Source organism: Cervus canadensis, chromosome 9 (assembly GCF_019320065.1).
Source record: "Cervus canadensis isolate Bull #8, Minnesota chromosome 9, ASM1932006v1, whole genome shotgun sequence".
In the NCBI taxonomy this organism is placed as follows: domain Eukaryota; kingdom Metazoa; phylum Chordata; class Mammalia; order Artiodactyla; family Cervidae; genus Cervus; species Cervus canadensis.
The window spans coordinates 55,020,093-55,092,181 of record NC_057394.1 but is presented as its reverse complement, the minus strand read 5'-3'; the positions used below and the strand labels follow the sequence as shown (position 1 = coordinate 55,092,181).

The following is a 72,089-nucleotide window of genomic DNA, read 5'->3' as shown; positions in this document are numbered from 1 at the left end:
GCTTTGAATAATGAAATTTAAAATATATATATATTAGAATTATTAGTCACTGCAACCAGAATATGGAGTTGTTTCCTCTGTACTAAATCTTCAGAAGTAGTTTGTTCATCATCCACACTCATGTTAACAAGGACTATTAATTTTCTTTAACTTTCATGAAATTTTGAAAGATGAATTTTCATTTAAAATTATTACAAAATACTAGCTATATTCCCTTTGATGTATAAAATGTCCTTGAATCTATCTTTAACTCAATACTTTGACCCCTGGCTCCCTCATTCCTATGGTGCCATCCCCAAGCCACCTGCAATTGCTAAATTGTTCTCTATATGTGTGCCTGCTTTTAAAAAAAAAAAAAAAAAGTTAGTTTGTTCTTTTTTATATTCTTCATATAAATGACATCATACAGTACTTGTTTTTCTCTGCTTGACTTATTTCACTTAACATAATTCCATTCAAGTTCATCCCAGTATCTGGAAATGGTAAAATTTCATTCTTTTTTTATAGCTGAGTAGAATTCCACTGTGTATGTGTATACATATATGTGTGGGTGTGTGGGTGTTCTCAGTTGTGTCCAACTCTTTGCGACCCCATGGACTGTAACCTGCCATGCCCCTCTGTCTGTGAAATTTTCCAGGCAAAAGCATTGGAGTAGGTTACCACTTCCTACTCCAGGAAATCTTCCTGACACAGGGATCAAACTCACATCTCTTTCATCTCCTACATTTCCAGGTGGGTTCTTTACTGCTAGTGCCATTTGGGTACAACTCCAAAAACCACAAAATGATCTTGATTCATTTCCAAGGCATAACATTTAACATCACAGTAATCTAATTCTATGTCTCAATCACTTACACCAAAGAAGCTGAAGCTGATAGGAACTAACACACCCCTCTCCCCCCAAAAAATGACCTTTTCATCATAGAGAATTGGAATGAAAAGAGTAGGAAGTTAAGAGATACCTAGAACGACAGGAAAGTTTGGTCTCAGAGTACAAAATGAACAAGGGAAAAGGCCAACAAAATTTTGTCAAGAGAAAATGTGGTCATAGCAAACACATTTCAAGCAACTCAAGAGACGACTCTACACATGGACATCACCAAATGGTCAACACTGAAACCGGATTGATTATATTCTTTGCAGTGAAAGATGGAAAAGTTCTATACAGTCAGCACAAACAAGATTTGGAGCTGACTGTGGCTCAGAACACTGCCTTATTGGCAATTTCAGGATTAAATTGATGAAAGTAGGGTAAACCACTAGGCCATTCATGTATGACTAAATCTAATACCTTATGATTATACAGCGGAGGTAACAGATTCAAGGGATTGGATCTTGTAGACAGACTCTATGAAGAACTATGGATGTAAGCTCTTAACATTGAACAGGAGGCAGTAAACAAAATAATCTGAAAAACAAAAAAAGAAATGCAAGAATGTAAGGTAGTTGTCTGAGAAAGCTCTACAAATAGCTGAGGAAAGAAGAGAAATGAAAGGCAAGGGAGAAAAAGAAATGTACATTCAACTGAATGCAGAGTTCCAGAGAAGAGCAATAAGAAAAAGAAAGCCTTATTAACTGAACAATGTAAAGAAATAAAGGAAAACAATGGAATGGGAAAGACTAGAGATATCTTCAAGAAAACTGGAGATACCAAGAGAACATTTCATGGAAAGATGGACACAATAAAGTGCAGAAATTGCAAGAACCTAACCAAAAGACATTACTTTACCAACAAAGGTCCATCTAGTCAAGGCTATGGTTTTTCCAGTGGTCATATATGGATGTGAGAGTTGGACTGTGAAGAAAGCTGAGCACCGAAAAATTGATGCTTTTGAACTGTGGTGTTTCAGAAGACTCTTGAGAGTCCCTTGGACTGCAAGGAGATCCAATTGGCCCATCCTAGAGGAGATCAGTCTTGGGTGTTCATTGGAAGGACTGATGCTGAAGCTGAAACTCCAGTACTTTGGCCACCTCATGCGAAGAGTTGATTCATTGGAAAAGACCCTGATGCTGGGAGGGATTGGGGGCAGGAGGAGAAGGGGACAACAGAGGATGAGATGGCTGGATGACATCAGCTGGATGGACATGAGTTTGAGTGGATTCTGGGTGTTGGTGATGGACAGGGAGGCCTGGCATGCTGTGATTCTTGGGGTCACAAAAAGTTAGACATGACTGAGCGACTGAACTGAACTGAACTGAAGCAGAAGACATTTGGCAAGAAAACACAGAAAACTATACATAAAATGTCTTACTGACCTGGTTAGCCACAATGGTATGGTCATTTACCTAGAGCAGGACATCCTATATTGTGATGTCAAGTGGGCCTTAGGAAACATTACATGAAGAAAGCTAGTGGAGGTGATGGAATCCCAGCTGAGCTATTTCAAATCCTAAAAGACAATGTTGTTAAAGTGCTGCACACAATATGCCAGCAAATTTGAAAAATTTAGCAGTTGTCCCAAGGCTGCAAAAACTCAGTTTTCATTTAAATCTCAAATAAGAGCAATACCAAAGAATGTTCAAACTACCATACAATTGCACATATAGCACATGTTAGCAAGGTTACACTCAAAATCCTTCAAGCTAGGCTTCATCAGTACATGAACTGAGAAATTCCATATGTACAAGCTGGGTTTAGAAAAGGCAGAGGGACCAGAAACCAAATAGCCAACATTTGTTGGATCATGGGAAAAGAAAGAGAGTTCCAGGAAAAACATCTACTTCTTCTTCATTGATTAAGTTAAAGCTTTTGACTGTGTGGATCACAACAAAATGTGGAAAACTCTAAAAGAGATGGGAATACCATACTACCTTACCTACCTCCCCAGAAAACTGTTTATATGTCAAGAAGCAACAGTTAGAACTAGATATGTTTCAAACTTGGGAAAGGAGCATGACAAAGTTGTATATTGTCACCTTGGTTCTATAACCTCTATGCAGAGTACTTCATGAGAAAAGCTGGGCTGGATGAATCACAAGCTGGAATCAAGATTGCTGGGAGAAATATCAACAGTCTCAGATATGCAGATGATATCACTCTAACAGCAGAAATTGAAGAGGAACTAAAGAGTCTCTTGATGTGGTGGAAAAGCTGGCTTAAAATTCAACATTCAAAAAACTAAGATCATGGCATCTGGTCCCATCACTTCATGGCAAATAGAAATGAAAGCAGTGAAAGATTTTCTTTTCTTGGACTCCAAAATCACTTCAGATGGTGACTGCAGCCATGAAATTAAAAGATGCTTGCTCCTTGGAAATAAAGTTATGAAAAAACTAGGCAGTGTATTTAAAAGCAAAGAAATCACTTTCCCAACAAAAGTCCATATAGTCAAAGCTATGGTTTTTCCAATAGTCCTGTACAGGTGTGAGAGTTCCACCATAAAGAAGGCTGAGTGCCAAAGGAATGATTTTTTTGAATTGTGATGTTGGAGAAGACTCTTGAGAGTCCCTTAGACTGCAAGGAGATCAAACCAGTCAATCTTAAAGGAAATAAATCCTGATTATTCATTAGAAGGACTGATGCTGAATCTCCAATACTTTGGCCACCTGATGTGAAGTGTTGACTCATTGGAAAAGATCCTGATGCTGGAAAGATTGAAGGTGGGAGGAGAAGGGGATGACAGAGGATGAGATGGCTGGACGGCATCACTGACTCAATGCACATGAGTTTGAGTAAACTCTGGGGGGTTGGTGATGGTTAGGGAGGCCTGGTGTGCTGCAATCCATGGGGTCTCAAAGAGTCGGACATGACTGAGTGAATGAACTGAAATGAACTGAACACTCTCTAATACCACACACAAAAATAAACTCAAGATGAACTAAAGATCCAAATGTATGGCCAGATCCTATAAAACTCTTAGAGAAAAGCATAGGCAGAACACTTTGACATAAATCACAGCAATATTTTTGTTTCTTGATTTGCCTCCTAGACTAATGGATATAAAGTCACAAATAAATATATAGGGCCAAATTAAGCTTAAAAACGTTTGCACAGCAAAGGAACCAACAAAACCAAAAGACAACCCACAGACTGGGAAAAATAACTTTGAAAAAGAAGTAATATTATAAGGGATTAATTCCCAAAATATACAAACAGCTCCTATAGCTCTATGTCAAAAAATGAATAATCGAAAAATGAGCAGACGTCTAAACAAAGAATTCTCCAAAAAATATATTGTTACTAGAGTTCAGTCACTAAGTTGTGTGTAACTCATTTATGACTCCAGGTTCCTCTGTCCATGGGATTTCCCAGGCAAGAATACTATAGCGTGTTGTCATTTCCTTCTTCAGGAGATCTTTCCAACTCAGAGATTCTGCATTGCAGGTGGATTCATCATCACTGAGCCACCATGGAATCCCAAAGACATACAAATGGCCAAAAAACAAATCAAAATATGCTCAACATAACTAATTATCAAGGAAACACAAATCAATTACAATGAGATATCAGCTCAGACATTTCAGAATGGTCATCACAGAAAGTCTGCAAGCAATAAATGCTGATTAGAGTTTGGAGAAAAAGGATCTCTCTTACACTCTGCATGGAAATGTAAATTGAAACTATCATTATGGAGAAGAATATGGAGGTTCCTTAAAAAAAAAAAAAAAAACTAAAAATAGAAGTACCATATGATCCTGCAGTCCCACTCCTGGGCATATATATGGAGGAAAACATGTTTCAAAAATATACAAGCACCCTCAATGTTCACAGTAACACTATTTACAATTGCCAAGATATGGAAGCAACCTAAATGTCCATGAATAGATGAATGAATAAAGATGTGGTACTTATAGACAAAAGAATATTACTTAGGCATAAAAAAGAATGAAATTATGCCATCTGCAGCAAAATGGATGGACCTTGAGATTGTCATACTGGGTAAAGTGTGTCAAAGATAAATATCATATGATATTGCTTAAGTGTAAAATCCTAAATAAGTACTACAAATGAACTTATTTACAAAACAGAGTCACAGAAGTAAAAAACAATATCATGGCTACCAAAGGAGAAATGATGGGGGAGAGGATAAATTGGGAGACTGGGATTGACATATATATACTTTTATATGTAAACTTGATAATTACTAAGGACTTATAGTATAAAGCTTCCTAGGTGATGCTTGTGGTAAAGAGCCTGCCTGCCAGTGTAGAAGACCAGATGTAAGAGATGCAGATTCAATAACTGGGTCAAGAAGATCCCCTGGAGGAGGGCATGGTAACCCAGTCCATTACTTTTGCCTGGAGAATCCCATGGGCAGAGGAGCCTGCAGGCTACAGCCCATAGGGTCACAGAGTAGGACACAACTGAAGTGCTTTAGCATGCCCACATGCACAGGGTAGCACAGACAACGCAACTCAATTCTCCATAGTGACCTATATGGGAAAAGAATCCAAAAAAATAATGGGTATATGTATACATGTAACTGATTTACTTTGTTGTACAGAATAAGCTAGCATTTAAAATAAACTATACTCTAATAAATTAAAAAAAAAAAAAAGACTATATTCTCATGCCCTTAATTCTCCTGTTTTCTGGTTATTTAGTCTGAATAGAATCACACAACTTAAAATGTTGTAAAAGTCCACTACAGAACAAACTCTATTTAATGCACTATTATATTCTTTAGGCTAACACATAATATGTACTTGGTCATTACATGTGATTCTTAGTTCCTTATAAATGGTGTATCAAAGCTCTCTTCAGGCTGGTTGTCTCTTATCAGCAATCTTCTGTCAATATATAGTATAGTTCACTTAATGAGAAACTGTTTGTTGGAGTCACACTAAGGATGTACAGTCTAGTATGTACTCTCAGAGATGCAGCAAATTTAGTTCATAAGTCTAACACAGAGACAACAATAGTCAATATGAGATGTAAATGATGTACAAATTATGTCAAAGTACTGAGAAGTAATTGATTTCTGCATATGAGGTTAGGGAAATGCTTACAGTTGGCTTGAATACTGAGGAATGAAGCCTATAAATGTTAGTTAATTAGTTTAATTTTAGTAACTGGTTTGCCAGAAAAAAACAATGTAATTGTTTCCTAAAATATAAATCTAATTTCCATATAAACATGTTTGGTTTGTTATTTTAACAAATAACTACATGTTATTAGTAGCATAGTTGCCATTCAAAAAAGCTAACATTTTGTCAAATATATAAACTATTCTAACATTAAAAAGAAAAAAGCAAACACTACATCAAGAATGTGTGGGTGTGCATGCTAAGTCACTTCAGTTGTGTCCAACTCTTGGCAACCTTAGGGACTGTAGATCAGCTGGCTTTCCTTCCATGGGATTCTCCAGGCAAGAATACTGGAGTGGGTTGCCAAGCTCTGCTCCAGGGGATCTTCTGTACCAGGGATTGACAGAACCTGTATCTCTTAGGTAACATGCATTGGCAGGCGGGTTCTTTACCATTGATGCCACCTGGAAATCCCAGATCAAAAATCCAAGACAACAAAAGTTAACTCATTTCTGCTTATGATTTTCGTTGAAATAATTAAAACTGGTGGGGGCAAAAAAGAAAATGTTTAACAAATGCATATACAGACAGAAAAGAATGCAGTCAGAAGGAAGTAAAATCTCATTTTATAGCATGGCCTACTGTCAGAAATTCAATAGAGATGAGTGCCTTCAGGTCATTACCGGGTTTGCTCCTAAGTCATATCTGAGCTAGTTCACTAGACTCATATATATTGTTACATGGAAAAGAAACTACAAGGGAAAAAAAAAAAAAAAAAGGCAGGAAACCCTCTTCTGTTGAAGCATTCTTTTTTTCTGTAACTACATTTTTTTTTTTTTTTCCAGTTTGTAGTAGGTCCTGGCTCTTAAAGGCTCTAAACTATGCTTTTCTGCCTCTGCTTCAGTTTCCAATGAAGTCATCTAATTTAATTTCCTCTCAGGGTATTCTGACAAGGCTTGGGTCTATTATGAAAGACATAAAGTAGAGATATTTGTTATGTGACTTGCTCTCTTTTCCTGTTAAACCTGCTCTAATGGGCTAACTGAAACTAATGCCTGAATAAGCATCCCCTGGGCATGATTGCACCTTCTCTTTCTTCAAGCTGCCTAGTCTCTTGTTAGCTTCATGCATTTCTTTGTCCAGTTTCTCTTTTCATTTTATTGTAACACTCACTTTATTGTACATTTTTTGTCTCCTCTCTATTTTTTTATACATTCATCTTGGTTTGCCCTTCATGTCTATTGTTTCCTCCATATATTTAAAAATATAATACCCTATTACAATTTATCTTTAACTCATGTCTTTATTCATTTTTGCTTCTCTTTTTTTCCCCTTCTAATCTATCTTTGCTTCTTTTTCTTCTACAACTTCCCTTCTATTCTGCTGCTTCCTTGTCATCATTCTTGATTCTGCAATTTATTATTTTTTATCTTCCCTAATTTCCTTTTTAAAAGTAACTTCTAGTGTTCATTATCTTTAATATTGTCATTTTTGTCTTATCTTTATTCTTACATAGTTTTAATGACACTGTTCTCTTATCTTCTTGCTGGTTAGTCTTGTCCATTGCTTAATGCTATCAACAAAGAAGAAGATAAAATGAACTATAAGAATTTGATTGCCTCATATTTATTCATTTATGTCATCCTATCAGCCTGACCACTATTGTTCACTATTTTGAACAAAAGGGACATGAATTGGTAAGATTTCTTGGACTCAGATAAAGTAAATAATATTTTAACTTAGCAATCATAAATGAAAAATACAGTAGATTGCTTTTGTTACTAAAAATAATATCATTCCATAAGAATAATAATAGATACAATTATCCATGTTAACACTATTACTGCAAAACATGCTATATACTGTATAGAAACAAAATAAATTTAGATTGAGATTATGTAAATCTATGTCATTGTCTATTATAATTAGGAATGTCTATGGATATCTAGAATTATGATTCTTCTTATTATTTTAATTAATTGCTTGAACATGTTAAAATATCATTGCCCCATGCCACTGTGATGGAAAAAATAAAAGAAGTATATAAGAATAAATAAGAGAACACCAAACAGCTTTATGTAGGTTTTTGGTTGCAGATTTTAGCAGTGGAAGTGTATAAATAATAATATGTGGGAAAATACAAGGACATAGAAAGCTAAAGTGAGTTTGAGAGATAGAAACAAGCTATTCATTAATTATTCAGTTATATATTCAAAAAAGATATTTAAAAAAATTGCCTGATATTTGGAATGTTAAATTAAAGCATATAATGTAAACCATCATACCTTGTGAAATAAAATCATGAACTAAATGTTTATTACTAATATGAGAAGGAAAAAACATTGCAAATATTTACTTAAGATCCATATTGCTGTTTTTGTTGTTCAGTTACTCAGTCATGTCTGACTCTTTGCTGCCCCATGGACTGCAGCACGCCAGGCTTCTCTGTCCTTCACCATCTCCCAGAGATTGCTCAAACTCATGTTCATTCCGTTGGTGACACCATCCAACCATCTCATGCTCTGTCGTCCCCTTCTCCTCCCATCTTCAGTCTTTCCCAGCATCAGGCTCTTTTCCAAGGAGTCAGCTCTTCGGTTCAGGTGGTCAAAGTATTGGAGCTTCAGCTTCAGCATCAGTCCTTCCAATGAATATTCAGGGTTGATTTCCTTTAGGATTGACTGGTTGGATCTCCTTGCAGTCCAAGGGACTCCCGATTTTTCTCCACCACCACAGTTCCAAAGAACCAGTTCTTCAGTGCTCAGCCTTCTCTATGGTCCAACTCTCACATCTGTACATGACTACTGGAAAAAAAAACACAGCTTTGACTATATGGACCTTTGATGACAAAATAATGTATCTGCTTTTAAATATGCTGTCTAGGTTTCTCATAACTTTTCTTCCAAAGAGCAAGTGTCTTTTAATCTCATGGCTGTGTCAGTCTGCAGTGATTTTGGAGCCCATGAAAATGAACTCTGTTACTGTTTCCATTGGTTTCCCATGTATATGCCATGAAGTGATGGGACTGGAGGCCAAGATCTTCATTTTTTGAATGTTGAGTTTTAAGCCAACTTTTTCACTCTCCTCTTTCACTTTCATCAAGATGCTCTTTAGTTCCTCTTAGCTTTCTGCCATAAGGGTGGTGTCATCTGCGTATCTGAGGTTATTGATATTTCTCCTGGCAATCTTGATTCCAGCTTGTGCTTTGTCCAGCCCAGCATTTTACATGATGTACCCTGCTGTGAAGTTAAATAAACAGAGTGACAATGTACAGCCTTGACATACTACTTTCCCCATTTGGAACCAGTCTGTTGTTCCATGTCCAGTTCTAACTGTTGCTTCTTCACCTGCATACAGGTTTCTCAGAAGGCAGGTAAGGTGGTCTGCTATTCCCATCTCTTTAAAAAATTTTATTTGTTGTGATGCACCTGGTTAAATAATTTACTATAGCCAATGAAGCAGAAATAGATGTTTTTCTGGAACTGCCTTGCCTTTTCTATTATCCAGTGGATGTTGGCAATTTGATCTCCAATTCCTCTGCCTTTTCTAAATCCAGCTTGTACATCTGGAAGTTCTCAGTTCATGTACTGTTAGCTTAGCTTGGAGGATTTTGAGCATTACTTTGCTAGTATGTGAAATGAGTCCAATTGTACAGTAGTTTGAATATTCTTTGGCATTGCCCTTCTTTGTGATTAGAATGAAAACTGACCTTTTCCAGTCCCATGGCACTGCTGAGTTTTCCAAATTTGTTGGAATATTGAGTGCAGCACGTTCATGGCATCATCTTTTAGGATTTGAAATAATTCAGCTAGAATTCCATCTCCTCCACTAGCTTTGTTCATAGTGATGTTTCCTAAGGCCCTCTTGACTTCACACTCTAGAATATCTGCCTCTAGGAGAGTGATCACACCATCGTGGCTATCTAGGTCATTAAGATCTTTGTATAGTTCTTGTGTGTATTCTTGCCACCTCTTCTTAATATTTCTTGCTTCTTTTAGGTCAATACCATTTCTGTACTTTATTGTGCCCATATTTGCACAAATATCTCAATACCTTGATATCTCTAATTTTCCTGAAGAGTTCTCCAGTCTTTCCTAGCCTATTGTTTTCCTGTATTTCTTTGCATTGTTCACTTAGGAAGGCTTTCTTATCTCTCCTTGCTATTCTTCAGAATTCTGCATTCAAATGGGTGTATCTTTCCTTTTCTCCTAGCCTTTAACTTCTCTTCTTTTCTCAGATATTTGTAAGGCTTCCTCAGACAATGATTTTGCCTTTTTGCAATTCTTTTTCTTGGGAATGGTCTTGATCACTGCCTCCTGTACAACATCATGAACCTCCATCCATAGTTCTTCAGGCACTCTGTCTATCAGATCTAATCACTTGAATCTACTTGTCACTTTGACTGTATAACCGTAAGGGATTTGATTTCAGTCATACCTGAATGATCTAATGGTTTTCCCTACTTTCTTCAATTTAAGTCTAATTTGGCAATAAGGAGTGTATGATCTTAGCAACAGTCAGCTCCTGGTCTTGTTTTTGCTGACTGTATAGAACTTCTCATCTTTGGCTGCAAACAATGTAATCAATCTGTTTTCGGTATTGGCCATCTGGTGATGTCTATGTGTAGAGTCTTCTCTAGTGTTGTTGGAAGAGGGCATTTGCTATGACGAGTGTGTTCTCTTGGTAAAACTCTTTTAGCCTTTGCTCTGCTTCATTTTGTACACCAAAGCCAAACTTGGAGTACAAAAATCCGTATAGTAAAGGCTATGGTTTTCCCAATGATCCTGTATGGTTGTGACAGCTGGACCATAAAGAAGGCAGAGCTGCCAAAAATTGACACCTTTGTGCTATGGTGCTAGAGAAATCTCCTGAGAGTGCCTTGAACAGCAAGGAGATAAAAACAGTCAAAGGAAGTCAACCCTGAATACTCATTGGAAGAACTGATACTAAAACTGAAGCCCCAGTATTTTGGTCACCTGATGAGAACAGCCAACTCATTGGAAAAGTCCCTGATGCTGGGAAAGATTGGCAGAAGGAGAAGAGGGAATCAGAGGATGAGATGGCTGGATGGAATCACTGATGCAATGGACGTGAATTTGGAAAAACTCTGGGAGATGGTGAGGTACAGAGAGCCTTGGACGTTGCATCCAGCCACACCCCTGGTGTGTTGCAGTTCATGGGGTCAGAAAGAGTTGGACATGACTGAGTAACTAAACAATAGTAACAAAACTTAAGATCCAATTAGACATTATAACCTCCAGAATTAAAGCCCTGTCATTCTCTGTGCATTTATAATAGGCTTATTAATGAGATCATTATAAAGTTGTATATGTTTTAGAAATGTATGTATTTGCTTTGCTTGTATTATATAAATAATATCCACTGGGAAACAGTTTCTTAGGAATCAAACATCTTAAAGAAATTTAGCTAGGCTGGTGAAAAATTCCAGATCATTATTTCTCATGAGTATTAGAAAACATTATGCAAACAAGACACAAATTATAAAAGCAAATATTTTTTAAAATATCAAAGTTAGTTTTCATATTTTTAGTAGGAGTCAAACTCTTGTATCAAGCTGACAAACAGTTTCTGGTAATATGATTGTTTTGAAATTCAGTCCTCAAACTATGATCACATTTTGACAGCTTTTAAACAGTACATGACCTGCTCAAAATAATGCACAGTTTTTACTCAATTTCATACTTTTATTGGATATAATTTAAATAATTTTCAAGATAATAGAACTCATTATCACTTATCCATAGGGAAAATATTCATTAGGCCCTAAATATTGCTTTGAATGCCACAAAGGAAACAAAAACTAGACTAATATTCACATAGTCATTGAATCTTGTGATCTTTTCCTTAGGTGTATAGAAAATATCAACTCTCCCTATTTTTCACACATTTAAGTGTAGTTTTTATGCTGAAATTTTATCTGTTTAGTTTAGAGAGAAATTTTGAGTCATTCCTCACCCAAAAGCCTGAAATCTACATTTAACCAAGACCCTAGGTATGGTATTTACATTTTTGTATGTCTACACTGGCTTATTGCAAAAATAACTATTATTCTAGTCTATAGAGTGACTTCAGTTCTCTCATGATATTTCTTTCATGTTTTCTCTGGGGCACATGAGTCTTTTGTGAGGATTGGAATCCCACTTAATGGGATAGGTTCCTTACTCATACACCAGATAGCGAAGGGCAAGGAAGCTTGGTGTGCTGCCGTCCATGGAGTTACAAAGAGGCAGACACAACTTAGCGACAGAACAACATCAACAACATACATGCTTTCATTTTTAAAACAGAAAGCTGGACACGTTGCACTAGGTACTAACATGAGTATGGCACAGACACCAGTACCTCCACGATATTTGCTCCTTTTAAACATTTTTGCAAGTTAGAACTTCTAATGGAATATTTCTAAGAGCATCTGAGAGCAGAAAGACGATGAAGCAGGGTATGCTAGGCCTTGATTTATTCATATTTTCCATAATTTTATGAAGTAAATTATTTTTAGGTCATCTTGGGCCTATCTAGAGAAAGTTAAAATTTTAATCAGTCTTTTCACCCATTCTTATGATAGTAGCATAAATATTATCATGGAAACATGATGCCTTATTTAGATAGAATTTTTCAGTTTGAAGCTCTAGGAGATTTGTAAGCCTTGCTGTCTGCATACTAAGTGACTGTGTTTAAGCTGAACATGAATACATTATTTCCACAAAACATGTGCTCTTACATTAGACATTTTCAATCATTAGTCAGTCAGTTGGATCAAAAAACAATAACCTGAAAATTCAAAGAAGAGTCTATGTTTCTCTATCTAATCTTATATAATAACCCTTTTCTTTCTAGGGGGACTTCATAGTATCAGTGGAAGGGAAGGTTGGGAATATAACAGGAACAATATTATGATAACTTCTCAAATAATGAATAAATGTTTCCCTTTGAAGCATTAAATATGTGCTGTTGTTCTATCATGCTTTGTTTTGATGAATGTGTAGGTGTATGTGGGGTCTGTGTTTGGGGGAGAGAGAAATGGCATGAAGACAGCATCAAGTTATCTAGCTCCCAAGCTCCCCAAATAACTCTGTTTAGGTGGGTGCTAATGGTACAAACAAGGAAAAGATGCTCAATCATCACCCAAAGATATCTACCATTGTCTATTTTTAAATCCATGACAAATCCAAAAATCCAAATAAGTTAAGGCTTTTTTGAAGTTAAGACTTGATTTGAAGTAGGTATTTAAGAAATAAAACTGTTATCTAGATACAGGAAGTAAATTAGGAGGCACCCACAGTAGTCCAAACAAAATTATATATATATATATATATATATATGTATATGTATATCAGACAACATGGAAAAATAAAAGAACAAGCAGATATTATAATCAGTAGGTTCTGTTGGCTAATTTATTATAGGAATAAGAAAGAAGGGAGAATGACTGTTGACTTTGAATTTAGGAATTATTGGTACATTAATGGTAATGTAAGTAATGACTTATAATCACAAATGTTACCATACGTGAAATACTCGTAATGTTTTGGTTTATCATGTAAATATGAGCTAATTTTAATTTTAGGCACACAAAAAATAAATATCATAAAATATCCCCCAGTTTCTCTCTTAAAACTGCTTTGGGCTGCTGTCTTAGTCCATGAAACTTGTAAACCAACTTCTCTGTGTTTCTTCTTGAGTCCCTGTGCTGAATTAGATTTTGGTTACTCTGACCTTACTTAATGGACTGTGAAGGCAGCTATCCTACAAGGATGGTGTTGAACAAGTTGCAAACTCTCCACTTTAAAGAGACTCATCTTTGCAAAACAGTTCAAATTCCCCTAGAAACCACCATATTTAGGAGCAGAACATGATGATGCACCCTAAAAAATTGTTTTTTTATCATTGTCTTAAGATAGCTTTTTCCTCATGGTTTCAGAATCTACTATATTTCTAAGCATTTAAGACATGCAGGCATAAAGACTTGCAAAATATATATAGTAAAAATTCTGATGAAAAATAAAATATCAGCACTTTTAAACAGGTTTTGAAAGAAATTTTAAAATTATTTGATTGAAAAAAACTTATTTTATGCATGTAAATATAATACAATATGAAACATAATTCTATAGTAATGCATAAGTTTTATATAAGCATTAATATTATACTAGCACTGAAAAATAATTTGAGGTTATGTAGTTAGAAATAATCATGTATTTGTATACTAGTAAATACTAGGCTACAAAACCCTGTATAAGCTAATATAATAATATATTTGACTAATGGTGGTAACTAGAAAGCAAGGCATAATATGCAATAAATTTGAATGAATTTCTACCTAGCACAAGCAGACAGGTTAAATATGAATCAACATTCATGTAACACAAGCAGCAAAATATAATAAATTCTAATAAATTCCTATATGGTTAGCCTCAGTACAAGCAGACTAGCAAATATTTCAGTAAAAATAGCTTCCAGTGTATGAAAAATTATGTATTTGAGGGAATTTTAATGGCATGCCTGAGCCTTTAGTAGTATAATTAAAGTATGTATGTATAGTTAAATATTAGTTGGACTATAAGCAATAATAAGTATTTAAATTAATATTTACCAGCAACAGATATTAAGGAGCATCATAGATTTATGACACTCTAACAACAAGATCGATCTCAAAGATTCCAATGTTTATTTTTAAATCTAAGTAATCAGATCAGCAAAGCCAAGTCACCATAATATTAAGGCCTGAAACTACAGTTATACATTAGCCATTTTTGTCAAATAATTTTATAACCGGATGAGACCTGATCCACCTTTGGAAAGGTCTTATAGAATATCTCAAATCTTCTCTGAAACAACTCCTCTCTCTCAAAAACATTCATTCAGAATCTAGAACGGGGGACTGGGGGTGTGGGATGTATGCACAATTAATCAAACTCTGCATAGCAATTTGTATCTATAATAAATCACCATTTGTTGTAACATACTTTTCATCTCTTTTCTCCTGGGTGGGAGAGGATTCTATTTTTCATGATTGCAAATTAAATACTTAACACTGACAGAATTTCTCTTGTTGATACAGATCTTGGAACCCTTCAAATGTCTAGATTAAAGATATAACTGATCCAGTGCAAGCAGTGGGAATTATACCTGCTTGTTCTCTTCCTGTGTAGCAGCAAACTCTATGTATCTTTAACCTTAAAACTCTGTTGCTTATGTGATAATGGAATCAAGCATTTAGACGTGTATGTAGGACTGTCACTCCTGTGTTCTATTGCTGGAGAGACAGAGAATGGTGGCTAAGGAGCAACTAAGCCAGAAAAGCTAAAAGAGATTGGAAGGATATTCATTCTACCAATTAACGAGTTCATTCCAACCATTTAGAAAAGCTCTTTGTTCCATTCTGCTTTATTTTTGTATGATACTTGCCTAAGATATTACTTTACTAGCATGTGAGATGAGTGCAATCGTATGGTAGTTTGAGCATTCTTTGGCATTCCCTTTCCTAGGGATTGGAATGAAAACGGACCTTTTCCAGTCCTGTGGCCACTGCTGAGTTTTCCAAATTTGCTGGCATATTGAGTGCAGCACTTTCACAGCATCATCTTTCAGGATTTGAAATAGCTCAACTGGAATTCCATCACCTCCACTAGCTTTGTTCGAAGTGATACTTCCTAAGGCCCACTTGACTTCACATTCCAGGATGTCTGGCTCTAGGTGAGTGATCACACCATCGTGATTATCTGGGTCGTGAAGATCTTTTTTGCACAGTTCTTCTGTGTATTCTTGTCACCGCTTCTTAATATTTTCTGCTTCTGTTAGGTCCATACCATTTCTGTCCTTTATTTAGCCCATCTTTGCATGAAATGTTCTCTTGGTATCTCTAATTTTCTTGAAGAGATCTCTAGTCTTTCCCATTCTGCTGTTTTCCTCTATTTCTTTGCATTGATCACTGAGGAAGGCGTTCTTATCTCTCTGGCTATTCTTTGGAACTCTGCATTCACATGGGAATATCTTTCCTTTTCTCCTTTGCTCTTCGCTTCTCTTGTTTCCACAGCTATTTGTAAGACCTCCTCAAACAACCATTTTGCCTTTTTGCATTTCTTTTCCATGGGGATGGTCTTGATCCCTGTCTCCTGTACTTCCAGATGTTCAAGCTGGTTTTAGAAAAGGCAGAGGAGCCGAAGATCAAATTGCCAATATCCGCTGGATCATCAAAAAAGCAAGAGAATTCCAGAAAAACATCTATTTCTGCTTTATTGACTATGCCAAAGCCTTTGACTGTGTGGATCACCACAAACTGTGGAAAATTCTGAAAGAGATGGGACTACCAGACCACCTGACCTGCCTCTTGAGAAACCTGTATGCGGGTCAGGAAGCAACAGTTAGAACTGGACATGGAACAACAGACTGGTTCCAAATGGGGAAAGTAGTATGTCAAGGCTGTATGTTGTCACCCTGCTTATTTAACTTATATGCAGAGTACATCATGAGAAACGCTTTGCTGGGAGAAGCACAAGTTGGAATCAAGATTTCTGGGAGAAATATCAATAACCTCAGATATGCAGATGACACCACCCTTATGGCAGAAAGTGAAGAGGAACTAAAGAACCTCTTGATGAAAGTGAAAGAGGAGAGTGAAAAAGTTAGCTTAAAGCTTAACATTCAGAAAGCTAAGATCATAGCACCTGGTCCCATCACTTCAAGGGAAATAGATGGGGAGACAGTAGAAACAGTGTCAGACTTTATTTTTCTGGGCTCCAAAATCACTGCAGATGGTGACTGCAGCCATGAAATTAAAAGACGCTTGATCCTTGGAAGGAAAGTTATGACCAACCTAGATAGTATATTAAAAAGCAGAGACATTACTTTGCCAACAAAGGTCCACCTGGTCAAGGCTATGGTTTTTCCAGTGATCATGTATGGATGTGAGTGTTGGACTGTGAAGAAAGTTGAGCACTGCAAAATTGATGCTTTTGAATTGTGGTGTTGGAGAAGACTCTTGAGAGTCCCTTGGACTGCAAGGAAATCCAACCAGTCCATCCTGAAGGAGATAAGTCCTGGGTGTTCATTGGAAGGACTGATGTTGAAGCTGAAACCCCAATACTTTGGCTTAAGAGTTGACTCATTGGAAAAGACCCTGATCCTGGGAGGCTGGGGGCAGGAGGAGAAAGGGACGACAGAGGATGAGATGGATGGATTGCATCACCGACTCGATGGATATGAGTTTGAGTAAACTCCGGGAGTTGGTGATGGACAGGTAGGCCTGGCATGCTGCGATTCATGGGGTTGCAAAGAGTCGGACATGACTGAGTGACTGAAATGAATTTAACTGCCTAAAATATTAGATCCTTGAGCAGCAGTCGCTTCATCACTAACACTGTCTTTCACTTTACTGAAGTATTTATTCATTTCTTTCCCTTTTCATAGTTTCTGTCTGTTGAACAATAAACATCTCTTATTGGGCTTCTCTGGTAGCTCAGAAATATAGAACCCACCTGCAATGCTAGGGATGGGTTGAATCCCTGGACTGGGAAGATCGCTTGGAAGAGCAAATGGCAACCCACTCCAGTATTCTTGCTGGGAAAATCCCATGGACAGAGAAGCCCAGAGGACTACAGTCCATAAAGTCTCAAAAAGCCGGATGCGAGTGATCACATGTACAAACATCTCTTATTGGTTTCTGCATCTTCATTGCTCAGATTATCATAACTAGGAGAGATTCTAAAACTGCTGTTTATCTACAGCCTCCACCAAATAAACCAAATGCTCTCTTCATTCCCTGTGATAGATAGTAATGACACTGAGTAAATACTTTCTAAATAAGTATAATAAGCTCTTCCACTTTAAATCTGTCCCCATGCTGAGCTTTCTACCTGACAGTCCTGCTTGTTAGAGACGACCCATTTGTGATTAATAGTAACCTGTCACCTGCAGGCATAAAGGCTTAGAGCTGCCAAGTTCTTGGACCTGCCAGAGTCCTAAACCGTAGGCATATCGTTAAGAGGTAGCTAAGCAAATATTTGTGCTGAGACAAATTTAACTGTTTTGCACTCCAATATCAATTACAGAAAAGAGCCACAGTTAGTTATCCTTCACACGATATCCTGCTTTCTCTATGAGTGTCCCAAAAGAGTGAAATGATCTTAGGATTTTCACATTAATTTCAAAATGTGTTTAATTTGATAAGACTTTTAACCTATTTGCTGTTTATTTGTTTCAAATATTACCATTGGCTACATTTCTTTCAACAGCCATGCCAGATCATAAATTAACAACAAAATACACTTTATACTGTGAAGAAGTAATACAGCCTTACACATGATTCTTCTTCACTGACTCCCAGCACTGAGTGTATGTATGCTGATTCATAGGTGGTAAGAGTGAGTAAATAGAGACTGCCAAGTATTTCTGACAGAACAGATTCTTCTTTTTACAGAATAATATTTAACAAGTAGTTCACAAGAATCAACTATATGCAGCCTACTGGATTAAATATTGTAAGGATGTAGAGAAACACTGGCACTCACTTTCTAATCTTTATGATTAAGCTAGGATTATAAAGATTAAGCATCTGTGAGTGGATAAGAAAAGATGAAATAAATAAGTTGGCTAGAGGACTTTCATTGGAAAGCAAGCTTTGAATTAGTATCTATTTAAAGGATGGAAAGAAATTGTCAAAAAATATTTTATTTGGAGAAAAAGCATGAAGAAAGACATTCCAGGAGATAGTAAGCTGTAGAAGACACATTAATATAGCAGTGTATTTTCTAGTAAGCATTCTTTGATAAAATATTCACTAAAGATGGTATTTTCTCCTAAATTTAGTTCTCTCTTCTTTTGCAGCAGAATCTGTGTTAATATATCTTGTTCTATTCTTACAGAAGTGCATTAATATTTTATTGATCACTTCAAAAGAAAGGAGAGTAGCACCATCTTTACAAGGAATAAGACTAAATTTACCCATTAAATAACAAAAGGCTAAGTAAGAGAAAAAATCAATCATGTGCGCACATTGATATGTAAAAAGAAAGTCAAATGACTGTGGGATGGTTTTAGGAGAACTCTATGTCTTTTGTTTAGGTGTGTAAGGAAATGGCAACCCACTCCAATATTCTTGCCTGGAAAATCCCATGGACAGAGAAGCCTGGCAGGCTGCCATCCATGGAGTCACAAAGAGTGGGACACAGCTGAGCCACTAACACACAAAAGATAACCATCAGTATAGCTTTCAAGCATCTTAGATCTGTTATCTGGGGATGTAAATTTAATCAATTAATCATATTTGAAATAAGCCACAAAGAGACAAATGTTTGTTATATTAATATAATTAATCATACTATGAATATTCTAAAATATTATTAAGTAATGGTTGCCTTTATAAATTCAAAAAGAAAAAAAGCAGATAATAAGTATATAAATCATTTTTAAATTTAATAGTAATCAAATAACTCCAAGTTAAATTAAAAAGAGACTATTATTGAAAAGCTGAATATTTAAAAAATGGTAATTATGAGTGGTGATGTGGTAGTGAAAGAAGTACTTTTATGAAGCTAAGAGTAATGGAAAACTAAACTAGCAGAGGCTAGCAGATAGGAATTTATGTCTCATAAAACAAAAAGACTGAGGTCTAGCTACTCAAGTCAGGACTAGAATAACAGCTTGAAGATGCCATCTGCTAGGAATCAGTTTTTCACCTCCTTTTCTTCCACTGTATATATCTTTTGTCTTCATGCTCATCATTTCAGGATCACAAGATGGAAGCAACAGAATTTTACTGTTACATGGTTCTTTATCCATAAGCATGATAATTATTATTTTTGTAGTATTTATTTTATGAAATTAGAATTCTATTTTATGTCTTCTAGTGTTGCTCTTTTAGCTCAATTTTCTGCAGCTTTGGGATTCCCTTGTGGCTCAGCTGATAAAGAATCCACCTGCAATGTGGGAGACCTGGGTTCCATCCCTGGGTAGGGAAGATCCCCTGGAGAAGGAAAAGGCCAGTCACTCCAGTATTCTGGCCTGGAGAATTCCATGGGCAGTCCATGGGATCGCAGAGTCGGACACGACTGAGCGACTTTCGCTTTCACTTTCTCTTAGCTTTTGCATTGCTTGTATATAGTTGCTAAGTGAAGCTGTGATTTATTCTTCTTTCTGTATGCTTGGTGATGAATCTTCACGTTTAGGTTTCTATGGATCATCTCTCTTTTATGTATCTTCCATCTGTTTATATATCTGTACTTCCTTCTTAATAATATTGTTAGCTATTTCCTCCAGATTATTAATTATTTCATTCAGTTCAGTTCAGTTCAGTCGCTCAGTCGTGTCCGACTCTTTGCAACCCCATGATTCGCAGCACGCCAGGCCTCCCTGTCCATCACCAATTCCCGGGGTCCACTCAAACTCATGTCCATCAAGTCGGTGATGCCATTCAGCCATCTCATCCTCTGCCATCCCCTTCTCCTCCTGCCCCCAATCCCTCCCAGCATCAGGGTCTTTTCCAGTGAGTCAACTCTTCCCATCAGGTGGCCAAAGTGTTGGAGTTTCAGCTTCAACATCAGTCCTTCCAATGAACACCCAGGACTTATCTCCTTCAGGATGGACTTGTTGGATCTCCTTGCAGTCCAAGGGACTCTCAAGAGTCTTCTTCAACACCACAAGCTCAGTCCAAATTTGCTGTTCAATACATCCCATGAGACTGTAATTTTAATGACTTTATTAATAATCTAGGTATTTTGTTTTTCACTAAAGCTGAATATTTCTCTTATTTTTTAAGCATTCTTAATAATCTTCAATATTTTAAATATATTTAATTTATATCCTGGGAATGATAATTATAATATCTGAAGTTTTGCTGCCTTAATTCTATTTTTCCTTTAACGATTTGTGTGTCTTTCCTTACATGTTTTGTGATATTTGATGATGAAATTCTTATTTATCTTCAATTTTGGCCATTAGATTTCTGAGTCTTAGTATGGAGGCAGTTTCCTCATACAGGCTTCATGTTTATTTTTATGAGCTACCTAGTTGACTATTCCAGGAACCCTCAAACATAAATTCTGATCTTAATGATAATGGAGCATAGTAGCAGTGTTTGTTAGTGCTACAGACTCATATACAAACTAGGTTGTAGATAAAAATTGTCAGGAAAAATTATTTGATCTGATATATCCCTTTTCCACCTTTAAGAATAATTTTACTTCAGTCATACAGTTCTCAGTTAGCAGAACATTTCAATTCTATTCACTCTTGGGGAAGGTTAGTTTTATTCATGAACAGCTTAAGGGGAATACTTAGCAACCTACCACTTTAATGGGTGAAACCTGGTTTTGGTTCCTAGCCCTTGATTCTTGGGAGAGAGACTCTGCACTAACTTGTTTGGTAGCTAAACATTCTTTAACTACTTTTTGGTTCAGCACTTTACTTAAGGCCTTTTTATTGTTATTTATTCAAGACTCCTCTTCCAACCACACAAGAGACTACTGTGACACATGGACATCACCAGAAAGGTCAATACTGAAATCAGAATGATTATATTCTTTGCAGCCAAAGATGGAGAAGCTCTATACAGTCAGCACAAACAAGACAGGGAGCTGACTGTGGCTCAGATCATGAACTTCTTACTGCCAAATTCAGACTGAAATAGAAGAAAGTGGGGGAAAGCACTAAGCCATTCAGCTCTGACCTAAATCAAATCCCTTATGATTATATAATAGAAGTGACAAATAGATTCAAGGGATTAGATCTGATAGAGTGCCTGAAGAATTATAGACAGAGGTTCATACCATTGTACAGGAGGTGGTAAACAAAACAATCCTCAAGAAAAAGGAATGCAACAAGGCAAAAGGGCTGTCTGAGGAGGCCTTACAAATACTCAAGGAAAGAAGAGAAGAGAAAGGCAAAAGAAAAAAAAAAAAAAGATATATCCATCTGAATGCAGAGTTCAAAGAATAGCAAGGAGAGATAAAGAAGTTTTCTTTATTATTTTCTTTATTCATTATTTCATTAAGCTTTCATTATTCAGCAGTGAATAATGCAAAGAAATAGAGGAAAACAATAAAATGAGAAAGACTAGAGAACTTTTCAAGAAAAATTGAGATATCAAGGGAATATGCCCTGCAAAGATGGCACAATAAAGGACAGAAACCATATGGACCTAACAGAAGCAGAAAAGATTATTGAGAAGTGGCAAGAACACACAGAATAATTGCACAAAACAAAGGTCTTTATGAACTGGATAACAATGATGATGTGGTCACTCACCTAGCACCAAACATCCTGGAGTGTGAAGTCACATGGGCCTTAGGAAGTATCACTATGAGGAAAGCAAGTGAAGGTGATGGAATTCTAGCTGAGCTACTTCAAACCCTAACAGATGATGCTCCTAAAGTGCTGCACTCAATATGCCAGCAAATTTGGAAAACTCAGCAGTGGCCACATGACAGGAAAAGGTAAGTTTTCATTCCAATATCAAAGAAAGTCAATGCCAAAGAATGTTCAAACTACTGTACATTTGGGCTCATCTCACATGCTAGGAATGTAATGCTCAAAATACTTCAAGCTAGGCTTCAATAGTATGTTGCCAAGAAGTTCCAGATATACAAGCCTGATTTAGAAAGGGCAGAGGCATCAGAAATCAAATTGCTAACATCCATTGGATCATAGAAAAAGCAATGGGATTCCAGGGGAAAAAAAAAAATCTACTTCTGCTTCATTGACTACACTAAAGCCTTTGACAGTGTGGCTCACAATAGATGTGGAGAATTCTAAAGAGATTGAAATATCAGACCACATTACTAGCCTCCTGAGAAAACTGTATGCAAATCTAGAAGAAACAGAAGACAAGAAATCAAGAAGACAGAGAACAACACATTGGTTCCAAATGGGGAAAAGAGTGTGTCAAGGCTATATATTGTCACTATGCTTATTGAAATTATATACAGAGTACATTATTTGAAACACTGGCCTGGATGAAGCACAGGGTGGAATCAAGTTTGTTGGGAGAACATGCAGATGATGCCTCTCTAATGGCAGAAAATGAAGAGGAACTAAAGAACCTCTTGATGTAAGTGAAAGAGGAGAGTGAAAAAGTTTGCTTAAAACTCAACATTCAAAAAACTAAGATCATGGCATCCAGTCCCATCACTTCATGGCAAATAGAAGGGGAAAAAGTGGACACAGTGACAGACTTTATTCTTTGGACTCCAAATCGCTGCAGATGGTGATTGTGGCCATGAAATTAAAAGATGCTTGCTGTTTGGTAGAAAAGCTATGACAAAGCTAGACAGAGTATAGAAAAGCAGAGATATCACTTTGCCAACAAAGTGTGATCAAAGCTATGATTTTCCCAGTAGTCATGTAGAGATGTGAGAGTTGGATCATAAAGAAGGATGAACACTGAAGAATTGATGCTTTCAAATTATGGTGCTAGAGAAGACTGTTGACAGATCCTTGAACCTCAAGGAGTCAAAGCAGTCAACTCTAAAAAGAAATCAACCCTAATATTTGTTGGAAAGACTGATGCTGAAGCTGAAGCTCCAATATTTAGGCCACCTGATGTGAAGAGCTGACTCTGGAAAAGATCCTCATGCTGAGAAAGATTGGGGACAGGAGGAGAAGGGAGCAACGAGGATGAGATGGTTGGATGGCATCATTGAGTCAATGGGCATGAGTTTGAGCAAGCTCCAGGAGATACTGAAGGAGAGGGAAATGACATTCTGCAGCCCACGGGGTCACAAACTGTCAGACAGGACTGATCAACTAAATAACATCAATTGTTATTTATGCAAGATTTTTAATATATTTTAACAAGAGGTCCAATCAAGGTATTTAGTTTAAAATAAAATAAAAAATGGACAAGTGGACAGGGACTCAATAAATGCAGAAATAATTACTTTTGATTTGAAACATAATGGAAAGTAATAATGCTTTCCTATTAATTAAAGAATTAAGAATTAAACTTTGAAAATATTTAATATTTAACTTATATGCAGAGCACATCATGAGAAACGCTGGGCTGGAAGAAACACAAGCTGGAATCAAGATTACCAGGAGAAATATCAATAACCTCAGATATGCAGATGACACCACCCTTATGGCAGAAAGTGAAGAACTAAAGAGCTTCTTGATGAAAGTGAAAGAGGAGAGTGAAAAAGTTGGCTTAAAACTCAGCATTCAGAAAACTAAGATCATGACATCTGGTCCCATCACTTCATGGCCAATAGATGAGGAAACAGTGGAAATGGTGGCTGACTTTATTTTTCTGGGCTCCAAAATAATGGCAGATGGTGACTGCAGTCATCAAATTAAAAGACACTTACTCCTTTGAAGGAAAGTTATGGCCAACCTAGACAGCATATTAAAAAACAGAGACATTACATTGCCAACAAAGGTCTGTCTAGTCAAGGTTATGGTTTTTCCAGTGATCATGTATGGATGTGAGAATTGGACTATAAAGAAAGCTGAGTGAAGAAGAATTGATGCTTTTGACCTGTGGTGTTGGAAAAGACTCTTGAGAGTCCCTTGGACTGCAAGGAGATTCAACAAGTCCATCCTAGAGGAGATCAGTCCTGGGTGTTCATTGGAAGGACTGATGTTGAAGCTGAAACTCCAATACTTCGGCCACCTGATGTGAAGAGCTGACTCATTTGAAAAGACCCTGATGCTGGGAAAGATTGAGGGCTGGAGGAGAAGGGGACAACAGAGGATGAGATGGCTAGATGGCATCACCGACTCGATGGACATGAGTTTGGGTGAACTCCAGGGGTTGGTGATGGACAGGGAGGCCTGGTGTGCTGCAATCCATGGGGTCACAAAGAGTGGGACACGACTGAGCGACTGAACTGAACTGAACTGAATGATATTTTCAAAACATATAATATAAATCTATTATATATTTACAATATTGATCTCTTATATTGTCTATTTTAAACCTAAAATTATTTTTAAAGAACTGTTAACATTGTTTGCCTCAAGGAACAACTGGCTTTAATTTTCAAATGCATGAATGCATGCTAAATTGCTTCGGTCATGTCCGACTCTGTGGGACCCTGTGGACTATAGCCCTCCAGGCTCATCTTTCCATGGGATATTCCAGGCAAGAGTAGTGGAGTAAATTGCCATGCCCTTCTCCAATGTATCTTCCTGACCCAGTGATGGAACCCTCATTTCTTACTTCTCCTGCATTGTCAGGCAGGCTCTCTACCGCTAGTGCCACCTAGGAAGCCCAATTTTCAAATTATAGACACAAAATGTATACAGTATAGATATTGGTTTGCCTGAAGTATTCCAATCAATTTCAGTCTCAATAAGTTCATTATAAATGACCATATTTAAATTAATTAGGAGATAAAACATTAAAAAATATCAATTTTAAAGTAAAAAAAAAAAACTGATACAATTTGTTTTAATTTGTTTGGAATAAGTTTCTAGTTTATATTCCAAAAGAAATAAATTTTTGGAAAATTAATTTGTACAAATTAGCTAAAATGTATGGATATTTCTAAAATATTTCAAAATCAAAGTGTAATTTCAAATAAATATGAAATGCTTAAATCAATCTTAATCACTCTCAAAAATGACAGAATAATCTCTGTTCATTTCCAAGACAAATGATTCAATATTACGGTAATCCAAGTATATGCCCTGACCAGTAATGCTGAAGAAGCTGAAGTTAAATGGTTCTATGAAGACCTACAAGACCTTCTAGAACTAATACCCAAAAAAAGATATCCTTCTTATCATAGGGAACTGGAATGCAAAGTAGGATGTCAGGAGATACCTGGAGTAACAAGCAAATTTAGCTTTGAAGTATAGAATGAGGCAGGGCAAAGGCTAGTAAAGTTTTACCAAGAGAACACACTGGTCATAGCAAACACCCTCTTTCAAAAACATAAGAAAAGACTCTACAAACAGAGATTGCCAAGTGGCCAATACTGAAAACAGATTGATTATATTCTTTGCAGCCAAGTAAGGAGAAGCTCTATACAGTCAGCAAAAACAAGACGAGGAGTTGACTGTCATTAAGATGATGAACTCCTTATTGCCAAATTCAGACTTAAACTGAATAAAGTAGGGAAAATCACTACAGTATTCAGGTATGACCTAAATAAAATACAGTGGATGTGACAAATAGATTCAAGGGATTAGATCTGATAGACAGAGTGCCTGAAGAATTATGTGTGGAGGTTTATGACATTGTATAGGAGGCAGTGATCAAGACCATTCCCAAGAAAAATAAATGCAAAAAGGCAAAATAGTTGTCTGAGGAGGACTTACAAATAACTGAGAAAAGAAGAGAAACTAAAGGCAAAGGAGAAAAGGAAAGATATAGCTATTTGAATGCCGAGTTCCAAAGAAGAGCAAGGAGAGATAAGAAAGTCTTCCTTAGTGACCGATGCAAAGAAATAGAGGATAACAATAGAATGGGAAAGATGAGAGATCTCTTCAAGAAAATTAGAGATACTAAGGGAACATTTCATGCAAAGAATGGGCACAATAAAGGACAGATGGTATGGAACTAATAGAAGCAGAACATATTAAGAAGAGGTGGCAAGAATACACAGAACTATACGAAAAAGGTCTTCATGACCCAGATATCCATGATGGTGTGATCACTCACCTAGAGCCAGACATCCTAGAAGGTGAAGCATCACTACAAACAAAGTTAGTCTAGGCGATGGAGTTCCAGTTGTGCTATTTCAAATCCTCAAAGATGATGCTGTGAAAGTGCTGCACTCAATATGCCAGCAAATTTGGAAAATTCAGCAGTGGCCAAGGGACTGGAAAAGGTCAGTTTTCATTCTAATCCCAAAAAAAAAAAGGCAATGCCAAAGAATGGTCAGTCTCCTGCACAATTGCACTTATCTCACACCCTAGCAAATTAATGCTCAAAATTCTCCAAGCCAGGCTTCAACAGTATATGATCTGTGAACTTCCAGATGTTTAAGCTGAATTTAGAAAAAGCAGAGGAACCAGAGATCAAATTGCCAACATCCTCTGGATCATCAAAAAAGCAAGAGAGTTCCAGAAAAACATATATTGCTGCTTTATTGATTATGTCAAAGCCTTTGAATGTGTAGATCACAACAAACTGTGGAAAATGTTTCCAGAGATGGGAATACCAGACCACCTTACCTGCCTCCTGAGAAATCTATATGCAGGTCAAGAAACAATAGTTAGAACCAGACATGGAACAGCAGACTGGTTCCAGATTGGGAAAGGAGTATGTCAAAGCTGCTTATTTAACTTATATGGAGAGTACACCATGTGAAATGCCAGGCTGGATGAAGCACAAGCTGGAATCAAGATTGCCGGGAGAAATATCAATAACCTCAGATATGCAGATGACACCACCTTTCTGGCAGAAAGTGAAGAGGAACTGAAGATCCTCTTGATGAAAGTGAGAAAGCTGGCTTCAAACTCAACATTCATAAAACTAAGACCATGATAATAGGTCCCGCCACTTCATGGCAAATAGATGGGGAAACGATGGAAACAGTGACAGACTTTATTTTCTTGGGTTCCAAAATCACTGCAGATGGTGACTGCAGCCATGAAGTTGAAAGATGCTTGATCCTTGGAAGAAAAGCTATGACAAACATAGACAACATATTAAAAAGCAGAGACAATACTTTGCCAGCAAAGGTCCATCTAGTCAAACTATGTTTTTTTTGGTAGTCATGTTTGGATGTGAGAGTTGGACTATAACGGAAATCGGGCACTGAAAAATTGATATTTTTGAACTTTGGTGTTGGAGAAGACTCTTGAGAATCCCTTGGACTACAAGGAGATCAATCCAGTCAATTTAAAGAAATCAGTGCTGAATATTCATTGGAAGGACTGATGCTGAAGCTGAAGCTCCAACATTTTAGCCACCTGATGCAAAGAGCCAGCTCAGTGAAATAGACCCTGGTGATGGAAAAGATCGAAGGCAGGAGGAGAAGGGGAGAACAGAGATTGAGATTTTTGGGTTGCATTACCAACTCTATGGGCATGAGTTTGAGTAAGTTCAGGAATTGGTGATGGACAGAGAAGCTTGGTGTGCTGAAATCCACGGGATGGCAAAGAGTCAGAAACGACTGAGCAACTGAACTGAACTGAAACAGCTGTGTAAAGTCAGCAAACATATTTCATAATTAAGCTTAAGATTAACATATTTTTTGATATTCAACTTAAATGTATGCAGCCCGCCAATAATTTGTAGTACAACATGCATTAAATATTACAGAGTAATAAATAAGGGTCCTTTCTGTTAATAATATTTCACTAATATTTGGAAGAGATTTGTATTTTTCTTTTTTAATCTATTTATAATTTATTTGGCAACAGTAGGTGAAAGAAGAATATATAAAGGACTTACCCAACAGTGTACAGTATTTCAGTGCTGTTCAGTAGGGAGACAGTATTTGAGTGAGTAAGAGATCACTGGAACTAAAATTGTTAACTTGTTTTTATCTTGTTTATAGTGTCTTTGCTTTATTAGAGTTGTATTCTAGAATTCTAAAACGAGGACGTAAGCAAGGTGCAGTAAAAAAGATGGTGTTAGAATGTTGAGTGAACACTTACTACGTACTTCTTTCTGTTTTCAGAAGAATTCAACTAAAATTAGCATCACTGACCTTCTTAGTCCACATTACACATACTTCCTCTTTCTTACTGCAATTCTGCATGAGTCTGGTATGCTGTTGATTTTTTAAGAGCAGATTTTTCCTTTGTGGAGTGAAGCTTGCAGTTGTCTCACCACATCTGTTATTCTGTTCGTGTATTCAGGATGCCTGCGTACCTGGTAATATCTTCCACCTTGCATTTCATCAATGATAGTATTTATATCTTTATATCTGCTACCCTTATCTTATGACTATATCTTTGTGTGTGTGTGTATGTGCATATAGCAAACATATTTTGCTCTATTGCAAGCAAATTTTCTCTCTTCATTTTATTGTATAACACGTGTTAACTTACATCACAGTTACAGGACATCAGAAGAGTGAACATAACTCATGGACTTTGTATCTTCCTATGAGGAAAAAAATTACTGTATTTTCAGTATAAGCAGGACAGCTGTATCATTTGCATAGAAATGTAACCATGTTGTTACATTTATATGGATATGAATTATGGTGTGAGGAGTTATGTGTGTGTGGCAAGCTAAAGAGTAAACCATGATGGTTAAGTTCATGTGTACACTATAAAAGCTGGCATGCAAGAGGCAGCATCAAGTGAACAGGAAAGAAGAGTTTACTGACTGGAGGAGGGAGAGGAGGTGAGAGATGGTAGAGCTGAAAGATCCTCAGCAATAAGAGATGAAGGGCAAGTTCCTATTTCACTCATGCCTGACGTTCATGGCACAGGGTTTGATTCCTTGTTGGATGCAATTCAGTTCTATCTATCCTCTTGAAAACGCAATCCAGTGACATCTGGGTAGTTTTTTTTTTTCCTCATCATAGATGACATCGTAGCACTGGGTTACAATCTCTGTATGACTGTTGTGATCTTTGTGTACTATTCTATACCCAGCCCTTGTGCCTCAAAAACAAACAGTGCCTCCTCAAATAGAAAGAACTTACATGATTGGGCATATGAATACACATTCATTCATATGTTTGATAATCTGCAACTTGAACATTTACATGTAGGAGACTTAACTGTGTTTAAATAGTATATGTTGGATGATGCTTTATTTGATGACAATTTAATTGTTCAAAACAATAGAGAATGGTTTTATATTTTTGTGATTTTCCCAACCCAGGGATCAAACCTGAGTCTCTTGAAGTGTGGGTGGATTCTTTACCACTGAGCCACCAGTGAAGTCCTTGCAGGCTACCAGTGTCCAGGAAAATCCAGATTCTTAGAGGGTTTTGGTATATTTACTCTAAATTCTGTAAAGTTCACCAAAAGAAGAGAAGTAGGAACACATTAAAATTGACACATCCACACACTGCTGTTGTAAAATAGGTAGCAGTGAGGTCCCTGAGCTTGGTGGGGGACCTCAGTGAGCGACCTCAGTGAAGGACCTCAGCTTGGGCCTCTGTGATGACCTAAATGAGTGGGATGGGTGTGAGTGGGATGGAGGTCCAAGAGGGAGGGTCTCTATTTATACAATGACTGAATCATTTTGTTGTACAGCAGAAACTAACACAATATTGTAAATCAATCACACTCCAGTTTAAAAAAAAAAAAAAAAGTGATGTTTTCTAGGATCACAAATGTTGGCAACCGATTTGAAACAAAAGATTCAAGGACTTGCCCCGGGATAAGTATCACCTTCTTAAAAGTATTAAGTTACCTTTGGTCAGCCAGGCACTCTACACAATAACCTTCTTAAGCACTTTGTTTGAGCTTTGTAGTAATAACAAAAGCCCTAAAACATCTCACAAAGTGTACATGTTTTTAAAGCAAGAAAAGTCTTCCATAAGGTTTGGAAATTGAAAGTGAAAATTACAAGGAAGGGATATTTTTAACTTTTTCATGAAAATGGAAAATAAAAATAAGAGTTAGCTGATTAAGAGAGAAATAGATGAATGCTTTAGTTAAACTTGTCAAATAAGACAAATTATGTCCCTGTACGCTGACACAGAATTAAATATCAGACAGATTTTGGGGTGAAGTAGAGATGAAGAGCTGTATTGCTTTGCCAGGAAAGGGGCCAAAGTGGGTTAAAGCCCTCAATAACACGTGGCCCAACCTGGAGAGGTTAGTGAGAAGTTTTATAGTAATGGTTCAAAGAGGTCAGGGCCTGATCAGCTAGTGAACATTCTCATTGCTTGGTGGCGACAGAAGTAGGAGTCAGCAACATCAACCTTCAGGTTTTAACTGGTCTGCAGTCTATGCGCCTGTGCACAGCATGCCATTTTTCATCCTTAACTTCTCCTCTCTGGAGGCTATTTCAGTATCTGCAAAATAGCTCAACGGTATTGTTGTGTGTATCTCTTGATGGGGAAAGAGGACTTTGCCCCAAGCTTGCACTACTATTTCTCGTGACTATTTCTTGCTTTTCTCATATCCCTTCCCCTCCCTAATTAATGACTGCTTGAATCTGCCCAAAGGTCATGGAGCCTGAATGAAGGCTATTTCCTGTAACCAAATAAATAAATAAAAATAAGGGAAACAAATATTTTTGTCCAGGAGCCCCACAGAGGCCTGCTTGGTATATTAAGTACAATTTGGGGGTTAAAAAAAAAAATCTTAAAATAATTTTGTGTTAGATATTATCTGCCTATAGAAAGAGTATGATGTGGTTTATGTTTGGGTATGTTCTTAAAAAAAAAAAAAAAAAAGTGATACTTAGTCTTTCATTTAGTTTAAGGTCCATATAAGAATCTACGATTCTCTGAAAAAAGCTAGCTTTCTTTCTTCTTACTTCCTTGTTTGAGTCACTTCTATGCTGCTGTATATTGTCTGGATTTCTCAACTGTATTTATTAGGAGGATGAGAGAAAATTTTATCTACTCTCTTTTGTCAGAAATAATAAATCCTATCATGCTATTTTATATTCATATAATTTGTTTTTCATAGAACTTGTAAGGATAAATAAAACTTTATTTTCATTTAGAAAGAGCAAAAAGACCATTTTACCTCTTTGTTTTTTCTTACACTGTTTCCTTGGATACGTGGTAAATCTGTATCCTTACTCTAACCTTTGGAAAACAGATAAATCTCCAGGGATTAAATCTTGAGTCAAATTTTTATAATGTAGAAAAATCTCCAAAGTCATGGTCCAAATAACCTTTACATATGCAAACACACACTTCCAGAGTTAACTCAAGACTCTTTCTTCTGAGATGTACTGGAGACTTTTACATGGAGTAGCCTTAGTCTCCTGAGGAAATAAGATAAATTAATCTTATACCTGTTCCCACTGAATTTTAGGTTCTTTCTTGCCAACTGTCACTTGCCATCATACCGCTACAAGGATGAGGTCACTATTCACCTCCAACTCCAAGGAGTTCAGTGTAGAGATCAGGAAGGGGGTGCTCTGGGCTCTGGGAAAAGCTGGCAGGACAGGCAAGCCTTCAGATGTTGTTGTTGTTGTTCAGTTCTGCAGTTGTTTCCCACTCTTTGCTACCCCACGGAATGCAGCGTGACGGGCTTCTGTGTCTTTCACCATCCATCTTCAGAGCTTGCTCAAACTCATGTCCAATGACTCGGTGATGCCATCCAGCCATCTGTCATCCCCTTCTCCTTCTGCCTTCACTCTTTCTCAGCATCAGGGCCTTTACCAGCCTCAGGGTAGGCTCTTTGCATCAGGTGGCCAAAATATTGAAATGGGAAACTGAGTTCTATTTGCAGAGTCAAAGAATGAATTCCACAAACTTGGAAACATGAACACAAAGTTTATTGTAAAGGATAGAGATACAAATCTGTCAGCATAGACACTGAGATTGAGCGAAGAACAACAAAAAGGTGGGGATTGCAGCAGTTTTATATATTTTCTAGTATTGATCTGCATATTTTTGCTTGACTCATGACTTTGTCGGGGGAGTGTGTAATTTCCTTGGTTCTGTCTCAACAAACATTTGAAGCAATGGATCAGCATTACAGCCCTCAGATGAACCAGTGTTACAGCTCTCAGACAGACCAGTGTTACAGCTCTTGGATGGACCAGTGTTACAGCTCCATGTTACAGCTCAGTTTTATTTATAAAATAAAGGAAAATACTTCCTTGAGGTGTATTGCCAACCCAAAAGATGCAAAGAGAAGAGAGAGAGAGCCCAGCCCTTTGGCTCCTCTTTGTATATGCTTTCTTCTCCCCCTGGGCCTGCCCTATGTAAACTGGGCTAGCCAGGAGTGCTCTTTGCTCTACCTAGGTCCTCACTCCAGTCCTTGTACCTTCCTTTGTTCTATTTTCATGGGTTTTTCCCTTCCTTGTCTTTTAGCCACTGTCATTCTGGACTCCTTTTTCCTATTCTAGCTACCTCACATTACCCCCTCAAGAGATGGAGGCCCAGTTCTTTGGGAGTAGGGTCGCCAAGGTATCTCTGGCTACTTCCTGCTGAGCTGGGATGGCAAGGGGCATTGGGCCTCCCGCTCTTGCTAGTCTCAGGTCTCAGAGTCCTTGTAGCGGTATCCATCTAAAGGTGAATGATATTTTCTGTGGTCGGCTCTAGTTTTATATATCCTTGTTGAACTGTCACTGCATGTTGTAGCTTGTTGACCTGGGCAGAGACAAAACGGGTTAGACAATTGATACTACATGGAGCGATCATAAGCAGCATCAATATGGCATAATAAGGACTAGGAGAGGCATTAGCCAACTCAAAGTTCCCATTACTAGGATGGTTCAAGTCCCTTCTTGTTCAGGGATCAGGAGATCCATCTCCTGTCTATTTTGGAGCACAACCCCTGCCAAGCTGTATTGGCTCTTGAGAGCAGTCCTGAGAAATCTTATCACCAGAAACTTAATTTTGGCAATGTTCATTACAACAGCACTCATTTGTAGTTCTGAATAGGTATCTGAGCTCTCCCAGGGGCTCTTAGGTGTACTGAGTGTCCTCTTCTGTTTTCTTCCATGGCTTGACTCGTGAGTAGTGAATCCAGGAGTCATGTCTTGGTACCTTGACCACTGTGGGGATAGAAAGTATTACAGGGTAGGGGCCCTTCCATGTGGGCTGGAGTTGATCTTTTGGGGACCCATCTTTCCAGACTTTAATTAGGACTTGAGTCCCTGGAGCACATAGTGGTGACTCCTTAGAATCTTTTGGGTCCTGGTTCATACCCCATAAGCATATATCCTGTTGGAATTGCCCAATGGCCATGGTATAAGACCAGAGGGTCTGAAACTCTGGATATAGGAAGAGGTCATTGACATAAACAAAAGGCCTCCCATATAGCATCTCATAAAGACTAAGACCAACCTGTTCCTTAGGGACAATATGGGTGTGGAGGAGAGCTATTGGTAAAGCCTCTTTCCATCCCAGGGAGTTCTCTTGGATTATCTTTTTTATTACTGATTTTAAGAATTCATTGGCCCTTTCTACTTTTCCTGAAGACTGAGGTCTAGCTCCCAGCACAATGGAGATAATAAGTAATGCCCAAAGCTTTAGAGACACCTTGCATGAACTTAGAAGTAAATGATATCCCACTATCACTTTGGAATGACCTGGGCAGACCAAATCTTGTAATGATTTCATGGAGCATTTTTTTTTTTTTTTTTTTTTTTTACCATCTCCTTAGCCTTCTCAGTCCAGGTGGGAAAGCCTTCAATCCATCCTGTGACTATATCTTTCATGACTAATACATATTTATACCCTTGAGAAACTGGCATCTGGGTAAAGTCCATCTGCCAGTCCTCTCTTGAGTAGGCCCCATGTCATTGGATGGGCTGGGCCAGCTGGGGTCTTTGAGCTCCTTGGGGGTTGTTTAACTGGCAAGTGGGACAAGAGGAGACCACTTGTGTTATGGTCGTTTGGAGGCCTGCTCCTCTTCAGGACCTTTCTAGTAATCTTTGGAGGAGCTTCTCCCTTAAATGAGTGGTGGCATGTAAGGAGTTAACCAACTTCCATTGGAGGTTCCCAGGCAGAAAAAGGAGTCCCTCCTTTTGGAACCACCCCATATGATCTTGAAAGCCCTCACTCTTAGCTTTAAGAGTCTCACCTTCAGCATATGAAGGAGTTTCTGGCAAATTAGTCTGCTTGGTTCCCTCATACCACTCCTGTGCTCCCTTTTTGGTGTCCTTTACAGTGGGAGACTGAAACCTCAGTGGGCAGATGGACTGCCTCCAAGAGCCTAAGGATTTGATCACCATATTTGATTGGGGGCCCTAGGGTGGTCAAATGGTCTCTTTCTTTCCAAATAGCAGCATGTGCATGTAGCACCAGAAAGGCATACTTGGAGTCAGTGTAAATGGCTACTCTTTTTCATTTTTCCAGCTCTAAAGCTCGAGCCAGGGCTATGAGATCAGATAATTGGACTGAAGTACCTGGTGGCAAAGGTTTAGTCTTTATGGTCTCAAAATTGGAGACTACTGCATATCCAGCTCTTCTTTTTCCATCCAAAATATGGCTGCTTCCATCAGTGTACCAGATTTCCTCAGGACTGGTCAGAGGATCTTCTGACAATCCCTCTCGGGATTTTGTCCAGTGGTCCAAGGTTTCTAGGCAAGAGTGAAAGGGGAGAGAGCCCTCAGGTGTAGGCAGGAGGGTGGCTGGATTGGGAACCTCACAAAGGGATACAGTCAGGTCCAGATTTTCCCTCAGCACTACATGATATCTGAGGATCCTTTGATCAGACATCTATAAATGGCCTCTCTCATTCAGGGGTTGTTTCACCTGGTGGCTGGTAAAAATAGCTTTCCCCCAAGATACAATTGTAAAGCATCTTCTATCAGAACTGCAATAGCTGCAAGATTTCAAAGGCAGGGAGAGATCTCTTCCCAATAAGGGAGTAGGACACTCAGGGACCAACAGAAACTGGTGGGGAAACATGTGTCCATCCCAGCAACAAAGAAGTGCTTGGGTGAATCTTTTGTAATTGTTTTTCCTGTAGCACTCAAAATGGTACAAGTTTGGGAGGAAAAGGCTCCAGAGTAGGAGGTCAGGACAGAGTAGGTAGCCCCTTTGTCAACCAAGAAATTCTCGGACCTACCTGCCACATCCAGTTGCACCCTTGACTCCAGCGCCGTGATGGTTATCTGTGACAGGCGGGCTGGCTGGAGAGGGCTGCTTCAGCCCTGTTGAACCATCGTGAAGGAAGGCTTGGCTCTTGACCTTGAGACTCTTCGGTCCTAAGGGCAGAGTGCTGCCCAATGTCCAAATTGATGGCATTTGTAGCAAGCCACTTTAGGAGACTTGCCATGGTTTGGACACTCTTTGGCCCAATGCTCCGCCTGTATACAGATTAGGCATTTGCCTGTTGCCTTGTCCTTCAAGGGTCTTCCCTTGTGGCTCAGCTGATAAAGAATTTGCCTGCAATGCGGGAGACCTGGGTTTGATCCCTGGGTTGGGGAGATCCCCTGGAGAACTCAATGGCTACCCACTCCAGTATTCTGGCCTGGAGAATTCCAAGGACTATGTAGTCTATGGGGTCTCAAAGAGTCAGACACGACTGAGCGACTTTCACTTTCTTTCTTTGTTCTTCAAGGCCTCGGGATTTGCCATACAGCTTCCCTGGAGGGCGGCCACCATCTGGGCGTGGCTTGTCTCTTTCTTTTTCTCCCTTTCCTGGGCCTTGGTCTCACTCTCCTGTTCACTGTTATAAAAGGTATTGGTGGTTATCTGGACCATCTCATCCAAAGAGGCAACAGGGTCCTGCTTCTGTAGCTGTTGTAACTATCGTGATGTCTGATACACATCAGGACAAGAATTTGTCCTTTAAAATCACCTGTCCCTCATAAGAGTCTTAGTCCAGATTGGTAACTTTTGGAGAACCTCTTTTAGCCTTTCCAGAAAGGCATTGGTTTTCTCTTTGGGTTCCTGAGTTATCACTGAGACCCGGGCATAGCTAATTACTTTTTGCTGGGCTGCTTTCAGTCCTGCCTTCATACAGATCAGAAAATGATCTCTTTCCCAGATTTGCTCAAGGTCATTGTAATTCCTATTAGGATCTGAGGAGGTCACTGCAGTTTCCCCTACTGGGTATTTATCACTTGACATGTGAAGCCTCATAGCATACCTTCGGGCTTCCTTTAAGATCTTAGTATGCTCAGGGTCAGATAAAGTTTGACTAAATATGACCATGATGTCCTTCCACATCAGGTCAAAGGCCAAGGTAATGTGTTGGAATATATCTATATATTTGTCTGGGTCATCTGTATAGCTTCCCAGGTCTTGTTTGATCTTAGTTCTAAGGGGGAGAAGGGCTTATGGACCCAGGTTGGTCCGAATTATCCTCCAGTTTTGACTAAGGGATATACTCCAGTTGGCTTTTATGGAGGTGGTGCTTCTGCATATGGGGGCACTTTTGGATACAAGGAAGGAGCACCAGGCAACTCGGGAGCTGTGGGAGGTGAGCCTTCATTGGGCGGGGGGGAGGCGGGGGGGTTCCTCCTCTTGGTTGTTTGTGCCTAACACCATTTACCCAATAGGCTCACTTTTAGGGCATACAACAATCCCATACTTAAGAGAGAGTTTCTTCATAACTCTTAGTTGGAAGGGTTTGGGCCCAAACGACCTCCATGGTTAACTCCCAAAAAGGCAAACATTATCCCTGGAAACACAGTTGCCCTTGAAGGGATGCTAACAGATGGACTTCTAGCAGGCATTGTGTGCCTGTCTCCTGCCCTAGAAGATCCACTGAGAGATGATGATGTTGCCCATTATTTAGGAAACAAGGAAGATGAAGGTCTGACTATCTGGAGGGAGTGGATATTATGCAGTGTTTCCCTCTCAAGGACCAGCTATTTTCTGGTTGTCCCTCTAGAAGATTGTAGAGGTAACATTGTGGGCACAGACAGAGCTCAGGAAAAGGGCATGAAACAGGAGGGAAGGGGGCAGGGCACAACTTTTGAAACAATTACATAGCCCAAGGGCATAACATAAACCAATTAAAATCAAATGGGTCCAAGATGACAAGTCAAATTCAACTAAAAAAAAAAAAAAAAAAAAAAAAAAATCAACTAAATCTTGATCCCCAAACTGCAAGCTAAATGTCACACCCAGGTGACAGGACAGTAACAAGGCACCAAAGATGGAGGAGTGGGTGGTTCGCCAATGGTTGGGACGATCCTCCCACTCAATAGCATATGAATTTACCTGGCTTACAAAAACTAGCCACATCTTATTCCATTTAGCCATTCTGTACTCCTTTTTCCTATTCTAACTACCTAACAACACAGTCTTGTCTAATTCAATGAAACTAAACCATGCCATGTGGGGCCATCAAAGATGGATGGGTCATGGTGGAGAGGTCTGACAGAATGTGGTCCACTGGAGAAGGGAATCACAAACCGCTTCAGTATTCTTGCTTTGATAACCCCATGAACAGTATGAAAGGGCAAAGTGATAGGATACTGAAAGAGGAACTCCCCAGGTCGGTAGGTGCCAAATATGCTACTGGAGATCAGTGGAAAAATAACTCCAGAAAGAATGAAGTGATAGAGCCAAAGCAAAAACACCCAGTTGTGGATGTGGCTGGTGATAGAAGCAAAGTCTGATGCTGTAAAGAGCAATATTGCATAGGAACCTGGAATGTTAGGTCCATAAATGAAGGCAAATTGGAAGTGGTCAAACAGGAGATGGCAAGAGTGAATGTCGACATTCTAGGAATCAGCAAACTAAAATGGACTGGAGTGGGTGAATTTAACTCAGATGACCATTATATCTACTACTGTAGGCAGGAATCCCTTTGAAGAAATGGAGTAGCCATCATGGTCAACAAGAGAGTCAGAAATGCAGTACTTGGATGCAATCTCAAAAATGACAGAATGATCTCTGTTCGTTTCCAAGGCAAATCATTCAATATCACGGTAATCCAAGCCTATGCCCCGACCAGTATTGCTGAAGAAGCTGAAGTTGAATAGTTCTATGAAGACCTACAAGACCTTTTAGAACTAACACCCAATAAAGATGTCCTTTTCGTTATAGGGGACTGGAATGCAAAAGTAGGAAGTCAAGAAACCCCTGGAGTAACAGGCAAATTTGGCCTTGGAGTATGGAATGAAGCAGGGCAAAGGCTAATAGAGTTCTGCCAAGAGAACACACTGGTCATAGCAACATCCACTTCCAACAGTACAAGACAAGACTTTACACATGGACATCACCAGGTGGTCACAACCAAAATCTAATTGATTATATTCTTTGCAGCCAAAGATGGAGAAGCTCTATACAGTCAGCAAAAACAAGACCAGGAGTTGACTGTGGCTCAGATCATGAAATCATTACTGCCAAATTCAGACTTAAATTGAACAAAGTGGGGAAAACCGCTAGACCATTCAGGTATGATCTAAATCAAATCCCTTATGACTATACAGTGGAAGTGAGAAATAGATTTAAGGGAGTAGAACTGATAGAGAGCCTGATGAACTATGGACGGAGGTTCATGACATTTTACAGAAGAAAGGAATCAAGACAATCCCCATGGAAAAGAAATGCAAAAAGGCAAAATGGTTGTCTAAGGAGGCCTTACAAATAGCTGTGAAAAGAAAAGTGAAAAGCAAAGGAAGGAAAGATATTCCCATGAGAGGGTAACAGGCAGGAAGGCTAGGGGTCTCCAAATGGTGGAAAGAGGCTGCAAGTGTCAGACATTTTTATCTCTTCTAAGCTGAAGGGGCAGGAAGAAACAAACCAGCGATATTTTTTCTTCTCTATACAAATTTAAAAGGAGGTTTCTCTTAAAATGCTGTGTTGCCATGACACCTGGTTTCGCCTGAAGATAACTACTCTCAAACCTTGAGTTAACCAATACATTTCTTTTTCTTATGGAAATGTTGTCTTAAGCTATGTTAATGTACCCCAGGCTCTATCTTCCCTATTCTATGTAAACAAAACTATTTGTTGGTATTCTGCCCTTCTACAAGATTCAAGTCAATCATTTTATGGCCAGGGATGAATTATCTGGTGCCATTCTAAATTTAATGACATTCTTTTCTTTTCATTAACAGACTGTGAGTGACTATATAACATACAGCTAAAGACTAGGAGGGGGTACTCTTTTGCCCCCTTCTGATGCCTATGTCAGAAGCTTTCTCTATCTCCTTTATACTTTAATAAAACTTTATTACACAAAAACTCTGAGCGATCCAGCCTTGTCTCTGGCCCCGGATTGAATTCGTCTCCTCTGGAGGCTGAGAATCCCGGCTTCTTATCATTCATCAACAACCTTTCACCCATTTGAATGAAGTGTTCCAAAGAATAGCAAGGAGAGATAAGAACGCCTTCCTCAGTGATCAATGCAAAGAAATAGAGGAAAACAACAGAATGGGAAAGACTAGAGGTCTCTTCAAGAAAATTAGAGATACCAAGGGAACATTTCATTTTCAGATATTCTCAATAAAGGAGAGAAATGGTAGAGACCTAACAGAAGCAGAAGATGTTAAGAAGAGGTGGCAAGAATACACTGAAGAACTGTACAAAAAAGATCTTCACCACTCAGATAATCACAATGGTGTAATTACTAACCTAGAGCCAGACATCCTGGAATGTGAAGTCAAATGGGCCTTAGAAAGCATCACTATGAACAAAGCTAATGGAATTCCAGTTGAACTATTTCAAATCCTGGAAGATGATGCTGTGAAAGTGTTGTACTCAATATGCCAGCAAATTTGGGCAACTCAGCAGTGGCCACAGGACTGGAAAAGGTCAGTTTTCATTCCAATCCCACAGAAATGCAATGCGAAAGAATGCTCAAACTGCCACACAATTGCACTCATCTCACACGCTAGTAAAGTAATGCTCAAAATTCTCCAAGCCAGGCTTCCAGATGTTCAAGCTGGTTTTAGAAAAGGCAGATGAACCAGAGATCAAATTGCCAACATCTGCTGGATCATCAAAAAAGCAAGAGAGTTCCAGAAAAACATCTATTTCTGCTTTATTGACTATGCCAAAGCTTTTGACTGAGTGGATCACAATAAATGTGGAAAATTCTGAGATGGGAATACCAGACCACCTGACCTGCCTCTTGAGAAACCCGTATGCAGGTCAAGAAGCAACAGTTAGAACTGGACATAGACCAACAGACTGGTTCCAAATAGAAAAAGGAATATGTCAATGCTGCATATTGTCACCCTGCTTATTTAACTTATAAGCAGAGTACATCATGAGAAACCCTGGGCTGGAGGAAGCACAAGCTGGAATCAAGATTTCTGGGAAAAATATCAATAACCTCAGATATGCAGATGACACCACCCTTATGGCAGAAAGTGAAGAGGAACTAAAGAGCCTCTTGTTGAAAGTGAAAGAGGAGAGTGAAAAAGTTGGCTTAAAGTTCAGAAACCTAAGATCATGGCATCTGGTCCCATCACTTCATGGGAAATAGATGGGGAAACAGTGGAAACAGTGTCAGACTTCATTTTTGGGGGCTCCAAAATCACTGCAGATGGTGACTGCAGCCATGAAATTAAAAGACGCTTACTCCTTGAAAGAAAAGTTGTGACTAACCTATATAGCGTATTAAAAAGCAGAGACATTACTTTGCCAACAAAGGTCCACCTGGTCAAGGCTATGGTTTTTCCAGTGGTCATGTATGGATGTGAGAGTTGGACTGTGAAGAAAGCTGAGCACCAAAAAATTGATGCTTTTGAACTGTGGTGTTGGAGAAGACTCTTGAGAGTCCCTTGGACTGTAAGGGGATCCAAGCAGTCCATCCTAAAGGAGATCAGTCCTGGGTGTTCATTGGAAGGACTGATGCTGAAGCTGAAACTCCAATACTTTGGCCACCTCATGTGAAGAGTTGACTCATTGGAAAAGACCCTGATGCTGGGAGGGATTGGGGACAGGAGGAGAAGGGGCCGACAGAGGATGAGATGGCTGGATTGCATCACTGACTCGATGCACATGTGTTTGGGCAGACTCCAGGAGTTGGAGATGGACTGGGAAGCCTGTGTGCTGTGATTCATGGGGTCGCCAAGAGTCAGACATGACTGAGCGACTGAACTGAACTGAACAACTTTAACATATGTCATTTTGTGGCAAGAAACGGGGCCCCTTCCAGGGCCTGAAAGTGGGCTCTTGTCTAACACTCAGAAATGAATTGTCTGAGGAGACATATATGCTGACAAAGCACGAGATTTTATTGGAAAGTGTGCCAGGGCAGAGAGCAGTAGGGTGAGGGAATTCAGGAGAATTGCCATGTGGTTTTATGGTGATGGGATTAGTTTCTGGGCTGTCTTTAGTCAATCATTCTGACTCAGAGTCCTTGGTGGTGGTGTTCCCCTTTTTCAGCCAAGATGGATGCCAGCGAGGATTCTGGGAGGTGGTCAGACACGTGGTGCCTCCTTTTGATCTTTCCCGAACTCTTCCAGTTGGTGGTGGCTTATTTGTTCCGTGTTCCTTACCAGGACCTCCTGTCATAAAACAACTCATGCAAATGGTTACTATGGTGCCTGGCCAGTGTGGGTGGTTTCAGTCAGTGTGCTTCCCCTAACAGTTTTTGATCAATCACTTTGAATGTTGCAACACCAGTTTGTCATTTTCTTTCTTTTTTTTTTCTTTTTTTTTTTTGGTTCCCAGTTTTTCAGTTTTCCCAGACTATGTGATGCCATCCCTCAACCCTTTCTCAAGAACATAGACCATTAGTTAGGGACCAAATGTATGTTTAAGAGTTAATGACCTATCTGGAGTTCTCCTTGATAAACTGGACATCAGTTAATTATTGTCTTATCCTGGGTCTGAATATTTTATGATCTGCCAGACCAGGGAGGCATTCCTCTGAATGCCTAGAAACTGGAGCTTTGGACTAATGGAGCAAAACATCTATGTGAGGGAATAGTTGAAATTAAAATTGAAATTAGAATAAAACTGAGGCCCTCAACACTACACTAACTACCTAACAATTTCTGCCTCACTGTTGGAACTTCAGCTTTGGCAATAGTACTTCAGTGAATATTCAAGATTGATTTCTCTTAGGATTGACTGGTTTGATCTCCTTGCCATCCTAGGGACTCTCAAGATTTTCCTCCAACTCCACAGTTTCAAAGAGTCAGTTCTTTGGCACTCAGCCTTCTTTATTATATTGTCCAACTATCAATCCATAAATAACTACTGGACAAAAACAAAACAAAACAAAAACATACCTTCGACTATACAGATCTTTGTAGGTAAAGCAATATTTCTGGTTTTTAATACACTATCTAGGTTGGTCATAGCTTTTCTTTCAAGAAGCAAATATCTTTTAATTTCATGACTATAGTCATCATCTGCAGTGATTTTGAAGCCCAAGAAAATAAAGTATGTCTCTGTTTCCATTGTTTCCCCATCTATTTGCCATGAAGTGATGGGACCAGATGCCATGATCTTCTTTTTTTGAATGTTGACTTTTAAGTCAGTTTTTTCACTCTCCTCTTTAATCTTCATCAAGAGGATCTTTAGTTTCTCCTCAATTTTTGACATTAAGATGGTGTCATCTGCATATCTGAGATTATTGATATTTCTCCCAGAAATCTTAATTCCAGCTTGTGCTTCATAAAGCCTGGCATTTTGCATGATGTACTCTGCATATGAGTAAAATAAGCAGGGTGATCACATATAGAATTGATGTATTCCTTTCTCAATTTTGAAGCAGTCCGTTGTTACATGTCTGGTTCATACAGGTTTCTCAGGATGTGGATAGGATGGTCTGGTATTCCCATCTCTTTCAGAATTTTCCACAATTTTTTTTGATCCACACAGTCAAAGGCTTTAGCTTAGTGAATGAAGTAGATGTTTTTTTTTCTGGAATTATCATGTTTTTTCTATGATTCAGTGGATGTTGGCAATTCCATCTCTGGTTCCTCTCCATTTTCTAAATCCAGCTTCTACACCTGAAAGTTCTTAGTTCATGTACTGTTGAAGCCTAGTTGAAGAATATTGAACATTACCTTGCTAGCAAGTGAAATGATTGTAATTGTGTGGTAGTTTGTATATCATTTGCATTGCCTTTTTTTTGGGGATTGGAATGAAAACAGATTTTCCCCTCCTGTGGCCACTGCTGAGTTTTCCAAATTTGCTGGCATACTGAGTATAGCAGTTTAACAGTATCAGATTTTGGGATTTGAAATAGCTCAGCTGGAATTTCATCACCTCCACTAGCTTTGTTTGTAGTAACAATTCTAAGGTCCACTGGACTTCACACTCCAGGAGGTCTGGCTCTAGGTGAGTGACCGCACCGTCGCGGTTATCTGGGTCACTGAAACATTTTTTGTGTGTGTAGTTCTGTGCAGAATGCACCTCTTCTTAATCTATTCTGCTTCTGTTAGATCCACATTTTTCTGTCGTTTATTGAGCCCATCTTTGCATGAAATGTTCTCTTAGAATCTCTAACTTTCTTAAAGAGATCTCTAGTCTTTCCCATTGTATTGTTCTCCTTTATTTATTTGCATTGTTCACTTAAGAAGGCATTCTTACCTCTCCTTGCTATTCTTTGGAACTCTGCATTCACAAAAGTATAACTTTCCTTTCTCTTTTGCCTTTCACTTCTCATTGTACAGCCTAGTCAGACAACCATTTTGCCCTTTTGCCTTTCTTTTACTTGGGGATGGTTTTGATCACTGTGTCCTGGCCTTCAGATAATTAGATATTTTCAGGAGAAATTTTTATGAGCTCACATTCTTGCCTCTTCTTATAACATTGGAGGAGACATCTGCTCCTCTTGACTAGCAGTAACCTTCATGAGATTAGCAGCAAGCTTCTGCCAAAATGTGTGCTTGACTACACTCATCCCCCTTCACTAAATTCATATATGATACTGACCTTCAGCCCTTACTTCATTGTAGCAATTTCTTATAACTATTAGAGGCTGTCTCTCATGCTATAATCTTCATTTTGCCCCAAATAACACTTAACTCACAAGTCTCATGTGATTTTTTTCCAGTTGATATTACTCAATAATACATTGTATCTTTTCTCTCTTCCATACTGAAATATAGTATTTTTATTGGCAGGATTGTTTTATTCATCAAACAATATTTTGATTTGAATGGTTGTCAAACTGTTCCTGAACTGACTGGAGCAGATGAAGGTTTTGTGGTCACTTAACAGTTAATGAGAGAGAATGATTTGCAAAATAGCTCTTCTAGCTAACTGTTCTTTAGGGAATGCTATCTATATCATAGATTGTCCTCTCCAAATTCTATTTTTTTAATTAAATATGTATGTTAGTCTTTCTTCATCAGGATCACTATCAATTTTAGTGTTAAAGGCTGATAAGTCTTTGTCATGTTAATATTGCCAAAAAACTCAGCCTTTGATCATGGGTGCCAAATAGAAACAAGGAGACAGAACTTTGGAGGAGTAGGAAGGAGTAGCTTTATTACTTCACCATGCAAAACAGGCCACAGCAGGGTAATGCCCTCCAGATTGTGCTCCCCCTTTTGGAAAATAGGAAGGGGCATTAGAGTTTCAGAGTGGTAAACAGGGCTGTAGCTAAGGATGGGGATTGATATAGTCTTATGTTCTTCTTTCCTCTTGGAGAGTTGAGATTATTAGGGCTGGCATCAGGTGGTTATGGAACATGTTCTGGTGACCCTTAAGATTACTGTGCTATGACCTTCTTTCTAGAATGAAGGATGCTCACAGAGGAGAGGAGTGCTAGAGAGTGTTGTCTTGGAGAAGTAAACATCAGGTGCATACTATAACTTAGCTAAAGGTCAATAATTTTCAGAATGTCATTAAGCAAAAGAGGGGGGAAAATTCTATAGGAGACTGATTGAATGAGTAGAAAGAATAAGGACTGAATAAGAGCTAACATAACACATAATGAGAGTGCTTCAAGTAGTTTCTATAGTAGCATTAGGTATATTTGTTGTTATTCAGTTGTTAATCTGTGTCCGACTCTTTGTGACCCCATGGACTTCAGCACCAGGCTTCCCTGTCCTTCACTATCTCCCAGAGTTTGCTCAAACTCATGTGCAATGAGTAAGTGATCCAATGCAGCCATCTAATCCTCTGTCACCCTCTTCTCCTCCTTCCCTCAATCTTTCTCAACACCAGGGTCATTGGTTGTTCACATCATGTGGCCAAAGTATTGGAGCTTTAGCTTCAGCATCAGTCCTTCCAATGAATGTTCAGGGTGAATTTCTTTTAGGATTGACTGGCTTGATCTCCTTGCAGCCTAAAGGGATTCGCATGAGTTTCTCAAGGGATTCTCCAGCACCACAATTCAAAAGCATCAATTCTTTGGTGCTCAGCCTTCTTTAAGGTCCAATGTTCACATCCCTACATGATTCCTGGAAAATCAGTACCCTTGACTTTATGGACCTTAGATATATGTAAAGCGAAAGTGAAAGTGTTGGTCACTCAGTCATGTCCAACTCTTTGCAACCCTGTGGACTGTAGCCTGTCAGGTTCCTCTATCCATGGGATTCCCCAGGTAAGAATACTGGAGTGGGTAGCCATTTCCTTCTCTAGGGGATCTTCTTAACCCAGGGATTGAACTCGGGTCTCCTGCATTGCAGGCAGATTCTTTACCACCTGAGCCACCAGGAAATATATGATATTGGCAAGGAAGTGCAAGGATTAAATGTATCTTCTCTCTCTGAAAGCTGGAACCCTATTGCCTTCTATAATATCTCTGCTTTACTCCTATGTCTTCACCTCTCTCTGCCTGAGGCTGAACTCTGGAAATGCAAAAGCAAGGATCTTTTAGATGGATAATACCTTTTTATGGAGAGTTCCCAACAGGGAAGGATGAGGACTTAACTGCTTAAACGGATGATGAATTACCATCTCAGTCCAAGGACATTAGACTAAGCATCCTAGCTCGGATTCTACCCAAAAATGATTCCTTTCACCCACCAAGTAGCTAAGGAGCAGAAATAATAAAACTGTTCAAGTAGAGGATTAATGGGAACCTACACAAAGACAATGATCCTACAAAAATATGTCAGATTGGAGAGTAGTTGTGCTACTCATTTGGAAAAATGTAAACAAACAGAGGTGAGGTTAGAGTTTATATACTTCATGGGGTGGGTGGGGGGACACAGTGACTTATAACTCTACATTTTTTCTTGCCAAAATGCAAGGAAGGGAAGCTTTTTAAGTTTGGTTCACTGGTGAATCTGATGCAATTGTGAAGCTACCAGAGGTCACCTGGAGGACCTGAAATCTTAAAGAGTATACATGCCTTATCCCCAGCTGATATCACCAATTTAAGGTTTTCTTTCCATGCTTCAGGAAGTGCCAGATGAAGCTGTAGAAACACTCCTCATACACACATACACCTACATACACACACTGCAAGGTCCCACATGTAGTGTGTTGAATCCTTCTGACAAAAGATTTGTTCCTTCATGGCTGCAAACTCTTTGGGGGTCAAAATATAATCCACCATCTCAGGAGATTCCATGACCACAAAAGTTTAACTATCTTTCAACAATGGAAATGAAGGCAGGGCTGAAAGCATAAGACCCATCAAGAACACTGCAAAAAAAAAAAAAACTACACTTCAAGCCTTTCTGCAAAATGTGAACTGAGAGGAGTGCAGCTATATACTCAGTACCCCACCAATGTTCACCAGCGGTGCTGACGTTTTCTCATCCTTTACGGGAATGGGTTCAGGCAGGGGCAGGTCAGAATTTCTCCTGTGGTCTTGTCCACTTTTCTGGCAGCTCTTTTCATGTACTATTCTGCTTCAAGTTAGTGAAAAAGATAAAAGGTTGGCAAGAACAAAGCTTACTGCTAATGCTCGTACTCTGGTCAACCTAGAGAGAAAAAGAAGGAAGAGGAAAATTAATGTGCCACTATAATTGTGTGTTAGTCACTCATTCGTGCCCAACTCTTGGTGACCCCATGCACTGTAGCCCAGCAGGGGCCTCTGTCCATGGAATTCTCCAGGCAGGAAGACTGGAGTGGGTAGTCATTTCTTCCCACAGGGGATCTTCCTGACCATGGGTCGAACCTGCGTCTCCTTCATTGGGGGCAGATTCTTTACCAACTGAGCCAGCAGGGAAGCCCCCAGGGAAGTCGCTGTTGTAGGAAGTCAGTATTTTGGAAAAGGGATTATAAGAAGAAGTTGCAGACATTACAAGAGCAAGGGAATCAGAACAGCCCAGAGACAGGGCCTTTCAGTAAGGAATAATTGAAAAATGACTCTGAATTGACAGATTGGGAAAGTGTGGGAGTTAGGAACTGTTGGACCATATGTTTCTACAACTTTTCTTCTGGTTAAACTTTCTTTGTCTTTCCTAATAGACACTTGTACAGTAACATTTCCACTGAAATTTCTCTCTTTTTCCACCCAATGACAGATCAATACAGGTCAATCGTAATTATGCTTACCCTTCTGCTTGTCCCTTTTTCAACATGGGTTCTATACAGATTATTAGGAGAACTGAAAATGCAACTTGTTTGTTTAATTTCTCCTGATTCTACTGTGAATATACTAAGGAAAATCTTACTGTGCAAATTAAAATCTACCATATTCAGTACTCAAGAATATGAAGTTTGATTTGGATATTAGCTTGATTTGGATATGAAGCTTGATTTGAATATTAAAAAATAAAATAATTTTAGCTTTTTATTTAAAAAATCATTTTAGTTTTTTATTTAAAAATAAAATCATTTTACTTTTTTTTATTAAAAAAATACACTCAGTTTTGAAACAAGTATACTATCAAGGGTGAAAGAGATCACCAGCCCAGGTTGGATGCATGAGACAAGTGCTCAGGGCTGGTGCACTGGAAAGACCCAAAGGGATGGGATGGAGAGGGAAGTGGGAGGGGGGATCGGGATGGGGAATACATGTAACTCCATGGCTGATTCATGTCAATGTATGGCAAAAATTTACAATGTTGTAAAGTAGTTAGCCTCCAACTAATAAAAATAAAAAAAATAAAATAAAATGATTTTTTAAATAAAAAGCTAAAATTATTTTATTTTTTAAATAAAAAAAACTAAAATTATTTTATTTTTTAATATTCAAATCAAGCTTCATATTCCTGAGTACTGAATACAGTAGATGTTAATTTGCACAGTAGGATTTTCCTTAGTATATCCACAGTAGAATCAGGAGAAATTAAGCAAACAAGTTCCATTTTCAGTGCTCCTAATAATCTGAAGATTTCTTAAAAAACTGGAAATAGAACTGCCATATGACCCAGCAATCCCACTCCTGGGCATACACACTGAGGAAACCAGATCTGAAAGAGACAAGTGCACCCCAATGTTCATCGCAGCACTGTTTATAATAGCCAAGACATGGAAACAACCTAGATGCCCATCAGCAGATGAATGGATAAGGAAGCTGTGGTACATATACACCATGGAATATTACTCAGCCATTGAAAAGAATTCATTTGAATCAGTTCTGATGAGATGGATGAAACTGGAGCCCATTATACAGAGTGAAGTAAGCCAGAAAGATAAAGACAAATACAGTATACTAACACATATATATAGAATTTAGAAAGATGGTAACAATCACCCTATAAGCAAAACAGAAAAAGAGACACAGATGTACAGAACAGACTTTTGGACTCTGTGGGAGAAGGCGAGGGTGGGATGTTTTGAGAGAACAGCATTGAAACATGTATATTATCTAGGGTGAAACAGATCACCAGCCCAGGTTGGATGCATGAGACAAGTGTTCGGGCCTGGTGCACTGGGAAGACCCAGAGGAATCGGGTGGAGAGGGAGGTGGGAGGGGGGATCGGGATGGGGAATACATGTAAATCCATGGCTGATTCATGTCAATGTATGGCAAAAACCACTACAGTATTGTAAAGTAATTAGCCTCCAACTAATAAAAATAAATGGAAAAAAATAAGTAAATAAAATCAGTTTAGTTTTTTATTTAAAAAAATAAAATCATTTTAGGTTTTTATTTAAAAAAATAAAATGTAAGAGGGGTTGGGGAAAGTAAATGTCTCACTCTGATCTCAGGTGCTCTCTGAGCCAAAACATAGGTTTAAGCCATGGGGAACTATAAAACAGACTTTTTTTTTTTCAAGGGGGTGGGGTATTGTTTATTTTTTCAGAATGATTAAGCTTTTATTTTAAAGCACACCATTTAAAAAAAAATGAAGTATAATTGATTCATAATGTGCTAATTTCTGCTGTATAGTCAAGTGATTCAGCCAAACATATATATACATTGTTGTTGTTGTTGTTGTTTTAATATTCTTTTCCTTTATGGTTTGTCATAGGATACTGAACATAGTTCTCTGTGCTATAAGGTAGAATCTTGTTGTTTATCTATAATACAGTGTTAATCAAAGCTACTGAGCCAATAAAGTAGCTTATCAAAAAGATAAACTATGGACATTTATAACAACGTTTTGTATCAAGAGCTCAATTAGAAGGAATCAAACCAATTATAGAAGAATTAAAAGTACAAAGGATATAAAATATTAGGGGAATAAATAAATTTATAATTCATTTCAATAGTTGCTTTAATCCATATAATTTGTGCTTTTTCAATTATCTTTTGAAGAGCTTATGTTATCTGCTGATTCATCCACAGCACATAAATAAATCATAAGTTTAACACTTGTTCATTTTCATGATTTTCTCATTTCCTGAAAATTATCTCTTAAGTTTTAGAGGTTTCCCATTGTGGCACCTACTTGATTCACCTGTCAGAGACTGGAAATCTTTGTCACCAGAAAGTGTACCTGGGTACACCACTTATTTCTTCTCTCTTTCTAGAGGTAAATCCAAAGTGGTAATAGAATTGTTCTGATTCTGTGTTTTTCAAATTATAATTTTCCACTTCACTAATTCTGTTTCTGTTTCTAAAATCTAATAAGTCAATCCCCATTTAGAATTTGGCCCTAGGTTCTGTCACTTGATAATCTCTGTAAATTGATTTGTGATTTATGGAAATCTATTTTCTTTTTGGGTAAAAATGACATAATTTTTTTTAAGAGTTTTCTACTTTACTTCTTGCCTCTTTCAATCTCAAATCTATCCAGAATTTTGTGCCTACCAAAAAGTGAGTATCTAGACGCACTTATTTAACAAAATTAACTGATTGGTGAATTTTGTATTTCAATCTTTGTATTTGACCCATGGCTAAAATTTTAGAATGGAAGAAATGTTTTATTTTCTCATCTTTGTGTCACTTTTTTGTATTAATAATTCAGAAAGGTATTAGTGACAGTGTGAACACTTAATATTATCTTGCATCCTGATGTTATTTATAAATTAGATTATTTTGTTGTTTAGTCTGATTCTTTGTGACCAAATGGACAGTAGCACACTAGACTTTCCTGTCCTTCACTTATCTCTCAGAGTTTGCTCAAATTCATGTCCATTGAGTTTGTGATTCTATCTAACTATATTATCCTCTATCATCCCCTTCTCTGTTGCTTTCAGTCTTTCCCAGCATCAGGGTTTTTTCCCAGTGGGTCAATTCTGCATCAGGTAGCTAAAGTACTGGAGTTTCAGCTTCAGCATCAGTCCAACCAATGAATATTCAGGGTTGATTTCCTTTAGGATTGACTGGTTTGATCTCTTCAGAGTCCAAGGGAATCTCAAGAATTTTTTCCAGCACCACAATTTAAGAGTATCAATTCTTCAGCCCACAGCCTTTTATGGTCCAACTCTCACATCCATGCATGATTTAAGGAAAAAAAAAAAAAACATAGCTTTGACTATAGGGACATTTGCTCAAAAAAGTGATGTCTCTGCTCTTTAATATACTGCCTAAGTTTGCAATAGTTTTCCTTCCAAGGAGCAAGTATCTTTTAATTACATGATTACAGTCACCATCTGCAGTGACTTTGGAGCCCAAAGAAATAAAATATGTCACTGCTTCAACTTTTTCCCCTTCTATTTGCCTTAAAGTGATGGGACAGAATGCCATGATCTTATTTATGTTAATGCTGATTTTTTTTTTTTTTTCACTGTGCTGGGTCTTTGTTGCTGTGTGCAGGTTTTCTCTGGTTGCAGTGCATGGACATCTCATTGTTTTGGCTTCTCTTGTTGTGGCATGCAGGCTCTAGAGCACATGGCCTTCAGAATTTGTGGCTCACAGACTTAGCTGCCCTTTGGCATGTGGAATATTACCAGACCAGGGATTGAACCCGTGTTCCCTGCATTGGCAGGCAGATTGTTAGCAACTGGACCACCAGAGTAGTCCTTAATGTTGTTTTAAGTCTTTTTGTCCTCCTCCTTCACCAGCATCTAGAGGTCCTTTAGTTCTTCTTCACTTTTGGCCTTTAGAGTGGTATCATATGCATATCTGAGGTTGTTGATATTTCCACTGGCAATGCTGATTCCAGCTTGTGATTCATCCAATCTGGATTTAAGCTAAATAAGCAGGGTGTCATATGCAGTTTTGAAGCAATCAGTTGTTTCATGTCTGGTTCTAACTATTGCCCCTTGACCCGCATACAAGTTTTTGAGGAGACAGGTGAGGTAGTCTAGTATTCCCATCTCTTTAAGAATTTTCCACAGTTTTGTGTGATTTACAAAGTCAAAGACTTTAACATAGTCAGTGAAGTGGAAGTAGATCTTTTTTTTTCTGGAACTTCCTTGCTTTCTCTTCAACTAGATTGGATTATTGAAATAAATATGTGATTTGTAACTTGAATATTACTAAATTTCCCCCAAAATAACAGTTATATTTATAATTCTTCAATATGATAGAAAAATATTATTATATAAATAATTCCTAAATATTTTCAGAATCCAAATTCACATACTTTAGGTAAAATTTTGGCTACTGAAACTTGTTTAATAATTTTGGTCTACTAAAAAAAAACTATGCCATATCTGGCTATCAATAATATATATAGTACAAACATAAATTTGCATTTTGGTTGGATATGTTCTTTTTACCAATTAACTACTTCTATGTAACATTTCAATTTAATGTTAAAATTATGAGAAAAATATGTTTGTTTATAACTAACTAGTATTGTTAGTCTGATAAACATTAATCCAACAGTAGATACATTCTTAATAAATAAATTAAAAAAACAATTTCCAAGAGTTTTAGGAAGCTTAAAATCATGGACTACTATTATATTGATTTAATGACACCCATTATTAATACCAAGTAATATTTAAAGTAAGAAATAATACTGAAAAATGAATTGGTAAGTATAATTTTATATTTTATTTTTATGGTAAATAAAGAGTGCTTATTTGAGTCTGTAAATAAATGTTCTTTTTTGCCACTTTGAGAATGTGATCACATTAGGAGGTGGGACTTTTGGGAAATAATTAGGATCAGATAAGGTCATGAGGGTGGAGCCCTCGTGAATGGGATGAGAGTCTTTAGAAGTCACAAAATAGTTTGTTTCCTCTCTGTACTTTCAGCCAAAAGAGGAAAGAACAAGTTGGCAGTTTGCAAACCAAAAGAATGCTCTCACCAGAACTTGACCATGTTAGCTCTGTAATTTTCAAAACTGTGAGAAATAAATTTTGGTCATTTACCAGTCACCCAGTTTATGATATTTTGTTATAATAACCTGAACTAAGATGCCAGCTTTACCCAAAAGCTTGTGGGGAAAAAAAAAAAAAAAATTAACATCTACAGAAGCTATGAGTTTCTACTTACAGTTTTATATATAGAAATTGTGATATATATATAATTTCTTTATCCATTTATACATCAATGAACACTTGTGTTGTTTCCATCTCTTGGATATTGTGAATAATGTTGTAAAAGTCATAAGGAACATATATCTTTCCAAGTTAGTGTTTTCATTTTCTTGGGATAAATACTAAGAAGTGGAATTACTGGATTATAAGGTAGTTCTAAGCATTACTATGAGCAAAGCTAGTGGAAGTGATGGAATTCCAGCTGAACTATTTAAAATCTTAGAAAATTGTGCTTTCAAAGTGCTACACTCAACATGCCAGAAAGTTTGGAAAACTCAGCAGCGGCCACAGGACTGAAAACAGTTTTAATTCTAATCCCAAAGAAAGGCAATGCCAAAGAATGCTCAAACTGCAGTACAATTGTGCTCATTTCACATGCTTGCAAGGTAATGCTCAAAATCCTTTAAGCTAGGGTTCAATAGCACATGAACTGAGAATGTCCAGATTGTCCAAGCTCGATCTAGAAAAGGCAGAGGAACCAGAAATCAAATTGCCAACATAAGTTGGATCATAGAAAAAGCAAGAAAATTTAAAAAAAATATCTACTTCTGCTTCATCGACTATGCTAAAGTCACTAACACAATAAACTGTGGAAAATTCTTAAAGAGATGGGAATATCAAACCACTTTACCTGCCTCTTGAGAAACCAGTATGCCGGTCAAGAAGCAATAGTTAGAATCAGACATCAAACAATAGACTGGTTCAAAATTGAGAAAAGAGTACTTCGAGATTGTATATTGTCACTCTCCTTATTGAACTCATGGGCTTCCCTTGTGGCTCAGCTGATGAAGAATCCGCCTGCAATGCAGGAGAACTGAGTTTGATCCCTGGGTTGGGAAGACCCCTGGAGGAGGGAAAGGATACCCACTCCAGTCTTCCGGCCTGGAGAATTTCATGGACTGTATAGTCCATGGAGCCACAAAGAGTGGGACACGACTGAGAGACTTTCACTTTGACTTTATTTAACTCATATGCAGAGTACATCATGCAAAAGGCTGGACTGACTGAATGAATTACAAGCTGGAATCAAAATTGCCAGGAGAAATATCAACAACCTCAGATATGCAGATAATACCACTCTAATGGCAGTAAGGAAGAACTAAAGACCCTCTTGATGAGGGTTAAGAAGGAGAGTGAAAAAATCGATTTGAGACTCAGAAGTCAGAAAACTAAGATTGTGGCAATTGGGCCCATCTCTTCATGGCAAATGGATGGGGGTAAAATGGAAACAGTGATAGATTTTATTTTCTTGGACTTCAAAATCACTGCAGATTGCGACTGCAGCCAGGAAATTAAAAGATGCTTGCTCCTTGGAAGAAAAGGTGTGACAAATCCTGACACCCTATTAAAAAGTAGAGACATCTCTTTGCCAGCAAAGGTTTGTATAGTCAAACTATAATTTTTTCAGTCATTATGTATAGATGTGAGAGTTGGACCATAAAGGGGGCTGAGTGCTAAAGAACTGATGCTTTTTAATTGCTTTGGAAAAGACCACAAGTGGAAAAGACCCTGATGCTGGGAAAGATTGAGGGCAGGAGTTCAAGGGGACAACAGAGAATGAGATGGTTGGATGGCATCACTGACTTAGTGGACATGAGTTTTGAACAAAATACATGAGATAGTGAAGGACAAGGAACCTGTCATATTGTAGTTCATGGGATCACAAGTCTGAAAAGACTTTGTGACAACAACAAGGTAACTCTATTTATAATTTTAATTTTTTTTTTTTTTTGAGAAATCTCAGTGCTGTTTTCCATAATGATATCAATTTACATTCCCACAATCTACACAAATGTTCCCATTTCTCTACATCATTGCTAACACTTGTTTCCTGTCTTTTTGATAATAGTCATGGTAACATGTATGAAGTAAGATCTTACTGTGATTTTAACTTGCATCTTTCTGATTAGTGAGGTTGAGACTCTTCAAGTACCTATTGACAATCTGTATATCTTCTTTGGGGAAAAAAATATTTATTCATGTCTTCTGCCCATTTTTTAGATTGCTTAGTTATTGCATTCATACCAATTCCTTACTGCTTTGTATTTTGCTATGAAATTGCTAGATATTTCTATGGCTACATTATGCCAGGAAACATTAAATATCACAATGAAAATCCTTAGAAAAATTTAACATTGTCATAAAAAATTACAAAAGAACAATTGTAAGGGTAAATGAAAATGATTTTATTTGTTTATAGAGGCCAAAGAGACCACTGCCCCTGCTTTTTTCTCAGTTTGTTTCCTTGGAGACATGACGAATCTGAGTCCTTGTTCTAACATTGAAAAACAGAAAAAACTCTCTAGGGATTAAGGTCAGCCTCAATTTTCTACAATTTGGAGATATATCCAAAGTTGCATGCTAACTAAACTTTAGATATGTACACAAGTACCCCCAAAATTAACTCAGGGTAAATTATAAATCATGTTTGTTCTATTAGTATGGAAAGATATTTTTGTTGCCGATATTGCTTTATTTTCCAAGTAAATTCCACTAATTGTATTTGAAAATGCACAGCCTATATACTGAATAATGGTTTTTGAAGAAAGTATTTTCCTTTTCTAGAAAAATTAATACACCCATATATTCTATTTCTTTCTTTAAAAACTCATGACATATACTGTGCTGTCCTAATTGCTCCTCACTCCCGACTTAACTATATAATCTTAAGTACTATTTTACCCATTTACAACTAAAGTACAGACATGACACAATTCATAAATAATCCTACATACATGCTTAAAATGTAAAGATATTATCCTACATTATTCCAATACCATTGTCACATCTTACAACATTATCCATTAATCCATAACATCTGGTACTATGCCCACATCAGGTTTTTTTTTCCTTCAATTTTCTCTATAGTTCTTTATAGCCCAATTATTTATGTCCTTTCTTCCTGTTAACTCAGTATTTTACTTGTGTATCCTAGAATTTCTTCTACTAGTTAACATCTTTGGAATACTATTACCTCTTTTTCACCCTCAAATACTTTTGCTTAGCATATATTGGTATTGAATATATGCCACCAAGGGATTTTACAGTTTTATTCTATGCAAACCATAACACAATCCCTGTCCACAGAAGCATATTAAATTGGAATAAATATATTTAATTTTAAGGATAACTATATTTTATAAATATTAATGCTATGATTCATAACAAAAAATAATGCTGACTTTTTGAAGTAAAATTTACATGTTATTACTGAAATATTTTTAAACCCTTTACTTTCCCTGTTTTGAGGTTGACGATCTGACTTCCCTGGCAGTCCAGTGGTTAAGAATCCACCTTCTAATGCAGGGAACAAGGGTCTGTTCCCTGGTCTGGGAAGATCCCACAGGCCCACATGCCATGTGGCAAATAAATCCATGCTCCCCAACAAGAGAAGACACTGCAATGAGAAGCCAGTATACTAGAACAAAGAATCATTCCCACTTGTTGCACTAGAGAAAACCAATGTGCAACAATGAAGATCCAGTATAGTCAAAAATAAGTAAATAAATAGATAAACAAAAATATTTATGATCTGAATTACTTTTCAGCACAGCAAGATACATATGATCTAAACAGATGTACTCCAAGAGTCTGTATAGTTGGCTTACTTTATGTCTTTAGGCAGCTCATTACATATATTTATAATAACATTATAAAGAAGGTGGTACAGTGGAAATAACATGTGATCATCATTTTGTTCAATTGTCTCTCATCATCTTCTCCCTAACATAAAGAAAATAAGGCTATAAATGAAAAACCATCAACTTTCTTGCTTCTTTCCACGTAATATATTTTTCCTATATAGAACATTATAAGATTTTTTGTCATTTGTATTATTTGTGTCATCTGCAAGATCATGTCTAGGTTTGTGTCTTCAATTTATATATGCATATAAGTATGTATTCATTCAACAAGCACAAATGTTTAAAATCTTAAGACGTACCTTGTTCCTCAGAACAATGAAAAGTTCGCCATTTCTACTTCCTTATTTTTATCTACACAATCATCACTTCACATATTCTAGTTTTGATATCTGAATCTGCTATTATATTACCAGCATATAAAACCTTGGATTTTTTTCCTCATAATTTTTTAACTTCTCACTTATTTATATTTTGTACATGTTATGAAACATTTTCTCCCATTGAACTCTCCAAAATATTATGCTTTTTATTAAAATGAAATTTTTATGAATGTATAATCTAAATTTATCAGTACATCAATGGATCATAAATATTCAGTTGAATGAGTTTTGACAAATGCATATACTTCTGTAACAACACAATGTGATGGGCCATGAGAAAATCTTGGCGGGTGCGACTGTGGATGGGACCTTTTTTGATTTAACCCCTTATGCTAGAGTGTAGAGAAGTATTATCAATCTGTTACAGCTCATTCTAGTTTCTCTTATATAATTTATATCAGATGCCTCGTGCTATTAGTACTGTAATAAGAAAGAGAGCAGTCTCTTCTCTTCTATGAACAGCTCATTATTTTCTCGAATTTGCTTAATTTAGAATTCTTTATATCCATAATTCTCAGATGGGTTTTAAACTTAACATTTTGTAGCTTTTGGTTGCTTGCATGAAAGGGATGATCTCTTGTGGCTATATAAATCATAACCAGAAATCAAGGCCCTGGTTAGAATTAAAACCAGTTATAATCCCCAAGTTTAATATTTGTTCTATTTCTCATATCTACTAGGTAGCATCATGTTTATCTCTAGGTTCTTGTTTACAATATCTGGGGACAATTTTTTCAAGTTTGTACTTCACAAGTTAATTGTTTATCAAGTGAAAATCTTTACCCTATTTTGTCTGAATTTTTTTCTCTCTTTTATTTCACTTTTTCTTTTCTTACAGCTTTCTTTGTGCCATTAACACGCTTTTGATCTACTTAATCTTTTCTTCGTATGGATTTCTCATCCTATCTAAAAGCAATGCTGTGGGCCTTCCCTGGTGGTCCAGTGGTTAAGAATCAGCCTGGCAGCGCAGGGAATGTGGGTTCAATCGCTGATCAGGGACCTAAGCCCCCACATGCCACTGAGCAGCTGAGCCCACACACTCTGAAGCCCACAGCTACTAAGAGTCTCCACTAAGACCTGAGACAGCTAAATAAGTAAACACATGTGGAGGGAAAAAATGTGTGCCTACTAAATGCTTCAGTTGTGTCCAACTTTGTGCAGCCCCACCAGGCTCCTCTGTCCATGGGATTCTTCAGTCAAGAATACTGCAGTGGGTTACCGTTTCCTTCTTTTATATCTCCTACATTGGCAAGCATGTTCTTTACCACTAGCAACAACGAAAAACACTAAAATTGATTAAATCTATGAGGATGTTCAACATTTATTATATACTTTTGAGAATGACATCAGAAGCATGCTATTAAAATCAGTCAAAATAAGAGCTAAGGGAATGCAATCATATAATTTGTAGTTAACCACAAACTATGTGCCTATGTGGTAGAAAAATATGAAAATATTTTAGAACAGAATGAATCAATAAATAATTTGATTTGATTCAATTAATTGGTAAGGAGCCTAGATTGAAGTTAAAGAATTTTAAATACCCTAATTAGACAACACAGTTGGTAAGAAATGAAAAAAAAAACAACAACAAAAAACTGTATATTTTATCCACTCAGGCTGCCATAACAAAATACTATAGATTGGGTGACTTAAACACACACATTTATTTTCTTAGCTTTTTGGAGGCTTGAAGTTTGAGATCAGAGTGCAGATTTGTTGTTTTCTGGAAAACCCCATAATCCTGAATGTAGGCACACACCATTTTGTGTGCTCACATGGCTTTCTTCTATTTTGCACATTATGGGGGAGGGAGAGAGACAAAGCTCTGATGTTTCTTCTTATAGTGACGTTAATTCTATCCTACAGTGCCCCATCCTTATGATCCAATGAACCTTAACTACCTTTGTATAGGTTGTATTTACCAATTTAGTCACACTAGGATTTAAATCTTCAACATATGAATTTTGAGAGGACACAATTCAATCCACAGCACCATGTTGGCATAAAAATTTAAAAAAAAAATTGATATTGCAGTCTTGCACATGAGATAAAACATATAGTAGTTCTTTAGCTCCAGCTCTCAATCCCTGGCCAAAAATGTGGTTTGTGTGACTCCTTATCCACCTAAGAACTTAATCATAAATCTCTTAAAAAATAACCTTTTGTTCATTCTTAATACTGTAAGCTCTGGTAATATTAGGAAGAAATAAGACAAACCTACAGTGGTAATTTTATATACATAGTTTAGAAATGGATGACTATTTGGTAATTTAAACTCTTTAAAGAAAATTTATCTAGAATTTTATCAAATTCTTCTGTTATTGAATAATTGATTATAACTTATTTTAAGTGAAAAAATATGATAATTCAATAATTTCTTTTAAAAAATTAATAATTTCTTTAAAAATAATAGGGGACTATCTAAGAGAACTTGAATTTTACTATATTCAAAGTTTGAATTTATCATGTACAAGTAATATTTTATTGTTGTTCAATAGCTCAGTCATGTCCAACTCTTTGCGACCCCATAGACTGCAGCATGCCAAGCTTCCTTGTCCTTCACCACCTCCCAGAACCCACTCAAACTCATGTCAACTGAATCAATGATGCCATCCAACCATCTTGTCCTTAATAATAATAGTTTTGTCTTCTTTTTTTGCTTATGTAACCCAAAATTTTATGAGAGAAATAGCTTTATTTTCCTGATTCAATACATATAGAAACCATGTCCCAAAATGTTACATGTCTTCTTAATGCCACACTTATACTAATGGATGGAGTTAAGATTTGGAGCCAAGCATCTAACTCCAGAGTTCATGCTCTAAATAACTATGCAATACTGCTTCTCACAGTAAGACTTGCTCTCATTGTCATTAAATGTTTAATGTATCTTTACTGATTAATATTAACATTAAAAATGAAAAAATGAATTACATAAAATCTAATATGAGTTTATTTTGCTACAGGCTATGTTACTTAAAATGCTTTCAAATGTAATGTATTTTAAAAAAAGAATAAATAAATTTATAGTTCAAATCTCAATACTTAATGAAATTTATTTTTATTTGACGACTTACATCGATCATTAATTTTGAAAACAGTAGTACTCCCAAATAGTCACTTATTCTTATGCAGTAGGTAACCACATATTGACATGATTATCGTCTGAGAATTTAGGCTGTTGTTCTATATCCTTTTTGTGCAGTAAATGTGTTACGAAGTTCAGGAATGTATTTCTTTATTTTTGACAATTAAATGGAATCAACTTAAGCTAAATTATCTCAGGTAGGATATTTGGAACATAGTTTTTCTGCTCATTGTCTAAGGATAATCAAAATGATGTTTAGGATCTATAGCTGAAATAAATAAAGATGAACACAATTCCCAAACCATTTCCAGTTAGCAGCACTCAAATAGTGAAGTTGTGCTTCACTGCTGGGACAGGATACTGAACACTCTCAAAGCCTATTAAACTCTATAATTCATCGCATTCCCAGTAGCCTCCACAAGTCCCGCTTGTTTCCGCTGATTCATATTCTGTGTACACTTGTGGCATCCATACTTTGCAGGTTGCAGGGCAGTACTAACAATCTCCATGCCAACCTCGGTTCCATATGGCTTCCATTCCTAAGCATTTTGGGCCTATCTTATAGTAGTGCACCTGATCAAATTTAAATTGATTGATTTTTTTTTTTCTTTCTGATAGCAACAAAATAAAATATACTGACAAGTATTAAAGAAAAGATGAATATAAAATATATGTGAAAGGGGCAAGTGAGATTGGCATTTAAGGATACAAAAATTATCATATGCATGATGATTTCCTATGAACAGACTGGCATGTACCTAACATGAAATAGAGTGGAAACTGCTTGAGAAAGAAAATATTCTGAAGAATTTTACCCGAGGCTAATTCTCTTTGAAGAAAAAATTTTCTTCATGTTTAACATAGATATATTTAATTGATCAAGGTCTAAGAAAACTTGTGGAATATTTCTAAGAAAGACAAAGATATATTTTATTTGCTTTCTTAAGGCTTCCCAGGTGTTTCAGTGGTAAAGAATCTGCCTGCCAAAGAAGGAGACACAAGAGACGTTGGTTTGATCCCTCTGTTGAAGTTCTCCTGGAGGAGGAAATGGCTACCCACTCCAGAATTCTTGCCTGGAAAATCTCAGGACAGAAGAACCTGGAGGGTTACAGTCCATGGGGGTCTCAAAGAGTCAGACTCGACTGAGCATTCACACACTCACTAGAAACATACATTTTGGAGGGAAAAAAAAAAAAAAAGGCTTTAATTCCCTCCCCTCTACATAATAGATGGATTTGATCAGCTAAATGAATGCTTCTGAAGTTGAATTTCTGATGCATTAAACAAAGGTACTTCACTTCATATTTTTGAAATTTAAAAGATTAAATATATGTACTTATATATAGTATATATAAGGCATAAAATATATATAAAGATATGCATTTTGCACAGTTTGCTGCATATAATAAGGACTATGGGGAGAAAGTGGAAAATGTGACCTTTTATTTTCTTGGGCTCCAAAATCACTGCAGACATGGTGACTGCAGACATGACATTAAAAGATGCTTAGTCCTTGGAGTAAAAGCTATGACAAACCTAGACAGAGTATTAAAAAGCAGAGACACTGCTTTGCCTACAAAAGTTCATAGAGTCAAAGCTCTGGTTTTTCTAGTAGTCATGTATGGATGTGATGGTTGGACCATAAAGAAAGCTGAGCACCAAAGAATTGATGCTTTCAATCTATGTTGCTGGAGAAGCAAGGAGATCCAACCAGTCCATCCTAAAGGAAAGCAGTCCTGAATGTTCATTGGAAGGACTGCTGCTGAAGCTCCAATACTTTGGCCAACTGATGTGAAGAGCTGACTCACTGGAAAAGACTCTAATGCTGGGAAAGATTGAAGGCAGGAGGAGAAGGGGACGACAGAGGATGAGATGGTTGGATGGCATCACCAACTGAGTTTGGGTAAACTCCAGGAGATAGTAAGGGCAGGGAAGTCTGGCGTGCTGCAGTCTATGGAGTCACAGAGAGTCAGACACAACTTGGCAACTAAACAACAACAACCATATGGATTATGCCATGTTTTACCTTGTAGCTGTCTTGACATTTCCAGATCATAGATGTCCAGAAACATCTCTGAAGTGGTGGAACCTGAATCTTTGAGAATCGTATCTCTTTTCCTCTGTTTCATCTGACTTTTTTTAAAAATACTTTCACCAAAGTATATAAAATGCTTCTCACTTCTTGGTTATTAGCTTCATTCAACTTAATATACTCAATATAGTGGACAAATGAGGGGCCTCCCTGGTGGCTGAGTGGTAAAGAATCCATCTGCCAGTGCAGGAGATGCAGGTTCCATCGTTGGTTTGGGAAGATCCCCTAGAGAAGGAGATGGCAACCCACTCCAGTATCCTTTTCTGGGAAGTCCCATGGACAGAGGATCCTGGTGGGCTACAGTTGATGAATTCCAAAAGAGTCAGACTTGACTTAGCAACTAAACAACAACAAAGAGTGGACAAATGTGAAATTTTGAGGAAAAAGACAATTAAGACCTTCATGCTCTACATTATGAGAGAGCAAAGAAAAAGTGATAAAAGGTTGTAAAATTCTATTACTGGCCCTGCCATGGTAAAAGAAATGACTGCTGTAGTCTTTGGAAATTTTTGAAAGCAAATAAAAATAAAAATTTTCCCCATTTAAACCTATAAACTAGGTGCTAGATGATATGTTTGCTTTAGCAAGGAATTCTATCTGGATTGGCAACTAAAGTTGTCATCACAATCTGATTATGTATGTGACAAATCATAGTGATTCACTGATATCCATCTGTCTCCTATACAAGCCAATCAGATGAGCTGATAGGGTTCTGGTGGTATTGGCTCCCATTTCCTTTGGGTCTTTTACATCTTTGTTTGTGACACTTTTCTCTACAATCTCTGGAAATATTTTTTAGGAGGGAAGGGACATTTCAAAGGCGTCTACCTGACCCTTTCTATTATTAAAATGACATTATTATTAAAAATGTCATCTATGGTGCAAAGTGCTTAACAAAGGACCACTGTCAGTTGCTGACTATTTGAATTATACATCCAGGAACTGAAGAAAAAACATCAGAGTGTTCCTGTGGGCCTGTTAGAAGTATTGGAATTTATATTGCCTCTATTATCTATCTTATTGCTAAAAGACAAATAACTCTAAAATGTAGTGGATTAAACACAATGATGGCTTCTCAGGGGGCTCATTGGTTAACAATCTACCTGCCAATTTAGGAGCTCCAGGACATGTGGGTTCAATCCCTGGGTCAGGAAGATTCCTGAGAGGAGGAAATGGCAGCCTGCTTCAGCATTCTTGCTGGGATAATGCCATGGACAGAGGAGGCTGGGGACTTGCAGTCCATGGGGTTGCAAAGAGTTTGACATGACTGAGCATGCACACATGCAAAAAATACAATAATCACTTATTATCTCTTAGTTTATGTTGACAGTGTTTTGAGAAGAACTTGGCTGAACAGCTCATACAGGGTTTCCTTAATTCCAGAGCAATTTTATCATGGCTATGGCCTCATTCATCTGAAGGTTTGATGGAGGCTGGAAGCAGCTTCACAAACATGCCCATATAATGAGTATCAGTCTCAGATCTCTTATGACTCCTCACCTGAAATCAGTTGGCATGGCAACTTATTGCCATGATAATCTTACTTATTGTTGGCGTTCAACTCTCAATGAATATTTGTAGCAGTTTTGTATGTTTTCTGTCTCCTGTCATCCAATATTCATCACAGAGATGTCCATTTTCCTTCTCCACATGCACTTCAGATATGGACCTCATTATTATTTCCATATCATTAGTGAGGCAGGAGAACCCGCGGATCTATCCTAACAGAAGAACTTTGCAGTCTTTTCTTACTTGAGTTTTGCTATATTGTGAGGTGTTAGCTGAAAACTGGGTCTCATTCCTTTCTTATGAAGGACCCATAACCTCCCTTTGTCTTAGCCCATCCAGAGGAACTTAATTTTAACTGCAAATCCATTTTTCAATTTGTACCTTCGAGACATTCCACCTCTTCCTACAATATCTTTTTTTTACCCTTTTTTACTACTCTACAGACCACATGTGTGCTTCAATATATTTAGTTTCACTAGCAGATGCCAGAGTTCTTCCTTATTTTTGTGTTTTCTCCTCTTTAACTTTTGCTTTCTCTCCTACTACATCTGTCTTTTGAACAGAGAAACACTGTTACCCTTTCTGGCTATATAATCTTGAACAGATAGTTAACCCTTCTTGTACCTCCATTTCTCCACTCATGCATGTTTAGTCACTCAGTCATGTCTGACTCTTTGCGACCCCATGGACTGTCGCACCAGGCTCCTCTGTCCATGGAATTCTCCAGGCAAGAACACTGGAGTGGGTTGCCATTTCCTTCTCTAGAGGATATTCCCAACCCAGGGATTGAACTCATGTCTCCTGCATTGCAGGCAGATTCTTTGATTCTTTACCATCTGAGCTACCAGGGAAGCCTGGTCACGTCTCCATAGTGTACTGTAAATAATATTTCTACTTCACAGAGCATTTAGGTGGATTAAATAAATCAATGTGAAATTATCAGAGGAGTGACTGGCACAGAGTAATCCCTATATGTTTTCATTATTTTATTATAATTATGTAAATAATATTAATTAGTGTTACCTTCATGAATGGAGGTGGTATGAACATATTTAGTAATAATTAGCAACATCCTCAAATTCATATATCAGATAGATATCCTCATTTTGATATAGTTAAAATTGGTATGGAAAAACAGAATTGAGAAATTGTACTGTGAACTGACAAATATAAAAAAGCAGTCAAATCAATTTATATCCAATACAACCTTAAAGCTAAATAACCCACTTGATTGTCTCCATTTTCCAAGTTATGTTATCAATTAAGTTCTTGCCCCAAACGATAATTGCACTAGTTCAATATTTTGATTTAAGGATGCAAAAACAAAAACCATTACCAAAGTTTATCAAAGACAGTCTTCTTTACAATGCTTCAGAAGCTCATTTATTCCCTAATGAATACTAAACACAATGCTATGCTATGTCTAAATCTATCTGTTAAAAAATTCACATGGAAACTCCTTTTGGTTATTAGATTTTGAATTAGGTAGAGTACATCATTTATACCACCCAGGCATGTAACCATTCATTGATTTAATATGCATTGTAGGAGAGCCATCAAGGGAAATACAGGGTTGATATTAGAATATGAAGTTGCATAAAAGCAGAAGAATGATAAAAATTTAACCATAACTATATGTGCTTTTCTTTTTTTTTCCACACGAAGTCTGCTCAAACAGAAAACTCTATAAGTAGAATTTAAACACTCTATATTGTTGAAGGGTTATATGACATTTTCAGTCTAAAATGTTCAGTTGTGAAAGAAACAAACCATTTAAGAAAACTGAAGTGCTTTAAAATGTTTTTCAGATATGAGTCTATATATATTTTAAAACTAAATTGTTGAGCATAAATGGATTTATGCAATGATAATGGGATTTGTAAAACATTCATAGGTAGAGATTTGTATTTTAGTCCCCACCTCCCCCACCTCAACACAGACACACAACTTACAAACTATAAAATCACTGGAGAAATAAAAATAAAGGAAAACTCTTCATTTCTCTCAACAAATTTGTTAGAACTCAGCCTGACAGTTTATGTGTTTGGAAATATTTTGGCTGTTTTTATTATTTTGGTATTGGAGAAGGTTCATATATGGAGTATTAGACTAACCAGGAAAAATATTTTGCTATGACACAAGGTTTGAAAGAAGAGTCTGTAGTTGACCCAGAGGAGTATGGATGAGGTTATTCAGAGAGCGAGAATAATGCTTTGACTGAAATAATAAGAAGATTCATACAAGGATCCAAAGGAGAATGCAGTTCACACCATCAAGAGCTGATAATATGTAGGATATTAGAGATGAGAAAATAAGTCCATTTTCTTATGAAACAATTAAGACAAGTGAGATTGAGTTTTGTCTTGATATCACACAGTTCATAAGTGTCAGAGAAGGAACTTGAGTTTAGGCTTTCTCACTCAAGAACATGCACTCATTTCCTCCCTGAAGCCGAGACAGCATCTGGTTGAGGACTGAGAACTGTTTGAATTTAATATATTGTATCTGCACCAGAAGAAATTTACTTCAATATGGGCTTGAGCCAGGGGGTGAATTAAAACAATCAGCATAAGACAAGAAAGGGTCAAAAAGCAAGGAGCTCATCTATCTCCAAACCAGCAGATAGACTCGCTGATGTCACTTCTGCTTCTCCTCAGGATATGACAGGATAACTGGGTCTGAAAGAAAAACAATTACTCATTTTTATTCACACAGTATAAGACATAATGAACAGACAAATGTTAGCTAGATTGCTAGTTATCCTTACCTTTGTCCATGCCATTTTATCTTAGAACACCTTCTTCCTTTCCTCCTCACTTCAACTAACTCTTCAAAATAAATATGGATAACAGCCTTTTGTGTATTTTTTCTTTTAATTGCTTCCTTTCTCCTAGGCCATAGTTAAGGAGTCAAATCTCTCTTCTTTGTCGCATCATGGCATCATATGCATATATCTCATATATCTGGTCTCTATCTAATGAAAATTGCTCAGTCAAATCCAACTTTTTGTGACCCCATGGACTGTAGCCTGCCGGGCTCCTCTGTCCACGGGATTCTCCAGGCAAAATTACTGGAATGGGTAGCCATTACCTTCTTCAGGGGATCTTCCCAACCCAGGGATTGAACTTGAGTCTCCTACATTGCAGGCAGTTTCTTTACCATCTGTGTCACCAGAAAAGAGCATATATGTGTGTGTGTGTGTGTGTGTGTGTGTGTAATATAGTACTAGCAACTTATTTTATATTTGGCTTTCTCAAGAAACCCTGAACTATTCTCTACAAAGACTGTGCTTTATTTACCACTGGGCCAAGAACAGAAGTTATTTAGAACTTAGAGGCAGAATTTTTTGAAGCACTGTCATTGATATTAATAAAAATTCCAATATATGATAGTTCTTTTAAAAAATCAAAGCTTAGGGACTTTCCTGGTGGCCTAGCAGCTAAGAACCCACCTTCCAATGCAGAGGATGTGGCTTAAATCCCTGGTCAGGGAACTAAGATCCCACATGCTTCAGGGCCACTGAGCCCACTCACAGTAAGGAAGAGCCCAAGTGCCACCAGGAAATATCCTGAAAACCACAACTAAGAGGGAAAAAAAATCAGTTTATTTTTCACTTAAGTAAGATATAATAGAAGGTTGAAGTTCCCTACAATTCTTAACCTTTAAAGCCTGCATAATCAAGAAAATTCCACCTTCACTATGTGTCTTATCATTGACGTCCAGCCATCAGTCCAGGGAAGAACACAGTGGAGAGGTCACAGTAGTTTTTTTTATGAATAAGCCTGAAGCAGTGTACATTACACAGGCTAACATTTCTTTGCCCATAACTAAGTTATATGGCCACAAATAATTATAAGGAAGGTTCTGAAGTAAGCTGTAATTGTGTATCCATGAAGAAAAAAAAAAGAAAATGTTTGGTGCATAACTAAAAAGGACCACAGAAGTATTAGGTAAATTTTGGTTGAAAGAGTTAATGAATGAAATGATAAATAACTGAATGAAAGTATGAATAAGTCAGTGTTTAATCAACATGGTCAATCTTCTCTGGATTCACCACAGCTCCCCACTATCTTCAGACTTTAAAGCTTGTGTTGTTTTCTGCAATAAAGCTGGGCATTGACAAGCTTGGATATAAATAACATTTTCAGTCTTCAAATTTATAATCCTTAAAACACAATATTCAAATGACACATTAGGTGCTTCAAATAAATTTTCAATTCTCAAAAATACTAATAAGCATTATTACATTATTCTTCAGGAAAGAGTATAAGAATATCATGGGTTATTTCCCAGTATGACTCAGTTAAAACTCAGAGACTGTATAACCTCCAAAGCTTGTCTCTTCTTATGGCATGTGGCTACTTCACTAACATGCTTCTCTTTAGCATACAGTAGGATTACATCCTCTGCTATCTCATTCCCAAGAATAAGTACACTGAACAACTTCAGGTGATGGATTCTCAATAGTGATCATAGAAAAAGTGAAACTTTTCTCTGATTAAAAAAAAAATCTTCTGGAAATGATGATGTATAACACAATAAGCAATCCTAAGACATCAGAAAATAAGCACGATAATCATATTAGAGGTCACTTCCTGATGCTCCAGATTGCCCAAGCTGAAAGGGGAGGTGGGGCCATCAGGGGGCAACCCTACTTCTTGCTGATGGTGGTGGGTGAGCCCTTAACAGGGGTCCATCACCAGGGCAAGGTGAGGAGGAGGCATTCCAGGGCCCACAGGTAGAGGGCCAAGACCCTGAGTAGAGAGGGGCTCACCACCCCAGTGCAGAGGAGCAGCCTCAGATGAATAAGGAGTTGAGGTCATGGGGATGCTGATCTCAGTTCGTTTCCAAGCCAAACCATTCAATATCACAGTAACCAAAGTCTATGATGACCCAAACACTAATGCTGAAGAAGCTAACTTGAATAGATTTATGATGACCTACAAGACCTTCTAGAACTAACACCATAAAAGGAAGTCAGTTTCATCATATAAGACTGGAATGCAAAAGTAGGAAGTAAAGAGATAACTTCAGTAACAGGCAAGTTGGTCTTGGAGTACAAAATGAAGCGGGGCAAAGGCTAACAAAGTTTTGCAAAGAGAATGCAAACACCCTCTTCCAACAACACAAGAGAAAACATTTGGACATCACCAGATTGTAAATACTGAAATCAGATTGATTATATTCTTTGCAGCCCAAGATGGAGAAGCTCCATACAGTCAGTAAATATAAGACAGCGAGCTGACTGTGGCTCAGATCCCGAACACCTTATTGCCAAATTCAGACTTAAATTGAAGAAAGTAGGGAAAACCACTAGACCATTCAGGTATGACCTAAATCAAATCCCTTTCAAGAACACTGTGGAAGTGACAAATAGATTCAAGGGATCAGATTTGATAGAGTGCCTGAAGAACTATGGATGGAGGTTCGTCACATTGTACAGGAGGCAGTGATCAAGACCATCCCCAAGTAAAATAAATGCAAGAGGGCAAAATAGTTGTCTGAGGAGGCCTTACAAATAGCTGAAAAAAGAAGAGAAACTAAAGACAAAGGAGAAAAGGAATGATATACCCATCTGAATGCAGAGTTCCAAAGAATAGCAAGGACAGATAAGAAAGCCTTTCTCAGTAATCAATGCAAAGAAATATAGGAAACCAAAAAAATGAGAAAGACTAGAGATCTCTTCAAGGAAATTAGAGATAACAAAGGAACATTTTATGTGAAGATGGGCACAATAGAGGACACAAATTTTACAGACCTAACAAGCAGAAGATATTAAGAAGGGGTGGCAAGAAGACACAGAACTATACAAAAATATCTGAATGACCCAAATAACCACAGTGGTGTGATCATTCACCTAGAGTCAGACATCATGGAGTCCAAAGTCAAGTGGGCCTTAGGAAGAATCACTACAAAGCCAGAGTAGGTGATAGAATTCTAGCTGAGCTATTTTAAATCCTGAAAGATGATTCTGTTAAAGTGCAGCACTCAATATGCCAGCAAATGTGGAAAACTCAGCAGTGGCCACACAACTGGAAAAGGTCAGCTTTCATTACAACCCCAAAGAAAGGCAATGCCAAAGAATGTTCAAACTACTGCACAATTACACTTATCTCACAAGCTAGCAAAGTAACGTTAAAAATTTTCCAAGTGTGACTCCAACAATACATGATCTGAGGCCTTCCAGATGTTCAAGCTGGATTTAGAAAAAGGCAGAGGAACCAGAGATCAGATTGTCAACATCCACTGGATCATGGAAAAAGCAAGAGAGTTCCAGAAAAGCATCTACCTCTGCCTTATTGACTATGCCAAAACCTTTGACTGTGTGGATCACAAGAAACTGGAAAATTCTCAGAGATGGGAATGCCAGACCACTTTATCTGCTTCCTGAGAAATTTGTATGCAGGTCAAGAAGCAACAGTTAGAACAGGAGATGGAACAACAGACCGCTTCCAAATTGGGAAAGGAGTACATCAAGGCTGTATGTTGTCACTCTGTTTATTTAACATCTATGCAGAGTACATTATGAGAAACGCTGGGCTGGATGAAGCACTAACTGTAATGAAGATTTCTGGGAGAAATATCAATAACCTCAGATATGCAGATGACACCACCCTTATGGCAGAAAGTGAAGAGGAACTAAAGAGCCTCTTGATGAAAGTGAAAGAGGAGAGTGAAAAGCTGACTTGAAACTCAGCATTCAAAAAAGGAAGATGAAGGCACCCGGTCCCATCACTTCATGGCAAATAAATGGGGAAACAATGGAAACAGTGAGAGGCTTTATTTTCTTGGACTCCAAAATCACTGCAGATGGTGACAGCAGTCATGAGCTTAAAAGATGCTTGCTCCTTGAAAGAAAAACTGTGACCAACCTAGACAGCACATTAAAAAGCAGAGACATTGCTTTATAACAAAGGTCCATCTCGTCAAAGCTATGATTTTTCTAGTAGTCATTACAGATGTGAGAGTTGGACCATAAAGAAAGCTGAGAGCAGAATAAGTGATGCTTTTGAACTGTGGTGTTGGAGAAGACTATTGAGAGTCCCTTGGACAGCAAGGAGATCCAACCAGTCCATCCTCAAGGAGATCAGTCCTGGCTGTTCATTGGAAGGACTGATATTGAAACTGAAGCTCCAATACTTTGGCCCCCTGATTTGAGGAACTGACTCATTGAAAAAAATGCTGGGAAAGATTGAAGGCAGGAGGAGAAGGGGACGACTGAGGACAAGATGGTTGGATGGCATCCGCTTCAGTGGACATGAATTTGAACAGGCTCCAGGTGTTGGTGATGGACAGAGAGTCCTGGCGTACTGCAGTTCACAGGATCACAAAGAGTCAGACACAACTGAGGAATGGAACCGAACTGAATCTCATGAATCCTCTTAGATAGTTCCTGGTTCCTACAAGGATTTACGAACTGTCCTTATAGAATATTACTCATGTAGAATGACTTATATAAATGTTATGATACTAGTGTATTGTTGTGTTCTTTAACAGATAGCCTATTTATAGACGTGAACTCAAATTATTCAATTTAATTGATGTAAACTACAAATTAAATAGCACTTTAGAAGGTAAAGAAATCTTTATAAATAAAAGAGAAAAATATTTGTTTCACTTTTTTTTTTATTTTTGATTACAGATTAGCAAAAAATCTATTACTTTTTTAGAACAAATGTTGTTTCATGGTTAAACTTTCAATTTACCTGAGACTCAGCACAGCAAACAACAAATTCCAAGTTTCAATTTCACTCCTATTGTATAAGTTCAATTGTATCTCTTGAAACGCCCCAAAATGTGTTTCATTTATTCCTTGTTTTGTTCCTCAAAGAAAACAGAACAATATAAAATATGCTTCTCATGAAATGGAAGGTCAGTACAAATGAAACATACTTTTGTATATAACCACAATTTGTTTACATAATTTCAGTATTACTTTACTACAAAACAAAAGCCTCAACATATGTTACACATATTGATATGCTAAATACAGATATATTTAAAATCTTTTCTATTGCTTCCCTAAAGTTGAGAATTCTAGCACGCACAGTGTATTATTTATTATAATTGGAAATGATGGCTTACAATATGAATTTGACAGTCAGTTATAAAATATAAATTTGTAAGCCACATTACATAATCAGTCATCAAAAGAAAATACTTAGAAGGATATGCTTTGAATTTCAGATTTCAATTAATGTAGTTTATTGATCTTAAAGTTTATGCATATTTAAGAGCTTTCATAGGTTTGCTATTAAAAAGAAGCTGATTCTCTAAAATCATTTAGAGGAATAT

General features: G+C 37.5%; 1 long non-coding RNA gene across 1 annotated transcript; it reads left to right on the top strand.

Annotated features, from left to right (window-relative positions):
• Positions 1-18,809: 18,809 nt before the first annotated feature.
• Positions 18,810-41,661, top strand: LOC122447537. Its single transcript, XR_006271271.1, has 3 exons — positions 18,810-18,820; positions 31,923-31,934; positions 41,530-41,661. It is a non-coding gene; the product is annotated as an uncharacterized LOC122447537 (long non-coding RNA).
• Positions 41,662-72,089: the final 30,428 nt, after the last annotated feature.